At 46.9% G+C, this 72,089-nt stretch overlaps 1 protein-coding gene across 2 annotated transcripts; it reads right to left on the bottom strand.

The window, feature by feature from the left end:
• Nucleotides 1-47,210: 47,210 nt before the first annotated feature.
• SOD2 (superoxide dismutase 2) lies at nt 47,211-58,143 on the bottom strand. Of its 2 annotated transcripts, XM_032338575.1 has the most exons (5): nt 57,807-58,143; nt 57,275-57,477; nt 51,481-51,597; nt 49,562-49,741; nt 47,439-47,767 (listed from the first exon to the last, which is right to left on the bottom strand). In XM_032338575.1, the coding sequence occupies exons 1-5, from the start codon at nt 57,827-57,829 to the stop codon at nt 47,622-47,624; spliced, it is 669 nt and encodes a 222-aa protein (XP_032194466.1). In that variant the 5' UTR covers nt 57,830-58,143; the 3' UTR covers nt 47,439-47,621. The 2 variants fall into 2 exon arrangements, with proteins under 2 accessions (XP_032194465.1, XP_032194466.1); XM_032338574.1 differs by lacking the exon at nt 51,481-51,597 and having other exon boundaries at nt 47,211-47,767; nt 57,807-57,943.
• Nucleotides 58,144-72,089: the final 13,946 nt, after the last annotated feature.

Here is a 72,089-nt window from a genome sequence, read left to right as displayed (position 1 = left end):
ATGAGGTTTGCTTTGAGGGTGAGAGCCCCTCAGATCCTTGGGGAGAGTTAGTCACCCCATCCCATGTGGGGACATGACCTCGGGCATCCCCAGACACCTAGAGGCATATGTGCTTGAGCGCACGCAGGTGTACACACACACACACACACACACACACACACACACACACACCCCACTCTGCCCAGCTAGGGGCCAGAGGGGGAGACACCCTGGGAAAATGGTGGGTAACAAGGGGGAAAGAAGAAAGAGGTTGGAGACAGCTGGGCCATGGGGTCAGGGGCATCAGGACTCCTGGCAAGGACCGAGATCCATAGCATGGGGAGGGGAGACTGGACAGGCTGAGGGTCAAGGGGTCCCCAGGGGGCCCAGGGGCTTTTCCAGAGCACTGGGTGACGACAAGGCCTGGGGCCTGGTGTCCATCACCACCCTGGACTACTGGAATTAGGAAGAGGTAGCCCCCCACCAGTGTGGACAGGGCTACAACACCAAAGGCCTCCCCTTACTCTTCTATCAATGGGGCCATAGAGACAGGGTGTCCCTACGCTCCCACAGGCTTATAGAAGAGCCTGTTGGCCTTGAATCTCTCTCCCTGACCCACTGTGCTCCCGGCCTTGGGAAAATGCTTTGGACTCCCTCGAGGTCCTTCTGAGCAGAGGACAGCCTGGAGGCTCGGGGGGCTGACATTGTGGGCTTGCAGAATGTGGCAGAGCACTGGACCCCTGGCCTGGGGACCAAGGTCAGGACCCTCCTCGTGGCAGCCTCAGGGTCCCCGTTGGGAAGAGGTTCCAGAGTCAGGGCTCTGCTCAGGGTGAGAAGGCCTTAGCAAGGAACCAAGCACCAGCCCAGGAGAGGGAAACAGGGACAAGGGAGACTTCGGAGGTTTCTCCCATCAACCCTGGAGCCCACAGACCCTGCTCCTGGGAGACACACAAAAACAGAGACAGAGACAGACACGGAGCCAAAGACCGTCAGAGACAGACACTGAACACAGGAGAGAGGGAAGCAGGAGAAGTCACAGACATTCCTCAATCAGCTGGGAAATGACAGCCAAACCTTTTGTCCCTTTCTCAGTCCCACGCGCAAGCCACCCTGGGAGGACGGATTCGGGAATGCCCGGGGACCCCGGTGGGGGCTGCCCACCACATGGACGCAGACGAGGCCCTCGGACCTCAACCTAATGGGAGCGCCTGGAAGTCTGTGTCACCAAGGCCAGAAGCCATGCCCTGCAACCTTGCCACGGGGGATGGGACACAGGCGGGAGGAGGGTGGCTTTGCCTGGATCCCAGAGCAGATCCAGGCCCCTCTGGGCTGTGTTGCATGCCCACGCCCAGCCGCTGGCTCACCCGTGCCTGGCCAAGTGTGTGCACCGGCCTCCTGGGAGAGCGGGGATGGAACGTATGCAGGGGTCCTACCCCTGATGGCATCCCGAGAAGAACACCGCCAATGTGCAGACGGGGACCCTGCACATTGGGGAGGCCCTGAGAGCCACAGGGTGTGTCCGGGGTCACAGTCCTGGGCAGGAGCAGGAGCCCGGTCTGAACCCAGCTCTGGGCCCTCCCGGCGGGGACAACAGCTGCACCCAGGCCTCCCAGGGGCTGTGGGGAGGCTGTGTGGGGGTCATTGTAGAGACAGGGCATGGGGAGGAGGGGGAGCCTTGAGCAGCTGGGGGAGGGGCGCCCTCAGGGAGATCTGGGGGGAGGAGGAAGTCGGGTAAGAGCCCCCAGGTAGCGGTGACCTCACTTCCCTGACGACAGAGCCCAACGGACTTGGAACCCACGTATCCAGGCACCCACATTCCAGAGAAAACCCCCCTGCCCAGCTCATTTCTGTGCAGATCCTGAAAGAAGCAACATGTTCTCCTGTTGCCTACCGAAGTCCAGAGGATGCAGGCAGAGGAGAGCTCGCCCGCCAAACACTTGCCCTCACTGGGGAGGTCGGGTCAGGGCTCTCCGACGCCTCTGGCCCTTTGGCAAGAGGAATCAACAGGTGACTCCGGGAGGCTCAGAGTCGACCAGCCCCACACCTTCTGATCCACCTGTGTAGACCCAGTCTCCTCCCCGTCTGTGTGTGTGTGTGTGTGTCTGTGTGTGTGTGTGTCTGTGTGTCTGTGTGTCTGTGTGTCTGTGTAAAGAGAGAGCTCATTGGGGCTGGAGACGCCCCGAGCAGGAGCAGGCTGATGAGGGGTCAGATGCCTGGTGGGCAGGTCATGCTCACACCCCAGGTTCAGGCTGGCTAGGTGGGATGGGGTGTGGGGGGTGCACCCTCCTGCCCAGGGTTGATCCTGGGACCCTGCAGGGACAGGTCACTGACCTAGGTGCGGGGCTGTGCCCGCACAGGTCTGCCTGGGGTCCGAGATAAACAGGGGGACTGGGCAGGAGCACGGGGGGTACGGCCGGGCAGGGCTCCGAGGCCTCTTGTACACTCCCCGTCTCTGCCTTGGCAGGCCACGGATGAGCGAGGAAGGAGGCGGGAAGACACGCACTCCTCCCCGACCCCGGAGTCCCCGGTCCTGGGAAGGCCCCCGCTACCTCCCAGACCACTGCCCGCGCTACTCCACTGGACTGCGGTCCTGGACGCGGAGCCCACGGAGGCCAAGTCCGAGGGTGAGAAGGCTGGGGTGGGGTGCCTGTGGCTCTGTGCGGAGGGGTCGCTGGTGGGCCCCACAGGGAGAAGCCCCCAGAGGCTGGGGTGGGGCCAGGAGCCATGACAGGGCTCGGAGCACCCAGGCGGTGGACTGCAGTCAGGGAGACGTCCCGGGGAGGGTTCCTTCGAGGCTGCGGCTTCTCTGGGAAGCCCCGGGCTGTGCTCTGTCTCTGCAAAGCCACAGCGAGAGGCAGGCCCGCGGGTGACCTTCTCTCCTCTCCCAGCTACTCCAGCGGAGGAGCTAGACCCACTCCCAACTTCAGCAACTCCGGAGGGGGACATGGTGACTGGAGACGCTTCGGCGGGAGACCGGGAGCCGACAGGTGCCCGGGCGCCTGCCCACGGACATGCTGATGCTGTCCGGGGAGAGCTGGCTCCTGCTGCTGCCCCCAGCCCTGCTCCTGCCGCTCCCCCTGCCCCTGCCCCTGCCACAGCTACTCCCGCTTCCCCTGCCTCTGCCTGTGCTCCTGTGCTGGCCCCTGACCCAGATCCTCCCTTGGTCCCACCCCCTCCCCGGCCCCTCCCTGGGCCCCTGTTCCTGCCCCAGACCCAGCTCCTGCCCTTGACCCTGCACCAGTCATCACCCCTGCACTTGTCCCAGCTCCTGCTCCTGCCGCTTCCCCTTCCCCTGCCCCTGCCCCTGCCCCTGCCAGGATGGCCTCCCCTTGCCCTGCCGGCGCCACTGTTCCTGCCCCATACCCGGACCCTGCCCCTGCTTCTTCCCCTTCAACTGCCCACGTCCCTTCCCCTGGCCCTGCCAGGACCACTGCCCCTTCCCCTGCCCCCGCCTAGGCCCCTGTTCCCGCCCCAGACCCAGCCCCTATCCCCTGCTCCTGCTCCTGCTCCTTTCCCTGCCCTTGCCTGGGCTCCTGTTCCTGTCTCTGACCCAGCTCCTGCTCTGGATCCTGCACTGGCCTCTACTGTGGACCCTGTCCCCGCCCCGAATCCAACCCCTGCCCCGACACCTGCTCCTGCTGGGCTCCCAGACCCGCCTCCAGAGCCCACAACTCTGCGGGGCGATCTCCCCGTAAAATTGCCCTCACCTCCATCCCCTGACCCCGAAACCCCCCCAGAATGTTTCATCCCCTCCCCCTGTGTTCTTCCTCTCCTGTATGTAGTTACCATTATAGTCGCCGTCCATCTCCTGTATGCTCCGTATTATTTATTCTAAATAAAAGTACTTGTTTTTCCCTCGAACACCGCATGAGCATGAAGTCCATTCCCAACGCTGTGCCACCACACCCCAGAACATCGCTGCACGACATCTCCTACCCGAAAGGACACCCTGAGCCCAAGCCCTCCCTGCCCATTGCTCCCCCAGCCTGGCCCCTCGCAACCCCTAAGCTGCTTCCTCTTTCTGATCCTGCACGTGTTCTGGAGGTTTCTGGAAGTGGAATCACTCAATAGGTGCCTCTGTGTCTGCGCCTATTTTCAAAGGGCACTCCTTTTGTTTTTTTCTCTGTGTGACATAGAATTGCCCTTATTTGATGTTGAAACGCCCAATGCATTACAGAGGAGATGTCATCCTAGAGACCCCATTAGAAATTCTGGGCACCATCTTGGGGCCAAGCCCCCTGTTCCTGCTGGGACACCACAGTCGGTCCCCAGGCGAGACACGCTATTTCCTCCTGTGGCCCACACAGAAACCAGGGAAATGCAGAAAGCTGGAAGACACACCGCAGAGGGCAAAAGCATCGCTCACAAACCCAAGGCCAGAGGAAGGTTTCCCATGGGTCTGCTCCAATCCATGCTCCAAGAACCTGGGTCCCACAGGGACAGAGACTAAACACGTGCAAGTTCAAGGGGGACGGTAGACACAGAGGGAATATGTGTCAGAAGATGCAGGAGCGCCCGGGGAAGGACTCAGGCAAAGGAAACCCTGGGGAGGCAGTGCTGGTCACCCTCAGACTGGCAGGTGTCTGGTCTGGGGACCAGCAGCCCTGGGGAGAACGTGAGGAAGCAGAGGTCCAATGCAGGTCCCCTGGAGAGAAGGGGGGGGCAGGGGTGCCTGTCTGGGACAACAGTGAGCGGCGCCCATCCCAGGACACAGGTGCACCTATCACCTACAGGGCTCGGCCTGGACTCACCCCCAGAAACTCTGGCTCGGTGTGGCACAGATGTGTTTTCAGTCGTAGTTGGCACAGCAGTGGTGGAGACAGCAGCGAATGGAACAGTGTTCATGCCCAAGGAGATGGAGGGGATCCTCATCCCAGTCCTCATGACACAGTGTCCTGGGGCTACTTACTCAGTGCTGTCTGGGGCACGGGATCGCGGCAGCCCCTCCTGAGACCTCACTCCTGCCACCCTGCCCCTGGGGACATTCGTAATTGTTTAAGGAGGAGGTGGAGAGGATCCAGCATGACAGAGGGCCAAGGAGAAGGAAGGTCAGCACTGCGAGCACAGATGGACGTGCCCCGAGCCACCTTCAGGGCCTAATCCTAAGCCGACCCAGAAAGCCAATACGAAACCTATCCGAAACCCGAACCCGAACCCATAACTCATAACCCTGACCCCAAACCTGAACGTGAACCCGAACCCTAACACCGAATCCTGAGCCCTAAGCCCGGACCCTAACCCGATCGGAAGGCTAAGCCTAATCCTAACCGTAACCTGAACCACTAAACCTGAGTCTCACCCAGACCCTGAGCCTGACCCGAACCCTAACCATGACCCTGAACCTACCCTAACCCTGACTCTAACCCTAACCCTGACCCTCACCCTAACCCTGAGCCTCACCCTAAACCTACCCCTGGCCCTAACACTAACCCTAAACCTAACCCTATCCCTCTAACCCTAACCCTAACCCTCTAACCCTAACCCTAACCCTCACCCTAACCCTCACCCTAACCCTCTAACTCTGACCCTAACCCTAAGCCTGACTGTAACCCTCACCCTAACCCAAACCCTAACCTTCCCTCTCCTCCTTCCCACCCACTGACTCAGGCCAGGGCTAAATCCAAGGACAGGCTGGACCTCTGTCCCAGGGAACAACCAGGAAGACCAAGCAGAGGGAGAGAGGAGAAGTTGAAGGGGCCCACGGATCTCCCTGCCCTGATGTGGCCTCCACTGATGTCTCCCAGGCCTCTGGCTCAACCCCGCATTGAGCGGGACCCTGGGAGGGATTCTGAATTCCAGGCCAGCTGGCTGGGGGTACTCGGTGACCTTTGCATGCCCAGATGTCCAACCCGCCTGGCCTTGCACCCTGAGCCTTGCTTCCCAGGATGGGCACGGTTCTGGTGCTCAGCAGACTTCAGGGCCACGGAGCACTTGGCAGTGGTGAGGGAACATGGGGGACCGGTCAGGGACGGCGCCATGGGTCGCGTACACATCCTCCGCAAGGCTGGGTCATGGTACAGGGGCTGTGTGCAGGTCTCCTGTGCACACCTGGCCCTCGCGGAGTGGAGGTCTGTCTGCCTGGGGCACCTTTCCTCCACCTCCACCTACCCCTGGAGGAACGGCCAAGCTCAAGCATTTCCATGTCCAACCCTCAGGGACAGTTGGGAACCTGGGGTCAAGAGAGGCAGGGACTGGCCCAGGACAAAAGACGGGTACAGAGTCCAAGGAGCAGAGCTTCCCTCCAGTCCTAGGCAAGCCCCGACCTTCCCATGAGGTTTGCTTTGAGGGTGAGAGCCCCTCAGATCCTTGGGGAGAGTTAGTCACCCCATCCCATGTGGGGACATGACCTCGGGCATCCCCAGACAGCTAGAGGCATATGTGCTTGAGCGCACGCAGGTGTACACACACACACACACACACACACACACACACACACACCACTCTGCCCAGCTAGGGGCCAGAGGGGGAGACACCCTGGGAAAATGGTGGGTAACAAGGGGGAAAGAAGAAAGAGGTTGGAGACAGCTGGGCCATGGGGTCAGGGGCATCAGGACTCCTGGCAAGGACCGAGATCCATAGCATGGGGAGGGGAGACTGGACAGGCTGAGGGTCAAGGGGTCCCCAGGGGGCCCAGGGGCTTTTCCAGAGCACTGGGTGACGACAAGGCCTGGGGCCTGGTGTCCATCACCACCCTGGACTACTGGAATTAGGAAGAGGTAGCCCCCCACCAGTGTGGACAGGGCTACAACACCAAAGGCCTCCCCTTACTCTTCTATCAATGGGGCCATAGAGACAGGGTGTCCCTACGCTCCCACAGGCTTATAGAAGAGCCTGTTGGCCTTGAATCTCTCTCCCTGACCCACTGTGCTCCCGGCCTTGGGAAAATGCTTTGGACTCCCTCGAGGTCCTTCTGAGCAGAGGACAGCCTGGAGGCTCGGGGGGCTGACATTGTGGGCTTGCAGAATGTGGCAGAGCACTGGACCCCTGGCCTGGGGACCAAGGTCAGGACCCTCCTCGTGGCAGCCTCAGGGTCCCCGTTGGGAAGAGGTTCCAGAGTCAGGGCTCTGCTCAGGGTGAGAAGGCCTTAGCAAGGAACCAAGCACCAGCCCAGGAGAGGGAAACAGGGACAAGGGAGACTTCGGAGGTTTCTCCCATCAACCCTGGAGCCCACAGACCCTGCTCCTGGGAGACACACAAAAACAGAGACAGAGACAGACACGGAGCCAAAGACCGTCAGAGACAGACACTGAACACAGGAGAGAGGGAAGCAGGAGAAGTCACAGACATTCCTCAATCAGCTGGGAAATGACAGCCAAACCTTTTGTCCCTTTCTCAGTCCCACGCGCAAGCCACCCTGGGAGGACGGATTCGGGAATGCCCGGGGACCCCGGTGGGGGCTGCCCAGCACATGGGCGCAGACGAGGCCCTCGGACCTCAACCTAATGGGAGCGCCTGGAAGTCTGTGTCACCAAGGCCAGAAGCCATGCCCTGCAACCTTGCCACGGGGGATGGGACACAGGCGGGAGGAGGGTGGCTTTGCCTGGATCCCAGAGCAGATCCAGGCCCCTCTGGGCTGTGTTGCATGCCCACGCCCAGCCGCTGGCTCACCCGTGCCTGGCCAAGTGTGTGCACCAGCCTCCTGGGAGAGCGGGGATGGAACGTATGCAGGGGTCCTACCCCTGATGGCATCCCTAGAAGAACACCGCCAATGTGCAGACGGGGACCCTGCACATTGGGGAGGCCCTGAGAGCCACAGGGTGTGTCCGGGGTCACAGTCCTGGGCAGGAGCAGGAGCCCGGTCTGAACCCAGCTCTGGGCCCTCCCGGCGGGGACAACAGCTGCACCCAGGCCTCCCAGGGGCTGTGGGGAGGCTGTGTGGGGGTCATTGTAGAGACAGGGCATGGGGAGGAGGGGGAGCCTTGAGCAGCTGGGGGAGGGGCGCCCTCAGGGAGATCTGGGGGGAGGAGGAAGTCGGGTAAGAGCCCCCAGGTAGCGGTGACCTCACTTCCCTGACGACAGAGCCCAACGGACTTGGAACCCACGTATCCAGGCACCCACATTCCAGAGAAAACCCCCCTGCCCAGCTCATTTCTGTGCAGATCCTGAAAGAAGCAACATGTTCTCCTGTTGCCTACCGAAGTCCAGAGGATGCAGGCAGAGGAGAGCTCGCCCGCCAAACACTTGCCCTCACTGGGGAGGTCGGGTCAGGGCTCTCCGACGCCTCTGGCCCTTTGGCAAGAGGAATCAACAGGTGACTCCGGGAGGCTCAGAGTCAACCAGCCCCACACCTTCTGATCCACCTGTGTAGACCCAGTCTCCTCCCCGTCTCTGTGTGTGTGTGTGTGTGTGTGTGTGTCTGTGTGTCTGTGTGTCTGTGTGTCTGTGTGTCTGTGTAAAGAGAGAGCTCATTGGGGCTGGAGACGCCCCGAGCAGGAGCAGGCTGATGAGGGGTCAGATGCCTGGTGGGCAGGTCATGCTCACACCCCAGGTTCAGGCTGGCTAGGTGGGATGGGGTGTGGGGGGTGCACCCTCCTGCCCAGGGTTGATCCTGGGACCCTGCAGGGACAGGTCACTGACCTAGGTGCGGGGCTGTGCCCGCACAGGTCTGCCTGGGGTCCGAGATAAACAGGGGGACTGGGCAGGAGCACGGTGGGTATGGCCGGGCAGGGCTCCGAGGCCTCTTGCACACTCCCCGTCTCTACCTTGGCAGGCCACGGATGAGCGAGGAAGGAGGCGGGAAGACACGCACTCCTCCCCGACCCCGGAGTCCCCGGTCCTGGGAAGGCCCCCGCTACCTCCCAGACCACTGCCCGCGCTACTCCACTGGACTGCGGTCCTGGACGCGGAGCCCACGGAGGCCAAGTCCGAGGGTGAGAAGGCTGGGGTGGGGTGCCTGTGGCTGTGTGCGGAGGGGTCGCTGCTGGGCCCCACAGGGAGAAGCCCCCAGAGGCTGGGGTGGGGCCAGGAGCCATGACAGGGCTCGGAGCACCCAGGCGGTGGACTGCAGTCAGGGAGACGTCCCGGGGAGGGTTCCTTCGAGGCTGCGGCTTCTCTGGGAAGCCCCGGGCTGTGCTCTGTCTCTGCAAAGCCACAGCGAGAGGCAGGCCCGCGGGTGACCTTCTCTCCTCTCCCAGCTACTCCAGCGGAGGAGCTAGACCCACTCCCAACTTCAGCAACTCCGGAGGGGGACATGGTGACTGGAGACGCTTCGGCGGGAGACCGGGAGCCGACAGGTGCCCGGGCGCCTGCCCACGGACATGCTGATGCTGTCCGGGGAGAGCTGGCTCCTGCTGCTGCCCCCAGCCCTGCTCCTGCCGCTCCCCCTGCCCCTGCCCCTGCCACAGCTACTCCCGCTTCCCCTGCCTCTGCCTGTGCTCCTGTGCTGGCCCCTGACCCAGATCCTCCCTTGGTCCCACCCCTTCCCCGGCCCCTCCCTGGGCCCCTGTTCCTGCCCCAGACCCAGCTCCTGCCCTTGACCCTGCACCAGTCATCACCCCTGCACTTGTCCCAGCTCCTGCTCCTGCCGCTTCCCCTGCCCCTGCCCCTGCCCCTGCCAGGATGGCCTCCCCTTGCCCTGCCGGCGCCACTGTTCCTGCCCCATACCCGGACCCTGCCCCTGCTTCTTCCCCTTCAACTGCCCACGTCCCTTCCCCTGGCCCTGCCAGGACCACTGCCCCTTCCCCTGCCCCTGCCTAGGCCCCTGTTCCCGCCCCAGACCCAGCCCCTATCCCCTGCTCCTGCTCCTGCTCCTTTCCCTGCCCTTGCCTGGGCTCCTGTTCCTGTCTCTTACCCAGCTCCTGCTCTGGATCCTGCACTGGCCTCTACTGTGGACCCAGTCCCCGCCCCGAATCCAACCCCTGCCCCGACACCTGCTCCTGCTGGGCTCCGAGACCCGCCTCCAGAGCCCACAACTCTGCGGGGCGATCTCCCCGTAAAACTGCCCTCACCTCCATCCCCTGACCCCGAAACCCCCCCAGAATGTTTCATCCCCTCCCCCTGTGTTCTTCCTCTCCTGTATGTAGTTACCATTATAGTCGCCGTCCATCTCCTGTATGCTCCGTATTATTTATTCTAAATAAAAGTACTTGTTTTTCCCTCGAACACCGCATGAGCATGAAGTCCATTCCCAACGCTGTGCCACCACACCCCAGAACATCGCTGCACGACATCTCCTACCCGAAAGGACACCCTGAGCCCAAGCCCTCCCTGCCCATTGCTCCCCCAGCCTGGCCCCTCGCAACCCCTAAGCTGCTTCCTCTTTCTGATCCTGCACGTGTTCTGGAGGTTTCTGGAAGTGGAATCACTCAATAGGTGCCTCTGTGTCTGCGCCTATTTTCAAAGGGCACTCCTTTTGTTTTTTTCTCTGTGTGACATAGAATTGCCCTTATTTGATGTTGAAACGCCCAATGCATTACAGAGGAGATGTCATCCTAGAGACCCCATTAGAAATTCTGGGCACCATCTTGGGGCCAAGCCCCCTGTTCCTGCTGGGACACCACAGTCGGTCCCCAGGCGGGACACGCTATTTCCTCCTGTGGCCCACACAGAAACCAGGGAAATGCAGAAAGCTGGAAGACACACCGCAGAGGGCAAAAGCATCGCTCACAAACCCAAGGCCAGAGGAAGGTTTCCCATGGGTCTGCTCCAATCCATGCTCCAAGAACCTGGGTCCCACAGGGACAGAGACAGGGACAGAGACTAAACACGTGCAAGTTCAAGGGGGACGGTAGACACAGAGGGAATATGTGTCAGAAGATGCAGGAGCGCCCGGGGAAGGACTCAGGCAAAGGAAACCCTGGGGAGGCAGTGCTGGTCACCCTCAGACTGGCAGGTGTCTGGTCTGGGGACCAGCAGCCCTGGGGAGAACGTGAGGAAGCAGAGGTCCAATGCAGGTCCCCTGGAGAGAAGAGGGGGGGCAGGGGTGCCTGTCTGGGACAACAGTGAGCGGCGCCCATCCCAGGACACAGGTGCACCTATCACCTACAGGGCTCGGCCTGGACTCACCCCCAGAAACTCTGGCTCGGTGTGGCACAGATGTGTTTTCAGTCGTAGTTGGCACAGCAGTGGTGGAGACAGCAGCGAATGGAACAGTGTTCATGCCCAAGGAGATGGAGGGGATCCTCATCCCAGTCCTCATGACACAGTGTCCTGGGGCTACTTACTCAGTGCTGTCTGGGGCACGGGATCGCGGCAGCCCCTCCTGAGACCTCACTCCTGCCACCCTGCCCCTGGGGACATTCGTAATTGTTTAAGGAGGAGGTGGAGAGGATCCAGCATGACAGAGGGCCAAGGAGAAGGAAGGTCAGCACTGCGAGCACAGATGGACGTGCCCCGAGCCACCTTCAGGGCCTAATCCTAAGCCGACCCAGAAAGCCAATACGAAACCTATCCGAAACCCGAACCCGAACCCATAACTCATAACCCTGACCCCAAACCTGAACGTGAACCCGAACCCTAACACCGAATCCTGAGCCCTAAGCCCGGACCCTAACCCGATCCGAAGGCTAAGCCTAATCCTAACCGTAACCTGAACCACTAAACCTGAGTCTCACCCAGACCCTGAGCCTGACCCGAACCCTAACCATGACCCTGAACCTACCCTAACCCTGACTCTAACCCTAACCCTGACCCTCACCCTAACCCTGAGCCTCACCCTAAACCTACCCCTGGCCCTAACCCTAACCCTAAACCTAACCCTATCCCTCTAACCCTAACCCTAACCCTCTAACCCTAACCCTAACCCTCACCCTAACCCTCTAACTCTGACCCTAACCCTAAGCCTGACTGTAACCCTCACCCTAACCCAAACCCTAACCTTCCCTCTCCTCCTTCCCACCCACTGACTCAGGCCAGGGCTAAATCCAAGGACAGGCTGGACCTCTGTCCCAGGGAACAACCAGGAAGACCAAGCAGAGGGAGAGAGGAGAAGTTGAAGGGGCCCACGGATCTCCCTGCCCTGATGTGGCCTCCACTGATGTCTCCCAGTCCTCTGGCTCAACCCCGCATTGAGCGGGACCCTGGGAGGGATTCTGAATTCCAGGCCAGCTGGCTGGGGGTACTCGGTGACCTTTGCATGCCCAGATGTCCAACCCGCCTGGCCTTGCACCCTGAGCCTTGCTTCCCAGGATGGGCACGGTTCTGGTGCTCAGCAGACTTCAGGGCCACGGAGCACTTGGCAGTGGTGAGGGAACATGGGGGACCGGTCAGGGACGGCGCCATGGGTCGCGTACACATCCTCCGCAAGGCTGGGTCATGGTACAGGGGCTGTGTGCAGGTCTCCTGTGCACACCTGGCCCTCGCGGAGTGGAGGTCTGTGTGCCTGGGGCACCTTTCCTCCACCTCCACCTACCCCTGGAGGAACGGCCAAGCTCAAGCATTTCCATGTCCAACCCTCGGGGACAGTTGGGAACCTGGGGTCAAGAGAGGCAGGGACTGGCCCAGGACAAAAGACGGGTACAGAGTCCAAGGAGCAGAGCTTCCCTCCAGTCCTAGGCAAGCCCCGACCTTCCCATGAGGTTTGCTTTGAGGGTGAGAGCCCCTCAGATCCTTGGGGAGAGTTAGTCACCCCATCCCATGTGGGGACATGACCTCGGGCATCCCCAGACAGCTAGAGGCATATGTGCTTGAGCGCACGCAGGTGTACACACACACACACACACACACACACCCCACTCTGCCCAGCTAGGGGCCAGAGGGGGAGACACCCTGGGAAAATGGTGGGTAACAAGGGGGAAAGAAGAAAGAGGTTGGAGACAGCTGGGCCATGGGGTCAGGGGCATCAGGACTCCTGGCAAGGACCGAGATCCATAGCATGGGGAGGGGAGACTGGACAGGCTGAGGGTCAAGGGGTCCCCAGGGGGCCCAGGGGCTTTTCCAGAGCACTGGGTGACGACAAGGCCTGGGGCCTGGTGTCCATCACCACCCTGGACTACTGGAATTAGGAAGAGGTAGCCCCCCACCAGTGTGGACAGGGCTACAACACCAAAGGCCTCCCCTTACTCTTCTATCAATGGGGCCATAGAGACAGGGTGTCCCTACGCTCCCACAGGCTTATAGAAGAGCCTGTTGGCCTTGAATCTCTCTCCCTGACCCACTGTGCTCCCGGCCTTGGGAAAATGCTTTGGACTCCCTCGAGGTCCTTCTGAGCAGAGGACAGCCTGGAGGCTCGGGGGGCTGACATTGTGGGCTTGCAGAATGTGGCAGAGCACTGGACCCCTGGCCTGGGGACCAAGGTCAGGACCCTCCTCGTGGCAGCCTCAGGGTCCCCGTTGGGAAGAGGTTCCAGAGTCAGGGCTCTGCTCAGGGTGAGAAGGCCTTAGCAAGGAACCAAGCACCAGCCCAGGAGAGGGAAACAGGGACAAGGGAGACTTCGGTGGTTTCTCCCATCAACCCTGGAGCCCACAGACCCTGCTCCTGGGAGACACACAAAAACAGAGACAGAGACAGACACGGAGCCAAAGACCGTCAGAGACAGACACTGAACACAGGAGAGAGGGAAGCAGGAGAAGTCACAGACATTGCTCAATCAGCTGGGAAATGACAGCCAAACCTTTTGTCCCTTTCTCAGTCCCACGCGCAAGCCACCCTGGGAGGACGGATTCGGGAATGCCCGGGGACCCCGGTGGGGGCTGCCCAGCACATGGACGCAGACGAGGCCCTCGGACCTCAACCTAATGGGAGCGCCTGGAAGTCTGTGTCACCAAGGCCAGAAGCCATGCCCTGCAACCTTGCCACGGGGGATGGGACACAGGCGGGAGGAGGGTGGCTTTGCCTGGATCCCAGAGCAGATCCAGGCCCCTCTGGGCTGTGTTGCATGCCCACGCCCAGCCGCTGGCTCACCCGTGCCTGGCCAAGTGTGTGCACCGGCCTCCTGGGAGAGCGGGGATGGAACGTATGCAGGGGTCCTACCCCTGATGGCATCCCTAGAAGAACACCGCCAATGTGCAGACGGGGACCCTGCACATTGGGGAGGCCCTGAGAGCCACAGGGTGTGTCCGGGGTCACAGTCCTGGGCAGGAGCAGGAGCCCGGTCTGAACCCAGCTCTGGGCCCTCCCGGCGGGGACAACAGCTGCACCCAGGCCTCCCAGGGGCTGTGGGGAGGCTGTGTGGGGGTCATTGTAGAGACAGGGCATGGGGAGGAGGGGGAGCCTTGAGCAGCTGGGGGAGGGGCGCCCTCAGGGAGATCTGGGGGGAGGAGGAAGTCGGGTAAGAGCCCCCAGGTAGCGGTGACCTCACTTCCCTGACGACAGAGCCCAACGGACTTGGAACCCACGTATCCAGGCACCCACATTCCAGAGAAAACCCCCCTGCCCAGCTCATTTCTGTGCAGATCCTGAAAGAAGCAACATGTTCTCCTGTTGCCTACCGAAGTCCAGAGGATGCAGGCAGAGGAGAGCTCGCCCGCCAAACACTTGCCCTCACTGGGGAGGTCGGGTCAGGGCTCTCCGACGCCTCTGGCCCTTTGGCAAGAGGAATCAACAGGTGACTCCGGGAGGCTCAGAGTCAACCAGCCCCACACCTTCTGATCCACCTGTGTAGACCCAGTCTCCTCCCCGTCTGTGTGTGTGTGTGTGTGTGTGTGTGTGTGTGTGTGTGTGTCTGTGTGTCTGTGTAAAGAGAGAGCTCATTGGGGCTGGAGACGCCCCGAGCAGGAGCAGGCTGATGAGGGGTCAGATGCCGGGTGGGCAGGTCATGCTCACACCCCAGGTTCAGGCTGGCTAGGTGGGATGGGGTGTGGGGGGTGCACCCTCCTGCCCAGGGTTGATCCTGGGACCCTGCAGGGACAGGTCACTGACCTAGGTGCGGGGCTGTGCCCGCGCAGGTCTGCCTGGGGTCCGAGATAAACAGGGGGACTGGGCAGGAGCACGGGGGGTATGGCCGGGCAGGGCTCCGAGGCCTCTTGCACACTCCCCGTCTCTGCCTTGGCAGGCCACGGATGAGCGAGGAAGGAGGCGGGAAGACACGCACTCCTCCCCGACCCCGGAGTCCCCGGTCCTGGGAAGGCCCCCGCTACCTCCCAGACCACTGCCCGCGCTACTCCACTGGACTGCGGTCCTGGACGCGGAGCCCACGGAGGCCAAGTCCGAGGGTGAGAAGGCTGGGGTGGGGTGCCTGTGGCTGTGTGCGGAGGGGTCGCTGCTGGGCCCCACAGGGAGAAGCCCCCAGAGGCTGGGGTGGGGCCAGGAGCCATGAAAGGGCTCGGAGCACCCAGGCGGTGGACTGCAGTCAGGGAGACGTCCCGGGGAGGGTTCCTTCGAGGCTGCGGCTTCTCTGGGAAGCCCCGGGCTGTGCTCTGTCTCTGCAAAGCCACAGCGAGAGGCAGGCCCTCGGGTGACCTTCTCTCCTCTCCCAGCTACTCCAGCGGAGGAGCTAGACCCACTCCCAACTTCAGCAACTCCGGAGGGGGACATGGTGACTGGAGACGCTTCGGCGGGAGACCGGGAGCCGACAGGTGCCCGGGCGCCTGCCCACGGACATGCTGATGCTGTCCGGGGAGAGCTGGCTCCTGCTGCTGCCCCCAGCCCTGCTCCTGCCGCTCCCCCTGCCCCTGCCCCTGCCACAGCTACTCCCGCTTCCCCTGCCTCTGCCTGTGCTCCTGTGCTAGCCCCTGACCCAGATCCTCCCTTGGTCCCACCCCTTCCCCGGCCCCTCCCTGGGCCCCTGTTCCTGCCCCAGACCCAGCTCCTGCCCTTGACCCTGCACCAGTCATCACCCCTGCACTTGTCCCAGCTCCTGCTCCTGCCGCTTCCCCTTCCCCTGCCCCTGCCCCTGCCCCTGCCAGGATGGCCTCCCCTTGCCCTGCCGGCGCCACTGTTCCTGCCCCATACCCGGACCCTGCCCCTGCTTCTTCCCCTTCAACTGCCCACGTCCCTTCCCCTGGCCCTGCCAGGACCACTGCCCCTTCCCCTGCCCCTGCCTAGGCCCCTGTTCCCGCCCCAGACCCAGCCCCTATCCCCTGCTCCTGCTCCTGCTCCTTTCCCTGCCCTTGCCTGGGCTCCTGTTCCTGTCTCTGACCCAGCTCCTGCTCTGGATCCTGCACTGGCCTCTACTGTGGACCCTGTCCCCGCCCCGAATCCAACGCCTGCCCCGACACCTGCTCCTGCTGGGCTCCCAGACCCGCCTCCAGAGCCCACAACTCTGCGGGGCGATCTCCCCGTAAAATTGCCCTCACCTCCATCCCCTGACCCCGAAACCCCCCCAGAATGTTTCATCCCCTCCCCCTGTGTTCTTCCTCTCCTGTATGTAGTTACCATTATAGTCGCCGTCCATCTCCTGTATGCTCCGTATTATTTATTCTAAATAAAAGTACTTGTTTTTCCCTCGAACACCGCATGAGCATGAAGTCCATTCCCAACGCTGTGCCACCACACCCCAGAACATCGCTGCACGACATCTCCTACCCGAAAGGACACCCTGAGCCCAAGCCCTCCCTGCCCATTGCTCCCCCAGCCTGGCCCCTCGCAACCCCTAAGCTGCTTCCTCTTTCTGATCCTGCACGTGTTCTGGAGGTTTCTGGAATCAGAAGTGGAATCACTCAATAGGTGCCTCTGTGTCTGCGCCTATTTTCAAAGGGCACTCCTTTTGTTTTTTTCTCTGTGTGACATAGAATTGCCCTTATTTGATGTTGAAACGCCCAATGCATTACAGAGGAGATGTCATCCTAGAGACCCCATTAGAAATTCTGGGCACCATCTTGGGGCCAAGCCCCCTGTTCCTGCTGGGACACCACAGTCGGTCCCCAGGCGGGACACGCTATTTCCTCCTGTGGCCCACACAGAAACCAGGGAAATGCAGAAAGCTGGAAGACACACGGCAGAGGGCAAAAGCATCGCTCACAAACCCAAGGCCAGAGAAAGGTTTCCCATGGGTCTGCTCCAATCCATGCTCCAAGAACCTGGGTCCCACAGGGACAGAGACAGGGACAGAGACTAAACACGTGCAAGTTCAAGGGGGACGGTAGACACAGAGGGAATATGTGTCAGAAGATGCAGGAGCGCCCGGGGAAGGACTCAGGCAAAGGAAACCCTGGGGAGGCAGTGCTGGTCACCCTCAGACTGGCAGGTGTCTGGTCTGGGGACCAGCAGCCCTGGGGAGAACGTGAGGAAGCAGAGGTCCAATGCAGGTCCCCTGGAGAGAAGAGGGGGGGCAGGGGTGCCTGTCTGGGACAACAGTGAGCGGCGCCCATCCCAGGACACAGGTGCACCTATCACCTACAGGGCTCAGCCTGGACTCACCCCCAGAAACTCTGGCTCGGTGTGGCACAGATGTGTTTTCAGTCGTAGTTGGCACAGCAGTGGTGAGACAGCAGCGAATGGAACAGTGTTCATGCCCAAGGAGATGGAGGGGATCCTCATCCCAGTCCTCATGACACAGTGTCCTGGGGCTACTTACTCAGTGCTGTCTGGGGCACGGGATCGCGGCAGCCCCTCCTGAGACCTCACTCCTGCCACCCTGCCCCTGGGGACATTCGTAATTGTTTAAGGAGGAGGTGGAGAGGATCCAGCACGACAGAGGGCCAAGGAGAAGGAAGGTCAGCACTGGGAGCACAGATGGACGTGCCCCGAGCCACCTTCAGGGCCTAATCCTAAGCCGACCCAGAAAGCCAATACGAAACCTATCCGAAACCCGAACCCGAACCCATAACTCATAACCCTGACCCCAAACCTGAACGTGAACCCGAACCCTAACACCGAATCCTGAGCCCTAAGCCCGGACCCTAACCCGATCGGAAGGCTAAGCCTAATCCTAACCGTAACCTGAACCACTAAACCTGAGTCTCACCCAGACCCTGAGCCTGACCCGAACCCTAACCATGACCCTGAACCTACCCTAACCCTGACTCTAACCCTAACCCTGACCCTCACCCTAACCCTGAGCCTCACCCTAAACCTACCCCTGGCCCTAACCCTAACCCTAAACCTAACCCTATCCCTCTAACCCTAACCCTAACCCTCTAACCCTAACCCTAACCCTCACCCTAACCCTCACCCTAACCCTCTAACTCTGACCCTAACCCTAAGCCTGACTGTAACCCTCACCCTAACCCAAACCCTAACCTTCCCTCTCCTCCTTCCCACCCACTGACTCAGGCCAGGGCTAAATCCAAGGACAGGCTGGACCTCTGTCCCAGGGAACAACCAGGAAGACCAAGCAGAGGGAGAGAGGAGAAGTTGAAGGGGCCCACGGATCTCCCTGCCCTGATGTGGCCTCCACTGATGTCTCCCAGGCCTCTGGCTCAACCCCGCATTGAGCGGGACCCTGGGAGGGATTCTGAATTCCAGGCCAGCTGGCTGGGGGTACTCGGTGACCTTTGCATGCCCAGATGTCCAACCCGCCTGGCCTTGCACCCTGAGCCTTGCTTCCCAGGATGGGCACGGTTCTGGTGCTCAGCCGACTTCGGGGCCACGGAGCACTTGGCAGTGGTGAGGGAACATGGGGGACCGGTCAGGGACGGCGCCATGGGTCGCGTACACATCCTCCGCAAGGCTGGGTCATGGTACAGGGGCTGTGTGCAGGTCTCCTGTGCACACCTGGCCCTCGCGGAGTGGAGGTCTGTCTGCCTGGGGCACCTTTCCTCCACCTCCACCTACCCCTGGAGGAACGGCCAAGCTCAAGCATTTCCATGTCCAACCCTCGGGGACAGTTGGGAACCTGGGGTCAAGAGAGGCAGGGACTGGCCCAGGACAAAAGACGGGTACAGAGTCCAAGGAGCAGAGCTTCCCTCCAGTCCTAGGCAAGCCCCGACCTTCCCATGAGGTTTGCTTTGAGGGTGAGAGCCCCTCAGATCCTTGGGGAGAGTTTTCCACCCCGTCCCATGTGGGGACATGACCTAGGGCATCTGCAGACATGTTGTTGGCGCCACATGAAGTTGTTTTTCTCATTTATTCTTGGTATCCTCAGTTCTGAACCTGAGACTTAATACTTCCTTTGTCCCACTTCCTTCTTTCCCCAGAACCTTCAGAGACAAAATTCCTTCCCCAGCCTGTGGGTTCTTCTAGCTGCCATGACTGCATTTGCTGAACCCCAACCGCATGTGATTCGATTTTAACCATCAGTTCAATCTTTGACCCGCCCTTTGAGGAGAAATGCTGGCTGTTGGGTCGGCTCCGTATCTTCTGCTAAGGAGTAGCACTCACGCCTCACCTACCTTTCTCCCTCCTTCCCCGTCCATGTGGTTGACTTCAAAGAGCCTCAGGACACCAGCCCTCCTTCCCACTGGATGGGAATAGACAAGCATGAAGCCCTAACTGAGCTGCTGACCAAACCTCAAGTGCTCAGAAAATAAGCATTTGCTTGAGCTGATATTGTGGATGTCAGAGTGGACAGACAGAAAAGACCAGGATCCTTGAAGATCACATGAGCCACTGGCTCACCCAGACCCGAAGTCCATCATGGCCTCCGACTTCTGTTACACAAGCCATCCAGTGTTCTCATTAGCTAAGCCAGTGTGAGTTGCGATTCTTTTTCTTTGCAACCAAAATGCCATCTGATTTTGGACCAACAATCAGGCTCATGGCTCCACACGCTTGTCACCTGAGGTTCAACTGAGTGTGTGTTTTTGTATAACATCTATATAAACACGTTGAAAAACCTAAAATCCAAATTGAAACTTCTAACATATTTTTGTATTTGCATACTCTACAATGTGTCAGTAAATCAAATAAAAAGAGACACAATAAACTTTGCATAATTGCAAGCACACATAGACACCCACACATAAATATAGCTTACTCAGCATCATCTTAACTAGAGGGGAAAAAAATCAGTGCTTTATGTCATGAATTATGACACTCTACCAAAATTACTTTAATGGTGTCCCCCCGACAGTAAAACTTAAATACTTTGGTGTAGTTTTAGGATGGGATTTTAAAAGCTATCCTAATAGCCCTTAGGATCCTAGTAAAAATAATGAGCAAATCTTGTGGTAAGAAGACACAGCACCAAGGCTATCACAATGGCCAAAATTCCATACAAATAAATACATCTATCAGCTATGCTATGCTATGGCCCCCTACACTACACCCAACATCTGACTGCAAACTAAAAATAATCAAATGAAGATGGGTGTCTCCACAGTCATGGATTAAGACTGTGAAATAGAATTTTACATATTAACATTTTTACTCCATGGTCTGGCCCTCATACAGCTTTGCTCTTTATCAAGGTTAGAATTAAATTTTAACACTGAGATTAAGAGTCACTTATGGTTTGTCTCCCTCTGAATTTTAACATTTGTTTATTTCACTAGTTAGAGCTAATGTATTTCATTTGCAAAGCACTAGAATTGCTCCCCACATAGACCTCGAAAGCAGACCATGAAACTGAATCTGAAGTCACTACACTTTCTGTTAATTGGTCATCTCAATAGTGAAGCTCTCATGCATTTTCAAGACGGAGATTCCACATTAATGTCACAATTTGGTTTTTAAACAAACATATTTCAAATGTTCACAGATGTTAGAGTTCAAAAACTCACATTTAAGGCATATACATTCTTTGGCAGCAGTAAAGTATATACTTTACTTTTAAAGAACTCATTGAACACTCCAGAAAACATTTGTATAAAGAAAGAAAAGTAACTTGACATTTTAACTGAAGTCAGCCTCACAACAATTACAAAAGACTAAAAACAGATAATTAATCCATTTATTATAATCTAAATAAACACCAGTAAGCTTTAGATAAACTCTCTAATGAACAGTCTAAAACATAACACAATGGCAAACACCATCTCCAAAGAACATTTTAAAAATATTTTACTTAAGTGGAAAATAAAAAGCAATAGTCTTGGCATTTGCCCAAGACATGCATTCCCAAATTCTTGTATTTATTTACTAGAACTACATAGTATCTTTCATCTCAAGAATGCCAACTTAATGTTAAGAATCTTGAAAATAACCAGAGGCAACCATACTCTTGATTGTCCTCAAAGATCTCCAGAAGAAATTATGTACCTATCCAAATTTAAGGACTCGCCTAAAATAAACAAGTACATTTCAAGAATAACATCTCTCTTGCTCACTCCCTCCCTCTCTCTGTCGCTCACACACACAAATACACACACCCCACATGCACACACAAAGAAAAAATACCAAATTGATTATTTGGGTCTGAATGAATTGGCAGTATGTCACTGTTTAGCCTGATGTTTTTTAAGCCACGGTCCTCTGGTCTACATTTGGTCACTCTCAATTTTTTTTTTTACAACAAATTAGTATATAGTTATTTTTCATTTCAGTTGTAATGCATAAACTTTTTATGTAAGCACTGTCTGGGCTATCGGAACATCTGCTTAACATCTAGGACAGTGAGCGAACTCCACCGGCAGCTGGGCTGATTGATTAGATAGTCATCGAGTAATACCACTTTAAATTTGGTGAACTGAGCAGAAATTGATTTAGTAGACCAACGAGGCATTTTTAATCCAGTGGAGGTAAAAGGTAAATTGCATTGCAGATGGCAGAAAGCATATGTATTTTGCAATATTTTGAGTAAGAGGAATGTTGAGAGAAGTGGTGCGCCGTGGGGTGTGCAAGCCTGCGAAGGGAAACACAGGCACGGGGGTGGGAAGGTAGGACAGGGTTCACGCAGGAGGCACCGTTAAATTCACCGATGCTATTCCTTCAAATTATATCACTTTCATAACTGTGTTCATGTTAAATGACATATTTATTTGGTTTTGTAGTTAAGTAATATCTATGAAAGTAGATATTTTTATAGAGGTTGGTATTATTATGTATTCATATTAATTTAAGAATCATTTAAACTAGGGGCACCTGGGTATTTCCGTCGGCTGAGTGTCTGACTCCTGGTTTTGGTCAGGTCATGATCTCAGGGCTGTGGGGTCAGCATGGAGTCCGCTTGTCCCTCGCCTGCCTCACCTTCTAACCCCGCCTCCTGCTCGCACACAATCACATGTGCTCTCTCTCTCTCCCTCTCTCTCATAAATAAATAAATAAATAAATAAATAAATAAATAAATAAAATATTTTTTTAAAAGACTCATTTAAGTTTAAAAAAAAAGAACACCAACTGAGTATCGTGAATTCTTTCATTTACACACACATCCACACGCGTGTGCACATACACACACACACACACGTAGGTTTTCTTATCAAATCTTACCATTCCTCTGAAATCTTCTTATCTAACTTCCCAACAAACTGGCAGAGAGGGGACATTTCAGACAGTTGCTAAATCATGACAAAAGCTGGGCCCCATGGCCCACATTTTGCTGGCACAAACCACAGTCTTGCAACATATTCTTAAACAGATAGATTTATCCAGTAATATAATTGCCTATGGCTCTGTGAGCACAGGTTTCTTGTGTGGTTCTAGCATTATGGCAATAAAGAAACTAGAAATTATCACACTTATCCAATATTTATAATATTTATAATATCCAACCAATATTTGTAAATGAATAGGGCAGTGTAGTGGTTTCTGGCACCACAATGCTGATTTTTAAATCAGTTCCATGACCTTTGCCTTCATGAAGCTATGGTCTAGTGTGGGAAACCACTAGTAACAAAACGATCTGCCAAAACAGTCAAAATCAATGTGTACGTGCTCCGAAGCTGCCTACTGCTGTGAAGAAGCTGTGCAGGTAACCAAGTCCGGGTCCATCAACCTCACACTCTGTCATCAAAGGGGGCCCTTGCGCTGACCTGAAAGTGGAAGGAGCGTAGCCCTCTGGCTCCCAACGGAATGACACAGCCTCGGAAGTCACAGCAGTCACACTTTCCAGCTGACCTGATACTGCAATTTGAAGGAAAAATTTCCGATTGAACTACCCGAAGGAGGAAGAGGAAGGAGAAGAGGAAGGAGAAGAAAGAAAAAAGGAGAAAGAAAAGAAGAGGCGAGAAGAGGGGGGTGGGGAGGGGACGGGAGGGGGAGGGGAGGGGAGGGAGAGTAGGGGAGAAGAGAGGAGAGGAGAAAGAAAAAGAGAAAAGAAGAAAGGGCTACCTGGCCAGCTCAGTGGCATAGCGTGTGATTCTTGATCTCAGAGTTATAAGTGTGAACCCCACGTTGAGTGTAGAGATTACTTAAGAATAAAAATCTTAAAAAAAGAAAAGAGAGTGGGGCGCCTGGGTGGCTCAGCGGGTTAAGCCTCTGCCTTCGACTCAGGTCATGATCCCGGGGTCCTGGGATCGAGCCCAGCACTGGGCTCTCTGTTCAGCAGGGAAACTGCTTCCTCCTCTCTCTCTGCCTGCCTCTCTGCCTACTTGGGATCTCTGTCTGTCAAATAAATAAATAAATCTTTAAAAAAGAAAAGAGAGAGAAAGGAGAGAAGGAAGAAGACAGTGAGACACAAGTTGAACAACATATCCCTCACCACCCTCCAATGGCTCTCATCTTATTCAGAGCAAAAACCAATGTCCCTCCTGAGGCCAACAGACGTAAGTGAACGATGCCCCCACCCCAACCTCATTACCCACTGCTACCTCCTTGTTCCCCAACTACAGTGTTCTCCTGGCCATTCCTGAACACACCAGAAACTCACTCCAACACCAGGCTTTCGTAGGGTTCCCTTCCCCAGGTATCTGTGCCCCTCCCCCCTTCTTCCTTCAAGTATTCACTCAAAGGCTCACCATGACCACGTTCTTAAATGCACCTGTTCGCCCACTTTCTTATTCTGTTTCCATAGCACTCTCGCTTTCTAACGTATTAAATATTTACTTATTTTTATGCTTATTGCCTCCCCCCACTGACCAGCACCTCGAATATAAGCTTCTTGAGGGAGGGACTATTCAATGTTTTGTTCATCACTCCATCACAGCAATACGAATCGTGCCTGGCAACTCCAGTCAGTCAACAAATACTGCATAAATAATGAATGAATGAACATCTTGGCAAATCCCTACCATGACATCACAAGGGAACTCCGTCATAATGTTACCCCAATGAATGCCAATGATAGTTCACTAACGTGCAGGTAATAATTATGATAAAAAATTTTAAATCGTTTTTAAATATAAACACTGAGACTGCTCAGCCAAGGTCTACAGAAGACTGAAATAATGCGGTGCACCTGAGCAGTTATCCAATGGTCTGCTGAGTCCACGAATGATTTTTAGCAGGTCCAGCCCAATTTGGAGAACAGGTGGACTGCATCACTTTTGTCATAATTATCACCAAAATAACCACAAGGAGGAGGAAGCAGGTGATGGCGAGGAATCAGAGCCTATCACTCATGAGTGATCACCACGTGAGCTGCTAAGCAGCCATGCTTCCTTCACATGTCTATAAATATTATTTCTTGGTTTTTACAAATATTGGCCAGGAGAGAATTTGGGGTTTGACAACTACCTAAAGTGCAAATTGCATACTGCCAAATATGGGCGGGTCCACACCCCTTCACTGTCTGCTGGATTGAGACAGGATTTGTAGAATAAACTACAGTGTGCATGAACAGAAGGTGGTTCACTCCAAAGGAGGTGGCCAGGGCCATCCCCTTCCCCACAGGACAGTTTCTGAGTCTGCCTCAACACACAGACAAACCAACCCTTGAAGTTGAATCTTCAAATGAAGATTCAAATGAATTTTACCAAATGTTATTTATAGCCATTGTTTAATAAAAAACTAGGAAAGGGCAAGAAATGTCTTAAAACATGGTAACCTTCAAAAAGCCTAAATAAATTGGATGGACTATTGTAGAGTGGTTAGCAATGAGCCTTTAAAATGACAGTTTGGGTTTCCAAAGAGACTTTTATGTTCTGCTTTTTGAGAATAATTAAATGTCTTTTAAGACAACATCTAGTAATTGAAAATAAAGCCATGTCATCAGCATATGAGATAATGTTTTCTATTCTATTTTCCACAACTAAAAACATACTCCAGGTAAATAGAGGAAAATGCCGGCCTAAAATGTGAGAAGAAACTAGCCAAAGGAAAGAGCTGTTGAAGGCACGTGTTTTTAGAGAGGCTGACAATGAGCCAGGGGTGAAGCCCTATGAGACGTGTTAGGGATACAGAATGAATAAAGGCCAATTCCCACCGTGGAGAAATGTGAAGCCTTTTGGAGAACGCAGACCGGGAAGCCAGTTATCACCATGTAAACCAGGACACACCAGAACGGAGACAGGAACAGAGAGGGTTCAAAGTTCTGACCAGTTTAGCCTGGGGCTTCAAAATAAAGGCACCATTACACCAAATCTTAGAGACTAACTGGATTTTCCCAGGAAAAAAAAAGAGGTGGAAGGAACAAATGGAATACTTAAAGAAACAGGGATTGAGATTCATGACCCAGACAAATGTGATCCCTTTCTTGAGGGAAGAAACTCCTTGGCAAGACGGGGAGAAACAGGACCAGTGGACGACATCATGGCTGAGTCCCACACACGGTTTCCCTCGACAGCAGTTGGGTCCTTCTTAAAATGTCTGAAAACTAAGGATGACATCTCTAACTTAAGTAAGTCAGAACAAAAGATTTGGGAAAAATACATGACACAGGAACTTTTGCCTCAAGGAAATGTTTTTTTTCCCCCCAAGGAGTGAGAAAGATGTGAACAGAAGCCAGCGAACTCAAGCGGCATCTCAAACGGCGTACCACAGAGACTCACCGCAGGCTAAGTGGGAAGCTTCCCATTCTGAGCCTTCAGTAGACTGTGCACGTAGGCTAACAGCCCCAACTGAGGGTGTCAAAGTTCAAAGCAAAGCAAAGGGTGTTTTCCTCACTATGACCCTTTGCACAGGGTCCAGGATGTGGGGGCCTTCTAACAACACCCATGACAGCCTCTAAGGTAGGTTCTCTGGATCATCAGATGTCAGAGCCAAGGCCAGCCTTCTGATCTCCTGATCTGTGCTGACCAGTGGGCCCCCAAGCTTAGAAGAGTCCCACGCTTTGTTTCACACTCTGCATCACCTTCTCGAAATTCTTAGCAGTTTTGTTTTTGAACTTGTGCTTTGGAAATGAAGTCTAACAAGACAATAGAGTCTAGAATACATAGAGAAGATACGACAATACATGTCTATTGTTCCCTGATGTCCCCTTTGCCTGTGGCGTCCGCCATGCCCCATGAGTCCAGGCTCCCATGGACCCACCGGGACTTCAGTGAGACTCAAAGTCAGCACACGGGAAACACATTCCTTCTGTGACTGACAGATTTGAGAGCCATGCTTTCCATTTGGACTAGAACTTGCTAGAAGACAATAGTATTCTAAGAAATACAAAAGACCATATTCTTCCTTACTCATGTTCTCTTGTATGAGCCAACTAATTTTGCCGAAATTCTGGACCTAGAAGGAAAAGGAAAGATAATGGCAATTGTCAGGGAGGAAGAAATATTCTTCTGGCCAAGATTCTTCTGGTTAGACCAAGAATTAAATTGACATAAGACAGATAAACAGAAGAAAAACAAAGGTTGGTGACATGTGCATGGAGCCCAGGAACGAAATGGAGACTGAAAGAATAACCCAGACAGACAGATCTGATACTTTTTAGACAGAGATGATAAATCTGTTAGGCACTGACAGGACAAAGAAAACAACTTCCAGAGCTTCAATTAGTAAAGAATTCTCCAGGAACTTGGGCGAGGGTAGTTAATTAGTAGAATGTCCCAAAAGTATATACAGCATTCTGGGCTCCAAATTCTCCATCTCTGGTGATAGAATGCCTCTCCCTCCTGATATAGGGAAGGCGCCTGTCACATGGAGGATGTGTTTCCTGCTGTAGGTGTGAGGACACTGAGATTTAAATTTTTAATTATTCTTTCTTTAAATACCAAATGTATTGTAGTATTATGTAGAGTATTATGTAGTATTATGTACCAAATATGCCACAGTGGCCCCTCTTGGGGCAGCCTGCCTGTGGCCCTACACAATTTATAGCTCCTTTCCTTACGTCCCTCCTGGCTCATCAGTGAGCCTAAGCTGAGCAAACAGTGTTGGTAGAACGTGCACAAAGCAGGACGGAAATAAACACAGTCAGTTTTGTGCAGTGTTACAGCTGTTCTACTAAGGACAAAATACGTGTGCCTGTACAAAGTATGTATTATTCTAGGTGATTCTGCATACAAATGAAATGCTTTCATATTTGAACTGAAAACTGGCATTGCACAATATAAAGATGAAAAGTAAAATTCCTGCTAACGATTTAAATTTTTAATTATTCTTTCTTTAAATACCAAATAAAAAAAATCATGACAAATTAAGAGAAACTTGTGGAATACAGGAAAGTGCTTTATATTTCAATACCTTAAACAGCACTTTTTTTCTGCTTTCTGAATAAGGGACATCACATTTTCATTTTGCACTGGGACCCACAAATTATGTAGTCAGCTCTGGTGTGGACTCATAGTTTTCAGTATATACAGATACAAAAAAATTTGTAGATGTAATTGTCTGATATATATGTAGGTATTTATGTGTGTGTGTGTACATATGTGTGTATCTAGGTGTTATAAATAAGTGTACATGTGGGTATGGATGTGCATATGTGTATGTGTGTGTGCATGTATATATGTGTGTGCACACATGTGTATCTGTATGTATATATAAATGTATGCCTATCTGTGTGTGCCAATGTCTGCATGTGTGTCTGTGTGTGTGTCTCTCTGCGTGCATGTGTGTGTGTATACACATACTCACATGCATAGTCACATATTCCTTAGTTCTGTCCAACAAAAACACCTGGGAGCAAGGACACTCCAAAAACAATGAGCTCATCTGGTTTCTAAATACCATTTCCCACTGAAAGAACCCAGAACTCTTAGAAAAAATGGCAGATGGGGGCAAGGAAAGTACGGTATGAACTTTGCACATGTTGTGCCAGAAATTAATGATGGACTGTGTCAAAAGGATATGGAAGACACCTCAAAGTGGTTCTCACTGACTAAATCTGAAACAAATAGCCCACTGAATAAAACAGCAATTCATCAGTCCTTATTGGTATAAGTAAATGAGTAATTCAAAAACTTGATAAACGTGCTAGTCACATAGTCTCAAAGTACCTCTTCACCAAAGTCTTGTTAAGTACAAAGGGACCGAGAATGTCCTTACGACGGACATGACCACCAGACATCACTGTAATCAAGGGCGTAGAGACACAGCTGCTCACCAGTCACGGCACAAGCCGAGACATTGTGCTACCTGAAAGCAAGCGGCGCAAAGAGCCCGTGTCACTTCTGTGATCTTCCTGCCAGAGATGCATAAACTGAATCTCATGTAAGGACGCAGATTTACTGAGGGACATTCTACAAAGTAAAACCGGTAATCTTAAAAGTACCAAGGTTATGGAAAACAAAGGAAGACTGTGGAACATTCCCAGCTTGAAGAATATTAGGAGACATGATAACTAAATCCAGTGGTGATTCGGGACTGGATTCCTGTGCTGTAAAGGGCATAATGGGACAAGGGGTGAAACTCGGATGGTTCTCTGAGAATCACACAAGAGTAATGTACAGTGGTTCATTTCCTGACTTTGAAGGCTCTCTAGTGGCTATGTCGAAGAATGTCCTTGTTTGCAGGAAATACAGATAAGGTTCTCTGTGGTGATGGGACATCACATGGGCAACTTTCAAAAGATTCTGAGGGAAAAAAAACAAGGTTCTAGAACCATAATTGCAACTTTTAGGTAAATTTGAAATTGTTTCAAAAGAAAAAGAAGGGGGTTAAAATGAAAAAAAAAAAGTAAAAAATTATCTGTTCTCAAATGAACAAAACAAAAAAAGTCTTGTGCCTTTGGAGGTTTCCTCTGATACTATATCAACACCCTGAACCCACTCTGCTTTTACATAAATCCTGCGTTTAGTAGCGTGCAGGAGAGAGAAAAGTGTGGGAATACTGCCACCTACTGGCCAAGAGCAAATATATTTAGGGAACTGGGGGCACAGTGGGGGAGACCATGCTGCATTATCCTCTTGCACTGGCAAGGACAGAGCTTTCTATGGGGATTGTCTTTTAAAACCTTTCGGAGAGTAAGGGAAACAGACCACTTAACCTTAGGCCTGCCCAAGCACTCAGTCTCACACTTGGAGCCTATGGCAGATGGCTCTTCAGGTTTCAGATGAGCCCAGGGCACATTCTAGAATGAGGAATTCAAGAGGAAGGGATACATTTACGGGGTACAATAAAGACACAAAATTCTTCCATTCCCCATCACACCCCCCAGCAGCCTTGGAGATGACGAATTCTCTGGGAAAGAAAAGAAATGAGAAAACTGACCCAAGGATAAGGTGCCAGGCCAGGACCCAAGGAGAGAGAAGACAGTTAGCAAGATCTAAGCTTGCTCTCAGGGCAGTTTTGTGGGAGTGGAGCAGGTGAATCTTCACACTAGGGCAGGAGAAGGCTGGATTCCAGCCCACACTCACTCTCCTGGGCCGGTCCTTGTTGGGCACAGCCTGACAATCATTTGCAGAGGCCCTGGCTACTGGTAAGATTATCCACACAGTGGGGTGAACATTTAACCATCTCAAAGTTATTTGTTAATTTTTTGAAATTCCATTTCTATAAAATTAAACACAGTCTCACTATAAGGATCACTTTCGATATTTACCCAAATAAGTTGAAAATCTATATTCACACAAAAACCTACACAGGCATGTATATAGTGGCTTTATTCTGTGACTGCCAAAACTTAGAAGCAATCAAGATAAACTGTGGTCCATCCACACAGTAGAACATTATTCAGCACACAGAAAGAAATTATCTATCAAAATATGAAAAGACATGGAGGGGCCTTAATTGCATATTACTAAGTGAAAGTAGCCAATGGGAAAAGGCTACATTCTGTATGATGCCAAGTATTTGATAGTCTGAAAAAGACAAAACTACGGAGACAGTAAAAAGAATAAATAAAAATCAGCGGTTGCCGGAAGCTTGTGGGGATGGAAATGATAGGGGGAGCCCGGAGCACTTTCAGGGCGGTGAATCTATTTTGTATTGATGACGGATGCATGTCATTGTCCATTTATCAAAATCCATAGAATATACAACACTGAGAGCAAACTCTCATATAAACAACTGAGGACTTCAGTTGATTATGATTTGCAATATAAGTTCATTGAATATAATAAATGCACTTCTCTGATGAGGAATGTTTATAGTGGGAGAGGCTATAGGAAGTCCAGCAGGTAAATGGGAAATCTCTGTACTTTCTGTTCAGTTTTGCTGTTAATATAAAACTTCTTTAAAACATAAAGTCTAGGGCACCTGGGTGTCTCAGTTTGTTAAGCATCTGACTCGAACTCAGCTCAGGTCTTGATCTCAGGGTTGTGAAGGCAAGCCCCATGTTGGGCTCAATACTGAGCATGGAGCCTACTTTTTTAAAAATTTGATTAAATTGAATTAAAACATAAAATCTATTTTTTTAAAACTCTGTCTCTATTTCACCAAAACCATAACAACAGCTGAATATAGCCAAAGTAAAGAGAATAACAGACACAGACACCGACATCCTTCCAGCAATGAAAGTGCCAGAAATTCATGTGTTTGGGTTTAACTTTAACCTTTGAGGTGTTAAAAGAAACTCCTTACAAGTATTCAATTAAAACAAAACTTAAGTATGTATTTCATCTATTTCCTACCTCTGTAATCAGGAAATATGCAAGAAATCTTATATTGACAGATGGTACCTACACTTAGCATGCTGAGCACTTCATAAGGCATGTAATTGTCAAGTCATGATGTTGTACAGCTGAAACTAATATAAGGTTATATGTCAACTATACTTCGATTTAAAATAAATAAATAAATAAATAGATGTACATATAAATAAGATAAAATACCACTCCAACCTAGTGAATATTAATCACAATATTATATTTGATTTGCACTTTGTTCAGGAGGAAGACATACCAACAGGGACCATAGAGAATTTCTAGTTTGAGGGGTTTCAAACTGCCTTCTGAGAACCCCCTCAAGGCTTGTCACATGAAGAGAAGAGTTTTTTATTGAGCACCAGCTATTTGCTAGATAGGACCCCGAGATTCAGCTATGATTAGCACACAAGACCCCTGCCTCCTTCAAGCTTAGGTTCTAAAACAGAGAGGGAAGTAACAAACAAGTAAAAGAATAAAGAGATAATCACAGACTCTCCTGGGAAGGAAATACATTTAAATAGGATAGTTGGAGGCCTCTCTACGAAAGTATGGCCATGTCAAGAAAGAGAAGAATAACTTCCCTGTGGTAGGAACAGCAGGGGCAAAGGCCCAAAGGCCCAGAAGAACTGAGAGGGGTCTAGGAAATGTTGAACCCAGGACTCCATGTGTAGGGAGTGGCAGGAGATGGATGAGAGGTGAGGTTGAAAACCAAGGAAGAGCCAGACCATGCAAATCCTTGAAAGTCGCAGGAAGAATTTTGGACTTTATTCTAAGAGCAAAGGAATGACATTGCAGTTTTCAGCAGAAGAATGTGCACTTCCAGGATTATTCTAGTCGCTACATGAGAGTAAGTTACAGGGAAGCAAGAATGGAAGCTGAGAACCCACTTGGGAGGCCCTTGGAGAAAATGCAAGTGAGAAAGTAGAGAAATGAGAAGAAAGAAGAAAGACAAGACTTGCTGACAAACTGGACAATGAGAGAGAGAGAAGATTGAGAGCAACTAAGGTTCTGGATTCAAGACATCAGGTGTTACCACTTACTGAGGTGGGAAGGACTCAGAAACGAGCGGATTGTGGAGTGGGCGGAACCTTGAGCTCTCCTTGGTGGCTCTCATGGAGAGTGGGGACTGTGTGCCATAAGCCTGGAGAGCAGAATGGAGCCAGAACTGACACTAGGCAGTGTGTTGGCTCACAACAGTGGTCCTGCTCAACTTGCCTAGGCAGAATAAGTAATGAAATGAAAGTTACATACAGTAATTTCAATGAATTTTCAGCTCACAGAAGCAGTGAACCCAGGCACTGTCTTCAGGCACCACCAGGTTCAAAGACCCAGCAGTGATAGTGGAGCTCTGCCTCTGTCTCCATGCTTCAGCTCTTCCTGCCTCACTCACGGTCTTAATTATGTCCCACTATAGAGGACAAGATGCCACCATTTTGCAGCCTCTCTCAAACAGGAGTCCAAAGAAGGGGAAAACTACTTTTCCCACTGCCCAGATGCTGAGGCTTAGAAAGATTCTCACTGATGCAGTTTGAGTCATGAAACCATTCCGGGACTGATTATGCACCCAGAAACAGAGAACTTGACCAGCTCGGTTCATATACCCACCTAGTGGGCCAAACTGGGGAGGGATGGGGACAGAGCACAGGAATAGATAGCCTTACTAAGCCATGATGGAGTGAAAAGAAGTTGTTCCCCAAAGAATAACAGGATAGTGTATCAAGCAGAAGGAGAATACCCCTGGGTTATTAGTGTTAGCTGCTATAAAAAACAAATCATAACATTTTTTGCCTCTCCACATTAGGATGCTAGTTCTTCTTCTCATAATCTGGATATCCTTGGTCACACAGCTCTCTTTGAAGCAACAATTCAAGGACACAGAATTTTTTCTCTTCTGTGTCTGTGCCATCTTTAACAAGTGCCTTTCAAAATACTAGCATTCATGTCCAGCAGAAGGGACATAAGAAGATTAGGAAGGCTTACCAGCTTCCTTTTTTTTAAAATTGTTTTATGTTGGTCACCATACAGTACATCATTGGTTTTTGATGTAGTGTTCCAATCAACTTCTTAAACACCTGCTGTCACCATACAGAAGCAGCCCTGAGCCTCCAGGAATAGGCTGGGGACACACATCTAATCTGACTTCAGGCCCTGCCCACCAATGACAGCTCTCCAAGGACAACACAGGGAAAGCACCCTGTAGTTTGGTGCTACTGCATCTCTGGTAAACTCCCAGTCTGACTCAATTCAAGCCCAACTTGAGCTCAAACCAGTCAACTAACACTATGGGAACCAAACACTGCCCACAACAGGCAGAGAGCTATTGCAGATGACAGACTCAAGGCAAAAGTGGGTCAGCCATAACAGCAAGGTACACACATCACATATAGAGACACCCCTGAAGTGCCAGGTTCTGATGAAGAGGGAAAACTACTTTACAGAGCATCACAGGACCTCTTCTTCAGAAGGTCACTACTTTCCAGAGCAGGAGATGAAGCTAACTTTCCTAACAAAGAAACAGACATAGAATTAGACAAAATGAGACAGGAATTTGTCCTAATGAAAGAACAGGATAAAATCACAGCAAGAGATCTAAGCAAAACGGAGATAAGTAATGTGCCTGATAAAGAATTTAAAGTAATTATTATAAAGATACTCCCTGGACTTGAGAAAACAATGGAGGACCTTGTGAGAACCTTAAAAAGAGATAGAAAACATAAAAAAGAATGAAACAGAGATAAGGAACTCTTAATTGAAATTGAAAATACACTAGGTGGAATAAATAGTAGACGAGAGGAAGCCAACAAACAGACCAGTGACCTAGAGGACAGAGTAATGGAAAGCAATCAGCTGAACAGGAAAGAGAAAAAATAATGATAATAAATAAAAATAGACTTAAGGAACTCAGTGACATCATCAAGTGTAATAACTTTTGCATTTTAGGGGTCCCAGAAGGGAGGGGAGAGAAAAGGGGGCAAAAAATTTATTTGAAGAAATAATAGTTGAAAACTTCCCAAATCTGAAGAAGGAAACAGAAATCCAGATCCAGGCGTCATGGAGCGCCTCCAACAAAATCAATCTTAGGAGGTCCACACCAAGACACATAGCAATTTAAATGTCAAAAAGTAGTGGCATTCTAACTGGTGTAAGGTGATATCTCAATGCGGTTTTTATTTGAATCTCCCTGATGGCTAGTGATGATGAACATTTTTTCATGTGTCTGATAGCCATTTGTATGTCTTCATTGGAGAAGTGTCTGTTCATATCTTCTGCCCATTTTTTGATATAGTTATCTGTTTTGTGTGTGTTGAGTTTGAGGAGTTCTTTATAGATCCTGGATATCAACCTTTTGTCTGTACTGTCATTTGTAAATATCTTCTCCCATTCCATGGGTTGCCTCTTTGTTTTGTTGACTGTTTCCTTTGCTGTGCAGAAACTTTTGATTTTGATGAAGTCCCACAAGTTTATTTTCGCTTTTGTTTCCTTTGCCTTTGGAGACATATCTTGAAAGAAGTTGCTGTGGCTGATATCGAAGAGATTACTGCCTATGTTCTCCTCTAGGATTCTGATGGATTCCTGTCTCATGTTGAGATCTTTTATCCATTTTGAGTTTATCTTTGTGTACCGTGTAAAGAATGGTCGAGTTTCATTTTTCTACATATAGCTGTCCAGTTTTCCCAGCACCACGTATTGAAGAGACTGTCTTTTTTTCCACTGTATATTTTTTCCTGTTTTGAGATATCACCTTACACCAGTTATAATGACCAAAATTAGCAAGACAGGAAACAACATGTGTTGGAGGGGGTGTGGAGAAAGGGGAACCCTCTTACACTGTTGGTGGGAATGCAAGATGGTGCAGCCTCTTTGGAGAACAGTGTGGAGATTCCTCAAGAAATTAAAAATAGAGCTTCCCTATGACCCTGCAATTGCACTACTGGGTATTTACCCCAAAGGTACAGATGTAGTGAAAAGAAGGGCTATCTGTACACCAATGTTGGGGTTTGGCCACGGCCGCCAAACTGGAAAGAACCAAGATGCCCTTCAACGGACGAATGGATAAGGAAGATGTGGTCCAAATACACTGTGGAGTATTATGCCTCCATCAGAAAGGATGAATACCCAAGTTTTGTAGCAATATGGACGGGACTGGAAGAGATTATGCTGAGTGAAATAAGTCAAGCAGAGAGAGTCAAGTATCATATGGTTTCACTTATTTGTGGAGCATAACAAATAGCACGGAGGACAAGGGGAGTTAGAGAGGAGAAGGGAGTTGGGGAAAATTGGAAGGGGAGGTGAACTATGAGAGACTATGGACTCTGAAAAACAATCTGAGGGGTTTGAAGGGGCGGCGGGTGGGAGGTTGGGGGAACCAGGTGGTGGGTATTAGAGAGGGCACGGAGTGCATTGAGCACTGGGTGAAAAATAATGAATACTGTTATGCTGAAAATTTTAAAAAAAAAAAGTCTTTTGTTCCAAATATGAAAAAAAAAAAAAAAGTAGTGGCAAAGAGAATTTTTAAAGCAGCAAGAGAAAATAAAACAGTTACATACAAGGGAAACTCCATAAGTCTATCAGCTGATTTTTCAGCACAAACTTTCCAGGCCAGAAGAGAATGGCATGATATATTCAAAGTGCTAAATGGAGAAAACCAACAGCCAAGAATCCTCTATCCACCAAGCCTATCATTCAGAGTGAGAGAAATAAATAGTTTCCCAGACAAATGAAAGCTTTCAAAAATTCATCACCACCAAACCAGCCCTACAAGAAGTGTTAAAGGGGTCTCTTTGAGTAGAAAGGAAAGACTGCAAGTAGGAAAAAGAAAAGCTGGAAGCACAAAAGTGGTAAAATTAAGTATGTCTGTAAAAATTAGTCAGGGATTCACAGAATAAAATGATGTAAAGTATAATACCAAATAACTAAAACATGGAGGAGTAAAGATGGGGTTCAAACTTCAGCAATCTTCAATTTAATATAGACTGCTATCTGCATAAGAGGTTATAGATATATATAACATATGTATATGTTCTATATAAACCTATTGTGTATATATGTGTGTGTGTGTTATATATAAACACAATGGTAACCACAAATCAAAAACCAGAAATATATACACAAAAAAATAAAAGGAAAGAAAGCCAGCAAACCATGAAAGAGGATAGCAAGAGGAAAAAGGAGCAGAGAACTACAAAACAACCAATACAACTGACAAAATGGCAATAAGTACATACCTATCAGTAATTACTTTGAATATCAGTGTAGTAAATGCTCCAATCATGGGACATAGGGAGATGAAAGGGATAAAACAGTAACACCCATCTATATGCTGCCTAAAGACATGTAGATTAAAAGTGAAGGGATGGAGGGGTGCCTGGGTGGTTCAGTAGGTTAAGCAGCTGACTCTTGATTTTGGCCATGATCTCAGGGTTATGAGATAGAGCCCCATGTTGGGCTCCATGCTCAGTGTGGGGTCTCCTTGTCCCTCTTGATATCCCACACCCTGCTCACACTCTCTCTCTCAAATAAATTTTTTTTAAATCTTAAAAAAAAGTCAAGAAATGGAAAAGCATTTATCATGCAAACAGAAATATGTGTAAGAAAGCCGGTGCAGCCAATATTTATGTTGGACAAAATATATTTTCTTTTAAAAAAAGATTTACTTACTTACTTATTTATTTATTTTATTTGGGGGGGGGGCACAAGTGGAGGGAGGGGTAGAAGGAGAATGAAAGAAGCAGACTCCCTACTGAGCAGAGAGCCTGATGTGGGGCTCACTCTAAGGAGCCTAAGATCATGACCTGAGCCAAAACCAAGAGTCAGATGCTTAACTGACTGAGACACCCAAGTGACCCCAAAAATAGGTTTTAAAACAAAGACTGTAACAAGAGACAAAGAAGGACACTACATAATGATAAAGGGAACAATCCATCGAGAAGATATAACAACTGTAAATATTTATGCACCCAACACAGGAGTACCCAAATACATAAAGCAGATAATAACAAACATAAAGGAAGTAACTGAGAGTAATACCACAATATCCCACTTACATCAATAGATAGATCATCCAAACATAAAATCAACAAGAAAACAGTAGCTTTGAATGACACATTGGACCAGATAGATTAAATAGATATATTCAGAACTTTACATCCTAAAACAGAATATACATTCTTTCCAAGTGCATGTGGAACATTCTCCAGAATAGATCACATGGTAGGCCACAAAACAAGTCTTAACAAATTCAAAAAGATGGAAGTCATATCATGCATCTTTTCCAACTACGATGCTATCAAACTAGAAATCAACCACAAAAGAACATCTGGAAACAACACAAGTACATGAGGTTAAATAAAATGCTACTAAACAAGGACTGGGTCAATCAAGAAATCAAAGAGGAAATCCAAAAACACATGGAGACAAATGAAAATGAAAACAAAATGATCCAAAATCTTTGAGATGCAGCAAAAGCTGTACTAAAAGGAAAACTTGTAACAATACAGGTCTCCCTCAAGAAGAAAAAGAGTTTCAAATAAACAACCTAAACTTACACCTAAGGGACCTAGAAAAAGAAGAACAAACAAAACCCCAAACCAATAGAAGGAAGGAAATAATAAAGAATTAGAGCCAAAAAATAAAGGAAATAAAAACATCAAAAAAATAAAAAACACAGTAGAATAGATCAATGAAACCAGGAACTGGTTCTTTGAAAAGATCAACAAAATTGATAAAACTTTATCCAGACTCATCAATAAAGAGAGAGAGAGAGAAAGTACTCAAATAAACAAAATCAGAAATGAAAGAAGAGAAACAACAGCCAACACCACAGAAGTACAAAGAATTATAAGAGAATATTATAAAAAAAAAAGGATATGCCAACAAAATAGACAACCTAGAAGAAATGGATAAATTCCTAGAAACACATAAATCCCAAAACTGAATCAGAAAGAAATAGAAAATTTGAACAGATCAATTACAACAATGAAATTGAATCAGTAATCAAAAACTCTCAACAGACAAAAGTCCAGAACCAGATAGATCACAGGTGAATTCTACCAAACATTTACAGAAGAGTTAATACCTTCAGCCTATGAGGTCAGTGTTACCCTCAGACCAAAACCAGATAGAGACACTACAAAAAAAGAGAACTCTTTTTATAGCCCAAATCTCTGATGAACACAGACAGAAAAACCCTCAACAAAATATTAGCAAACTGAATCCAGTAATACATTTCTAAAAATCATTCACCATGATGAAATGGGATTTATTACTGGGATGCAAGGGTGGTTTGATATTCACAAATCAATCAACATGATATATCACATCTACAAGAGAAGGGATAAAAACTATATGACCATTTCAATAGATGCAGAAAAAGCATTTGACAAAGTATAACATCCATTCATGAAAAAAATCCTCAACAAAGTAGGTTTAGAGGGAACATACCTCAACATAATAAAGGCTCTATATGAAAAACCCACAGCTAACATCATAATCAATGACAGAAGCTGAAAGCTTTTCCCCTAAGATCAAGACAAAGGTAAAATCTTGCCACTTTCATTCAATGTAGTACTGGAAATCAGTCCTAAGCTGCAGCAATCAGACAAGAAAAGAAATAAAAGGCATCCAAGTTCGTAAGGAGAAAGTAAAACTTTCACTATTTGCAGATGACATACTATATATAGAAAACTACTAGAAATGATAAATGAATTTAGCAAGGCCACAGGATACAAAGTCAATATACAGAAATCCATTGTATTCCTACACACTAATATGAAGTAGCAGAAAGAGAAATTAAGAAAAAGACTCCATTTACAATTGCACCAAAAATAATAAAATACCTAGGAATAAACTTAACTAAAGAAATGAAAGCCTATATTCTTAAAACTATAAAACATTGACGTGGGGCGCCTGGGTGGCTCAGTCAGTTAAGTGTCTGACTCTTGATTTCAGATCAGGTCATGATCTCAGGTTCGTGAGATCGAGTCCCAAGTAGGCTCCATGCTCAGCAGGGAATCTGCTTGAGATCTGTCTCTCCCTCTCCTTCTGCCTCTCCCCACCACTCTCTCTCTCTCCCAAATAAATAAATCTTTAAAAAATTAATGAAAGAAATTGAAGACAACACAAACAATGGAAAGATATTCCATGTTCATAGATTGGGAGAACAAATGTTGTTAAATGTCCATACTTCCCAAAACAATCCCTATCAAAATACCAATAGCATTTTTCACAGAACTAGGACAAATAATCCTAAAATTTTTATGGAACTGCAAAAGACCCCAAATAGCCAAAGCAATCTTGAAAAAGAACAAAACTGGAGGTATCACAACCCCAGATTTCAAGATATACTACAAGGTTGTAGTAACCAAAACAATATGGTGCTGACACAAAAATAGACTCATATAACAATAAAACAGAATGGAAAGCCCAGAAATAAACCCACAATGATATGGTCAATTAATCTGCGACAAAGGAGTCAAGAATATACAATGGGAAAATGACAGTCTCTTTCTTCAACAAATGGTGTTGGGGAAACTGGACAGCCAAATGCAAAAGAATGAAACTGGACCACTTTCTTATACCAAACACAAAAATAAGCTCAAAATGGATTAAAGACCTAAATGTGAGACCTGATACCATAAAAATCCTAGAAGAGAGCAGAGGCAATAATTTCTCTGACATTAATCATAGCAACATCTTTCTAGATATGTCTCCCTGAAGCAAGGGAAACAAAAGCAAAAATAAACTATTGGGGCTACATTAAAATAAAAGGCTTCTGGGCGCCTGGGTGGCTCAGTGGGTTAAGCCGCTGCCTTCGGCTCAGGTCATGATCTCAGGGTCCTGGGATCGAGGCCCGCATCGGGCTCTCTGCTCAGCGGGGAGCCTGCTTCCCTCTCTCTCTCTCTCTGCCTGCCTCTCCATCTACTTGTGATTTCTCTCTGTCAAATAAATAAATAAAATCTTTAAAAAAAAAAAAAAGGCTTCTGTACAGTGAAGGAAACAGTCAACAAAACTAAAAGGTAACCCACAGAATGGGAGAAGATAATTGCAAATGACATATGTAAGGTGGTACAGCCACTGTGGAAAACAGTATGGAGTTTCCTCAAAAAATTAAACATTGAATCACTGTATTTTCCAGTAATTCCACTACTGGATATTTACCCAAAGAACACAAAAACACTAATTCAAAAATGCGTATGAACCTTCATGTTTATTGCAGCATTATTAACAACAGCCAAATTATGGAAGCAGCTCAAGTGCCCATCAATAGATGAACAGATAAAGAAGATGAGGTAGGGGTACCTGAGTGGCTCAGTCAGTTAAGCATCCAACTCTTGATCTCAGCTCAGGTCTTAACCTTAGGGTTGTGAGTTCAAGCCTGCACCCAGCATAGAGCCTACTTAAAAAAAAAAAAAAAAAAAAAAAAAGATAATAATGAGATATATCTATCTATCTATAGATATTGATATCGATATCTATAGATAGATAGATAGATAAAACTCAGCCTTAAAAAAGAATGAAATCTTGCCATTTGCGGCAACATGGATAGAACTAGAGAGTATAATGCTAAGTGAAATAAGTCAGTCAGAGAAAGACAAATACCACAAATACCACATGATTTCACTCACATGTGGAGTTTAAGAAACAAAACAAATTGGGGGCACCAGGTGGCTCAGTCTGTTAAGCAAGTGCCTTTGGCTCAGCTCAGCTCACGATCTCAGGGTCCTGGGTTCAAGCCCCACATCAGGCTCCCTGCTCAGCAGGAAGTCTGCTCTCCCTCTGCCCCCTCTTGTGCTCTCTCTCTCTCACTCTATCTCAAATAAATAAAATTTTTTTAAAAAGAAACAGAACAGGGGCACCTGGGTGGCTCAGTCCTTAAGCAATTGCCCTTGGCTCAGGTCACAATCCCAGGGTTCTGGGATCCAGCCCCACATTGGGCTCCCTGCCCAGCGGAAAGCCTGCTTCTCCTTCTCTCACTCCCCCTGCTTCTGTTCCCTCTCTCACTGTGTCTCTATCAAATAAATAAATACATTTTTTTTAAAGAAATTTAAAAATGAACAAAGGGGAAAAAAAGAGAGAGAGAGACAAACCAAGAAAGAGACTCTTAACTCTAGAGAACACACTGGGGAGAAGGGGGTGGGGGATGGGTGAACTATGTGAAGGGGATTAAGAGGAAATTTATCCTGATGAGCACCAAATAATGTATAGAATTGTTGAATCACTGTATATAACACTGTATGTGAACCTTACTGGAATTAAAAATAAAAATAGGGTTTTTCTTAATACACACACGGCTAGGCCAAAACTTGCTCCAAAATATCCTCCCTTTTTCTGAAAAAAGTATCACTCTCAACACCCCTCCCCCCACAAAAAAATCTCAGTTTGCCTACAAGGCTATGTAAAGAATCTTACCGCTTAACTATTTGATGGCTAAGTCTGATAAAGAAAGAAAAGAAAGGAAGGGAGAGATTAAAGCCATTTGCCCTTTCCCATCTGCTGTCTTGGCAAGGACGGGTATATTCACTTTTGGCTTATTCCAGGCCTTCTCATAGGACTTACCCAAATAAAAATGCATTTTTTAGAAAAAAGAGTTTTTGCCATCTGACTTCATCTCAGGTCATGATCTCAGGGTCCTGGGATTGAGCCAAGTCAGGCTCCACGCGCAGCAGGGAGTCTGCTTCTCCCTCACCCTCTGTCCCTTCTCCTGCCCATGCACACACACTCTCTCTCTTTCTCTCTCTCAAATAAATTAAATCTTTGGGGGAAAAAAAGCTTTGTAAAAAAATTGCATACTTTGGTATGGGGGAGGAAATAAAAGTAATATTTGAAATGTGCATACAGAAAAATAAATCAAACACATCAGCAGAATTACTTTATTAAATCAGGAGATTAGAAGGGGGTTTTTTTCCTAAATGAAGCAGCTTTGCTCCCCTGACTTAAAAGGTATAAATAAAAGGCATTCTTTAAGAGTATCATGCAGGGCTGTGGAATGAACACTAATGTAGGCAGAGGTTCCTAGAAGTGGCCATTGAGCTGGGGCGGTGATATCTGTGTCTGTCCCTGAGTCTGTGTTCTCCATGCCTTCGCTGAAGAGTGGCTGAGTCAGACCACATGGAAATTGGGAAGCCACATTTAGCTGTGCATCATGGTGTAATATGCACTTCATGGTACATATTACACACCAGACACTGTTCTAAGCCCTTCACATGTATTACAGCATCTGAAACTCAGATTATCCCATTAGCACCAGCTGAGGACACTGAGTCACAGAAAGGTCAAATAAACCCGGGCATAGGAGCGGAGCTTAAACTACACATCCCAGCCTGCCCCCCCGGGGAGGTACAGTGTGGTCACCCATGAAACAGGAGCAGAAGCACAGGCACGACCTAGCCCATAAAACTTCACACCTGCCATCCTCACGTTTGTTGAGACCACGGGCTCAGTGAAGATGACAAGAGCTACCTTGCATGACACTTACCTGAGATGGCAAAGCAGTAAGACCTAAAGAGCCTGGATCATGCAACTTCCACTTGGAGGAAAGCCCCTGCGAACCAGAACAACTTCATTGTAGACTTTGCATGAGTTTAAAAAAAAAAAAAGTCGATTGTCTTTGAGCTATTATATATTTAGGGTTTGTTGTTGATGCAAGTATTTGTTACCCAAATTAAGTCAAAACTTAGGATCTAGAAGTGGGTACTTCCCCAGAAAAAAAAAATGTAAAGTAGATAACACTGGGTTAGTGGGCGGTGAGTAAACTGGGAGTCCGAAGCTGAAGAGAAGGAAAGCCATGTCGCACGCGGCAAATCATGCAGTAAAGCTGGTTCCCGCAGTAACATAAGGGGAAGGCCATGGAAGCTCTGCAAGTGTTTGGGCAGAACCAGACGGATATACTGCATGTTGGCTCTTATCTTCCCCTTCCAAGAATTATTGCTGGCGTGTTCAAGAAAGAACTGGTCTGTCTGCACACAGTAATGAAAAGGGAAGGGCACCTGGGTGGCTCAAGTCAATTAAGCATCTGCCTTCAGCTCAGGTCATGATCCCAGGGCCCTAGGATTGAGCTCCATATCGGGCTCCTTGTTCGGCAGGGAGTCTGCTCCTTCTCCCTCTGCCTTCTGCTCCTCCTGCTTGTGCTCTCTCTCTTACTGTCAAGTAAATAAAATCCTTTAAAAAAAAAAAAAAAGGCAATGCAAGGGGTATCGTTCAGAAATTTGGGACTCCAAAGTCTGGGAAAGCTGACTATTTCTAAACCCCAAACAGTAAGAGATGTAAGACTGAAAAAGGCTCTGAGCAACAAGGGCTCCAACTCACCCCCAAAGCAGAGATGAAGGATGCGGGCTTCCCACGAGAGCCTGCGGCTCTAACGGACTCAAGTAGCTACTGTTACACAGATGGGGTGAAGAAACAAGCATGTAAATCATTCTTGAGAGGTGTGTCTAGTAAAAAAATTTTAGAAGTGGATACTGACACATGAACTGGCAGCACAATTTGGTTAGAAACCCACTAAGCTTTTAAGGGAATCGTATTGCCATGGAAAACAATAGACTAAACAGTATTCCACTTTTTGAGTTTTAAAATAACCTTTAGGGACACCTGGATTGAGGCTCTGCCTTCAGCTCGGGTCATGGTCTCAGGGTCTCAGGGTCCTGGGATCAAGCCCCACATCAGGGTTTCTGCTCAGCAGGGAGCCTCTTTCCGCCCACCACTGCCTGCATCTTGTGACCTCTCTCTGTGTGTCAAATAAATAAAATCTTTTTAAAAAAAAATTTTTTTTTAAATGTGGGATCGAGCCCCACATCCGGCTCTCTGCTCAGAAGGGAGCCTGCTTCCCTTCCTTGCTCTGCCTCTCTGCCTACTTGTGATCTCTGTCAAATAAATAAGTAAAATCTTAAAAAAAAAAAAAAAAAAAAAAAAAAGATTTTGAGGGAGAAAGGTTGATCACAAGTAGACAAAGATTTTATTTATTAGAGAGAGCCTGATGCGGGGCTCGTCCCAGGACCCTGAGATCATGATCTGAGCTGAAGGCAAAGGCTTAACCCACTGAGCCACCCAGGGGCCCCTCAAATAAATAAAATCCTTATAAATAAATAAATAAATAAATAAAGGACATAAGCTGGATGGATGCCCTTTGTGACATATTTTGTATAATCAGTATTCACTCATCCACCATAATTTTACACCACAATTTTAGTCAATACACAGATAAATCCATAAAATGCTGGGAGTTGGCACCTGAGATGCTCTCTCCCTATCTATCATTCTACATCAAAGAGATAGGAGTAGCAAACCTAAGGCCTTCAGTCACAGCAGCTGTCATCAAACATCCTTGTGGGTTTTGGTAGGTGAACTCGGTAAGTGAACCCAGCCTTCCAAAAACATGTATTTATACTAAGGACTGTATTAAATCACATTATTTAATAAAAACATTTGAATATGGGCCTAGGATGGTGTGCTCAGTACCAAAGACACAAATGAACAAGAACCTTCTGTTCTGGGCCTTCTCATGTTTTAGTGGGGGCCGAGATAAACACAGAATGGCCTCTGTGTTAAGCACTGAATGCAATGAGACAGTAAATACCTAGCAAAGCCGAGACTAGAAGCACTCAGTCTCCTTCCTTTTCACAATGTAAACTGAGAGGTCTTACTTTTCTTCATATGTTCCAAAAGAATCTTGAGAACAACACCCATTACAAGCACAGGGGAAGAGCAGACAGTGTGACCTCACCGAACACAATGCACCTTACTTCCCTTTCCAGAACAGTTTAAGTCCAGGGATAGCCGCATGAGGTGAACTCAGATTTCCCAACATGAGTGAATAAAATACCAACTACCCAGAACTTTACAGAAAAAAGTAAACAGCTTTTTTTTATCACAAGATGTGCTATATATATATAGGCAATTTTTTTTTTAAGATTTTATTCATTTATTTGACAGAGAGAGCAAGCACAAGCAAGAGACAGCACAAAGGGGGAGGGTTAGAGGGAGAGAATCTCAAGCAGGCTCCCCACTGAGCACGGAGCCCAACATACAGGGGGGCTCAACACCATGACCCTGAGATGATGACCTGAGCCAAAACCAAGAGTCAGAAGCCCAAATGACTGAACAGCCCAGGCACCCCAAGGCAATGTTATGTCTGGTTAGTGTTTGAAGATGTTCTAACTTTATAATTTAGTATCTAAAATATTACAGTATTACATTTTCCGCTGTTACTACAGATATGAATAAACTTCATATGCCTTCTGAGTTTTAAGAGTAAAATTGCAACGACCTTTTATTTATTAGCCCTGTCCCACAGGAAAGCAGTAAAAATGATAAAGCATTTTAAGATGATTTTGACACACAAGCACAATGCAAGACCTCTTTTGATAGTTGACAGATTCTTTTATTAACAATCAAAAAACTTCACACAATAGGAAAATAAATGTTTCTCTAATGGATAATTAAATGAAAACTATCCAAGACCTTATAGGATTTTTAATGCATCCCAGGTTTGATGCGTACCTTCAGAGATAGGCCATCTGCTTGCCCAATCATTAGGTATGACTGAAAATGAGAAACAGCGATTTATAAAACTTCTACCTAACAGCTTTCCCAATGCAATTATAACAGGAAATAAGATTTCTATTTAGAACTAGTTTTAGATGACTCACAACACACATCAATCTTAATTTTATCATCATGATGTTATTTTTTTAAATATATAATTACTAGAAACTCAAATCTCATTTTAAGATCATGAATTTGAGGTGTGCAGTGAAATTTGTAGTTTCTCTCAACCTCAAAGTCTAATTATCACACAACAGTTCCAGCAGCAGATTCTACTTGAGACAGTATTTGTCTCATGCCCTGTTTTCTTGCAGCACTAATCACACTCTGGTGTTTGAAGCACATTTAAGATTAGAACAAGCACTGCTGAGTTGGTCACAAAGATCCCTCCTGAATGAACAACGAATGCTTGGTTCATTTCAGAAGAGATGCCTTTTACTTTTTCTATTTCTTTTCTATTATGAGTAACAGGGCTAAAAAAAATGTTGAAATCTCATTTTCTGTCAAATGATTAAAATCTTTATCTGTAAATTATCTTAGTCTCTTAAAATCTATCTGATGGGGAGGAAAAAAACAAAACCTTAGGGAAGAACAGCATGCTTTCCCTTGTTCCCTCAACCCAAAATCAGAGCAAAAATAGAGCCCCATAGAAATTTCAACACTGAATATTTTTTGAAATCTTAAAGCTTAATAACAGTCAAAAAGTTTTATATGAATCAGTAATCTCTGCGTACCTGCTGGTTCAATACAAACCAGGATCTGGCAGACTACTTGTGCTCAAAACGCTGTCTTTCAAGAAGGTTCCACTTTTCTATATGGTCCATTTAAACAGAGTTCACTGCCTTGCTTATACTTATATGTGTGTATATATCCATATATATGTGTGCGTCTGCATACATACGTACAGGCACGCGTGCATACATCTGTACACGTGCAAGCTACGTAAGCCCGGCTCTCACTGGACTCCATGAAGTCACTTCGCTGCGGGAGAAGGATGGCAATCCCGGTCCCCACAGTGTCTTCAATCTACTCTCATCACTACTCTCATCAACGCTGCCGACCGTTCAGAAAACCTAAATACTTTCTAATTGAATTCTAAAAGAAAAGTGCCTTAAATTTAATTTTTTTAAACTTCAGTCTTCAATATCGACTGCTAAGTTACCCCATTTTTCCATGCCAAATATATAGAATAAACTTGGGGAAAAAATAATATACTAACTCGGGAAAACATTCAGTTACTAAATAGGCATAAGAAAAAAATCTACATAGAAAAACTATTCCCATGGAAGGTAAAATCTATGTGGGTTGCTCACCACAGCATTATCTGAATAAATAACAATTAGAAACCAATGAAATATTCAGTAACAGAACTGTAAGATAAATTAGCAAGTGTCCAATTATACAGCCCCCTAAAATAAGGGAAATGATGAAACATGGAGCGCATGACAATTTAGGCCAAATTACAAGAGGCTCCCTGCTACATTTAAACAGTCCTGCAAGCAGGAAACAAGAACACAACTGGACAGGCTGTGTCACTGGATTATGGGTATCACTTTCCTTTACTTAAAGGACTATATAATATAAAGCTTCTATAGTGACCGTGCATTTGTTTAAAAGAAAAGAAGATCAAATATGATGGAGTAATTCAAAAACAAGTCTTTGAAAAGCAATGCTCCTATGCAGGGACGTGCCGCTGGCCACATCCAGAAACCAACCACCTGCCGCTCTGGGAAGGCAGCACCGACCCAGGCTGCTGCTCTCCAGGGGGTGCGTGTGAACAGGCAGAGATGGGGGCAAGTGCTTGGCCAGAATGGTCTGTGGCCTCATCCCCAACATTTGTTTTATCAATAAGGCTCAGATTTGTCTCCTTTGAGCAGTCACCTAACACATATTTCTGTTTGATGACAAGATTCCACATAAAAGTCCTATTTCTCCCAACAGAAAAATTCAAATGCATGACTATTTCCTTTTCATAATAGAGCAATTCTCAATTAGCAATCAAGTGATTTTTTTTAAAAGACAAAATGGTGTTAACCTTGTGAAACATGTGACCAAAGATAATTAAAGGCCCACAGGTGATATCTACCACAAATACTACTAGACAGATTACTTACAAAAAAGAGCAATTTTCAATAGAAAAACTGAACATTTCCCTTGGGAAACAAATTTAACCTTTTATCATTAAACAACTGGGCAAAGGACCAGGTTTTCTACAAGTGCAACAGAACAAGAGCAAAAAGGCTTCCCCGGAGGCCCTAAGAGGACAGGGATGAGATCTTTTTGGCAGTTTCATGATGGCAATCTTAACCTGCTGGCTGTTTCAGCTCTCAGAAGAAGATGTTCAACCAAAAGACTAAATCAAATAAAGCACTTACTATTTTCAGTTGCCCAATAACAAAATTTGAAAACAAGAAATTCATAGCATTAAATCATGTTCATCAAATGCTTGAACAAGCTACATTAAGAAATGCTACAAAAGAGCAGCTTACTGGCATACTACGGTACTCTGCACTACTACAAAAATAGTCGTGAGAAGCTTATTTTGCTCAATGTAATGATCATGTTTTACTTTTTGCAAGCCATGTATCTCTCTGTTACATTCTCCCAGTTGATTACATTCCAAATAGCCTTTAGGTAATCCGGTCTGACATTTTTATACTGAAGGTAGTAAGCATGCTCCCACACATCGATCCCCAGCAGTGGAATAAGACCTATTGGAGAGAAGGGGGAAAAAAGCAAAAACTATGAATTTCCATCTAAAACGTGACTTAAACTTTCTTCTACGCACACAAAATTGCCCTTTACAACATTCCCATCCATTTTTCAGTTTCTTTTACAAACAGGACATTTGCCAAGAATAAATACAAACATTTTTTTTTTAATTTTAGTCTTTGGAAGAAAATGTGATAAAGAGTGAAAAATTTAAAATAGAGTTTGGAAAATTAAGTATAATATTTGAAGAGCTGTTCTTGAAATACCAGTAAATCTACCCATGAGCCAATTCTTGGGCGGGGATCAGTAAGGTACTATGTTTGTGGGGGTGGTTAAGGACCTTCCCAAGCAGTCAGTGGAGTTTTAGGAGAACCTGCTCTGCTCCCAAGGCTAATAATGTCAGTCTCAGAGAATACAGAACATTTGTGAGACACTAACAGAAAGAGTAAGTTAACAAGGGAAACTAAACAAGACCAAAGAAAAAGAGACACTGTATAAAGAAGGAATTATTTCTACAACACTCATTTTCAAAAACTCTCAAACTAGGGCGCCTGGGTGGCTCAGTGGGTTAAGCCGCTGCCTTCGGCTCAGGTCATGATCTCAGGGTCCTGGGATCGAGTCCCACATCGGGCTCTCTGTTCAGCAGGGAGCCTGCTTCCTCCTCTCTCTCTCTGCCTGCCTCTCTGCCTACTTGTGATCTCTCTCTGTCAAATAAATAAATAAAATCTTAAAAAAAAAAAAAAAAAAAAAAAAAAAACTCTCAAACTAAATGACAGCTCTCCTCCAGGAAAACAAGTTCCAACCAGTAGGTCTTGAGCAGTGGAGAGGTTTGTCACTAATCATGTATTATGAGTAATTAACGTAACAAAGTTCATAAATGATTTTTCCTCTCCATATACTGCCATGACTTTCACGGATTTTCATTCCAATGGGTTTTCCTCAAGTGGAAGAGAAGCAGGTATGGCCAGGGTTTACCTGGAAATCACAGCCTCGTCTGTCAGGCACCTTCAAAGACAGACCTGACTCTCCACTGCACTCTCCAGCATCTCACTTTGCCAAAAGAGCCATTAGATCCTGACTAATTCTGAATATATCTAGGGCAGTGAGGGACGTATGCAAGTCTGTGGACATGCACAGAGGCAGAAAACCGGGCTGAGAGCTACTGGTTACGGACACTGAAATGTCACTGCAGGTCGGTCACACTGCAGATCAAAGTTCCAACTAACAGCTGGATGTCTTGTGACTATTTCCTAAAGACATTCTGATTCAATCTGGCTCAACATGAAAAAGGATTTGGTGAGCCCAGCCTGGAGCTTCTAAGCCAAATATTTTCCTATACCAAAACCAAAACCCCCCAAAAGGCCTAAGTCTGGAAATCTGAGCTCCAGCGCTACTCTGACCACAGGTGCTCAGCAGACGGGCTGACAGTCCAAGGTCTGAGGTCAGACTCGGCTTCCAGGTCTTATCCTCCTATGTGTTGTTTAATCTAATTTCAGTGCATGTAATTATGTAAGCTTGTATGCATTCTCTGTCAACTGAAGCAGAGTTTATGTTCAAAACATGTTTTGTTAATGTATCTGTAAAATTACATGTGCTAATTTTACAAAACATCAAGGGCTCTTTAAGCATTTTTGTTCATAGGAGACTCAGACTACTATCAGCTGTTAAGATTTACTCACATGAGGACATACTCAAGATAGGTTTAATCACTACTCATGTTACTTATTTCAAGGTAAATGCTTTACCGTGAACCATCTCACACTAATGAATATGGAACAATTTTCAAACCTAACCTGTTGTTCCTTGCAATGGATCCTGGTTAGAACAAGCAGCAATCTGCAAGCGTCCCTGTTCCTTATTGAAACCAAGCCAACCCCAACCTGAGCCTTGGACGCCAACAGACACGGCGGTCAACTTCTCCTTAAATTTGTCGAAGGAACCAAAATCACGTTTGATGGCTTCCAGCAATTCTCCTATTTAAAAAAAAATCCAAAAATACCCACAAGTGAACATACTGCAACAATAAATAATTTTATTACATATATTAAAATATGCCTGTCATGACGCACAAGATACCAACTAGACAACACGTGGAAAACATAACATAACCCAGTGAGCCCCAACGTTACTCCTTCCCTGACACTAGCATCATAAGGTCTCACAACCGTTAATTCAGGTGTTACTGAACCATGTTAGAGGGATTTCTTTCCTCACTATGCTATTTCCATCAGAAAAGAAATAATATTTTCCATTATTTTGTTTCCCTTCAACAGAAAATTTTACTTCAACTTCTACCCTACCTGTTCTGTCTCAAATGGGGAATAAAATTTTATGGCTGTTATTTGGTTCTTCCCCAAGGCAGTCAAGATCTTTCCTATCACAATCATGTAATTTTAAAAACAGTGATTTTTGTCTTTTATTAGCAAAGGGTACACTGTAAGAGCAACAGTCCTTTTATTCTGTACCAATGTAACATACAATTCTAAATTGAGCACATCAAAGCAAGTAGGCCAAAAATATCACTACTCTGATTCCACTGGTTTAAAGTAATTATCTATTGTAAGCACAAATAATAAAATGGTACAGATAACCCAAAGTGTCAGAGAACCAAGACCTGTTGGCTAAATATGGGCATATATGACATTCTACTAATCCCAAAACCTCAAAAGTATTAGACCTAACCCATCTGCAGACCTAAGCCATAAAAAGAAATGCCCAGATTTGCCATATTTACTCTCCTTTAATCTTTACTTCCAAATGAAATAGCTTAGTACAAGCACCTAAGATGACTTCCAAAAAACAAGTAAGAACAAACAAACGAACAAATCCACAGAAACTTAAGGTGTATGCCACAAGCCGAGAGACAGGGAGACCTCTATTTCCGCCCCCTCCGTTCCTGGGATGAGGCGGGTAATGAAGTCATCTGGGCCTCCAAGAAGAGACACAAGAAGTCAAGTAAACCCACCAGAGTGAACAGACCATTGGCTCTGCAGTCCCCTCATTTACCCTCCAGGTGTCCTGGAGAATCTCATTTCCTGGGACAACTGACTTTTTATCAGTTAGGAAGAGCAGGAAAATAACAGCAAAAGGCACTATTCTAAGCATTTTACGTTTGGTAACTTATTTAGTTTTCAAAACAGCTCTATTATTGTCCCTGTGTCATACAGATGAAGAAAGTAGGTACAGAGTCATTAAGTATCTGACCCACCCCAGGTTGCTCAACTTCTCTAAAATCCGTTTGCCAGTTAGAAGTACAGTACATTTCAACCAGAACTTGACATATCTGACACTCTGTGTGTATACAAAAAAAGCTGATGACATAACTACCTGAATGTAGTCTCCACTCCTACATGTGCCCCATTCAAAGTTACAACTTTGTTATACTCCTTGCTATGAAAAATATGTCACTAAATAACGTAAGAATTAACGTAAGAAAAGCAACAAGCGGGGCGCCTGGGTGGCTCAGTGGGTTAAGCCGCTGCCTTTGGCTCAGGTCATGATCTCAGGGTCCTGGGATCCAGCCCCGCATCAGACTCTCTGCTCAGCAGGGAGCCTGCTTCCCTTCCTCTCTCTCTGCCTGCCTCTCTGCCTACTTGTGATCTCTCTCTGTCAAATAAATAAATAAAATCTTAAAAAAAAAAAAAAAAAGAAAAGCAACAGGCATTGCTGTTGTGCACAGAATGTAGCTAAGACTACACCAATATCTACCAACCTTTGGGTTCTCCACCACCCTTAGGGCTCAGGTTGGTCCAGAAGATGGAATGATTGATATGGCCTCCACCATTGAACTTGAGCCCAGGCTGAAGAGCTACCTGAGTTGTAACGTCACCTGTAATGTAAAGAGGCAAACATTTTTTTTCTAACTCTTACTTTTCAAACATTCTATATAACATTTTCTTTGGAAAAAAATCTGATAATTGGACGAGCTTATTTGTAACATCCCTATTGGTCCTAAAATTCCACAATTTACACACACACACACACACACACACACACAAACACACAAGATTTTCTTCAAAAATTATTTGTCCCGGTGGATTTTCAGTTCGATTAATGTCCTGAACAACTCATCAGTGGCCCAGGAGGGAGTGCATGCAGAAAATTCTTTCCTGAGCTCCAAAGACCTCAAAGTTTTCTTGGATATTAAAGATTTCAGCAATAACGAAAACAAAGATAGAAAACAGTGAAATGAGAATATGCGTGGTTCCGTAAACAGATTAAATGGTAAGTTTTCTGGGGCACCTGGCTGGCTCAGTCAGGAGAGCACACAACTCTTGGTCCTGAGGTGATGAGTTCAAGCCCCGTAACGGGAGGTAGAGATTACTAAAAACAAATAAAACTACTTTTTTTTTTTAAATAAACATATATTTTTATCCCCAGGGGTACAGGTCTGTGAATCGCCAGGTTTACACACTTCACAGCACTCACCATGGCACATACCCTCCCCAATGTCCATAACCCCACCCCCCTTCTCCTAACCCCCCTCCCCCCAGCAACCCTCAGTTTGTAAAACCACTTTTTAATTTTTTTTATTTTTATTTTTATTTTTTTAAAGATTTTATTTATTTATTTGACAGACAGAGATCACAAGTAGGCAGAGAGGCAGGCAGAGAGAGAGAGAGAGAAAGAGGGAAGCAGGCTTCCTGCGGAGCAGAGAGCCCGATGCGGGGCTCGATCCCAGGACCCTGAGATCATGACCCGAGCCGAAGGCAGCAGCCCAAACCACTGAGCCACCCAGGTGCCCCAAGACCACTTTTTTAAATGGTAGATTTTCAACTCTCATTTTCTAGATAGACAACTCTTCATTGGCAAATAGTTCAATGTTCCATAAACAAAAGCTCAGCATATTCAAAACCCAACTCCAGATTTTCACTCCCAAACTTACCCAATGGCCTTCCCCATCCCAGCAAGTGCCAGCTCTTTTCTCAGGACATTTTTGATAACTAGGTTCTTTCTTTCTTTCTTTCTTTTCTTTTCTTTTTCTTTCTGTCTTTAATTAACATATACTGTATTATTTGTTTCAGGGGTACAGGTCTGTGTACTTCGTCATTTCTTACTCCTTTCCCCACACACCATGTTCAACCCACCAATGTACCCACCAGCAAAGCCAGCTCTACCTTTAAAAAAGATCCAGAACCAGGGCACCTGGGTGGCTCAGTGGGTTAAGCCGCTGCCTTCGGCTCAGGTCATGATCTCAGGGTCCTGGGATCAAGTCCCGCATTGGGCTCTTGCTCAGCAGGGAGCCTGCTTCCCTTCCTCTCTCTCTCTGCCTGCCTCTCTGCCTACTTGTGATCTCTCTCTCTCTCTCTCTCTCTCTCTGTCAAATAAATAAATAAATAAATCTTTAAAAAAAAAAAAAACAAAAAAAACACAGAACCAATCCCTTCTTCGTATTTCTGGGGCAGACCAGCAGCATCACCTACCTGCATCTGTGCCACCATAACCCACAACAGTCTCCTGCTTCCACACGTGCCCCCTACTCTCTGTTCTCACCACTGGCCAGAGAGCTCCTCTAGACCCCACACTACTGAGGCACTCCTCTAGGCAAACCCCTCCAAAGGCTGCTCCTCTCACTCAGAGTGAACCCCAAGTCCCTACAATCTGCTTGCGAGGTGCATCATCTGACCCAGCATTTCCCTGTTAGCCCAGCTCCAGCCACACTGGCCTCCCTGCACTTACAAAAGCAGCTCAGCCTGCTCCCAGTTTAGGGTTTCCACTGCCTGCCGTTGCCTGGACTGGAACCAGTTCCCCAACTTGTTTTTCTTGATAGGACTTATGGACCTGGCATACCACTACAAATTTACTTGACCATCTGTCTCCCCACTAGAACAAAACCTCCAGTATTAAGGACTTCAGGGCACTGCTGTGTCTCAGGGGCCAATATATCGCCTTCTAGGGGCAACCTGGGTGGCTCAGTGGGTTAAAGCCTCTGCCTTCAGCTCAGGTCACGATCCCATGGTCCTGGGGTCAAGCCCCGCATCGGGCTCTCTGCTCAGCGGGGAGCCTGCTTCCCTTCCTCTCTGCCTGCCTCTCTGCCTACTTGTGATCTCTGCCTCTCAAATAAATCAATGAAATCTTAAAAAAAAAAAAAAAGATATATATATATATATATATCGCCTTCTACATACCAGGCACTCAATAAATGTTTGATTGACTAGATAACGGAATATATTAAATGTAGTATTCATGGAAAAAAAATTAATTCTCTGATATCTATACCAAAAAAGTCACATTGGAAAACATTTTTCCTACCTTGGCAATAAGAAAGCAAAATAAAATATTCTTTTTCATGCCTTTAAGAAGCTAAGATTAACTACTTTGGAAAATGGCAATTCCCTTGTTCAATTAAGTCCCAAGTGCTTATTATTCACAAGATACTAAGAGACAAAGTGGAAGAAACAAGAACCACTGAGAGCTGTGTGCTTAGGGAGTTTACATAATAGAAAAAGTTCTCTAATCTGCTCTTGGGGCATACCTCAAAGAGGAGAAACGGGCCAAGTGATCTCAGAATACACAGATCATCTTGGAGAGTTGTTTTAAGATGCCAATTTCTTTTTTTTTTTTTTAAAGATTTTATTTACTTATTTGACAGACAGAGATCACAAGTAGGCAGAGAGGCAGTCAGAGAGAGGAGGAAGCAGGCTCCCCGCTGAGCAGAGAGCCCAATGTGGGACTCGATCCCAGGACCTTGGGATCATGACCTGAGCTGAAAGCAGAGGCTTTAACCCACTGAGCCACCCAGGCGCCCCTAAGATGCCAATTTCTTGTTATTATGTTCACAGGATAATTTTGGTATAGATCAGTGTCCCTCTTAGAAATTATTCCAGGAACATAACCCTAAAAATAAATGTAGATTTTATATTGTTTTTTAATAAATCAACAGTAACTAAATTTTTCTAATGGGAAAGAAACATGGTTATTGAAAACTAGCTTAAAAATCTCAATCTCTCAAAGTTTATTTCACCGTTTTTTTAAAGATTTTATTCATTTATTTGTCAGAGAGAGAGAAGCATGTGCACAAGCAGGGGGAGCAGGAGGCTCCCCAATGAGCAAGGAGCCCAATGCAGAACTCAATCCCAGGATCCTAGGATCATGACCCAAGCCAAAGGCAGACGCTTAACGACTGAGCCACTGAGGCGTCCCTATTTCATTATTTTTAAATTTTAATACAGAGGTGCCTGGGTGGCTCAGTCAGTTAAGTATCTGCCCTTAACTTGGGTGGAGATCCCGGGGTCCTGGGACCAAGCTGCTTGGAGGGCTCCCTGCTTGGCAGGAGGTCTGCTTCTCCCTCACCCTCTGCCCCTCCTCCCTGCCTGTGTTCTCTATCTCTCTCTTTTCAAATAAATTGAATAGATAAATAAATAAATAAATTTTAATACAACCTTGGGAGGTCCCTGGCTGGCTCAGTTGGTAGAGGATATGACTCAATCTTGAGATTGTGAGTTCGAGCCCCATACTAGAATCAGAGTTTATATTAAAAAATAGGGGGCGCCTAGTTCAGTCGTTAGGCGTCTGCCTTTGGCTCAGATCATGATCCCAAGGTCCTGGGATCTATCCCCGTGTCAGGCTCCCTGCTCGGTGGGAAGCCTGCTTCTCCCTCTCTCTCCCACTCCCCCTGCTTGCAATCCCTCTCTCACTGTCTCTCTCTTGGTCAAAAATGAATAAATTAAAATCTTAAAAAAAAAAAAAAAACAGTAATAATAATAACAGAAATGTGGGGGGGTATTACAATCTGCTTTTAAAAATACTATTCTTGGGGCGCCTGGGTGGCTCAGTGGGTTAAGCCTCTGCCTTCGGCTCGGGTCATGATCCTGGGGTCCCGGGATCAAGTCCCACATCGGGCTCTCTGCTCAGTAGGGGGCCTGCTTCCCTCTCTCTCTGTCTGCCTCTGCCTGCTTGTGATCTCTCTCTCTATCAAATAAATAAATAAAATCTTTAAAAAGAAAAAAAATACTATTCTTGGGGCACCTGGGTGGCTCAGTGGGTTAAGTCCTCTGCCCTCGGCTCAGGTCGTGATCCCAGGGTCCTGGGATGGAGCCCCGCATCCAGCTCTCTGCTCAGCGGGGAGCCTGCTTCCTCCTCTCTCTGTCTGCCTCTCTGCCTACTTGTGATCTCTGTCTGTCAAATAAATAAATAAAATCTTTTAAAAATATAAATAAATAAATAAATACTATTCTTGAGGAGCCTGGGTGGCTCAGTGGCTTAAAGCCTCTGCCTTTAGCTCAGGCCATGATCTGGGAGTCCTGGGTTGGAGCCCTGCATCCAGCTCTCTGCTCAGCAGGGAGCCTGCTTCCTCCTCTCCCTCTGCATACTTGTGATCTCTGTCTGTCAAATAAATAAATAAAATCTTTAAAAAAGTAAATAAATAAAAATAAAAATACTATTCTTAAGTTCAAATTTTCTTCAGTTTCAATTTTTTTCCTGTTAAAGTACAATAAAAGTTAAATACTTTTGTTTGAAAAGTATTTATTTACCTACCTGTAATGAGACTGATGATGTTATTTCACTTAATATTGTCGCCCCAAATTCTCAAACATGGAAATTTAGTTCTTCAACAGTCTTTAATACATATAATTTTTTAAATAAAAGAAAATTCTACCGGTGTTTATTAATTTATACTCAATATAACACAACATAATATACAGCTTTTTTTTTTCCTGTAACTTTCATGAAAACAGGTAAAGGTGTGATTGCACAAGAAAAGAACTGAAATTAAGTTGTAAAATACTGAAGAGAAAGGTTCAAGTTGTCAGGCGTTGTCATGCAGGAAATAATTTCGCAACTGGGATATTCCCCACCTTGTCATTATTAGCACATCTTTCCCGATTCTGTTATTTTCTAAAACCCCTTTCCCGTACAAATCATGAAACTACCCTCCTCCCACCCCGCCCCTCCAGAAAGGTTCCCGTCACAAATCTTCCAGAATGTGGCAACTTCCTCCTGTTTTTGTTTAGCCAATTCCCGCCTGCAATGAGGCTGAAATACTACATTTTCCCACTAGATGCCCCCAGTCAACAGGGCGTCACGGTCTGACATTTACTCAGCAGATTTCAGGGGGCCTGAAGTCCGTAAAAATAAAGCAACAACACGTCTTCTAAGCGGGCAGCTCCTGAAGCGGTACCTGTCAGTCACTCCGCTCGCGCGAGCCGCTGCGGAACCGGCTGGAAAGGGGAACGCGGTTTTGCACAGAGACAGGAAACACGGATTCGCGTACGCGCACGCCCCAGACACACAAAGTCCACACACTTCCTACTGGTTTTGTCAACTGGGCTCTTCAGGAAAAAAGAAAAGTGTAAGTCCGTATTCTACCACAATACCGAATTCTAAACACCGGCAGGTACACACAAGCCTGTTTCAGTTTCGCGCAAAACGACCGCTTTCCTCGCGAATTCTGACCCCGCGCCGACGCCAGGACACGCGGGGCCGCTCTCCCGCCCCGCAGGGCCCCGGCTCCCCCGCGGCCACGCCTCGCCCGGCTCCCCGGCGCCCCGCAGCCCCGCGCCTACCCTTCTCCAGCGCCTCCAGATACTTCTCCTCGACGGCGTTCAGGTTGTTCACGTAGGTCGCGTGGTGCTTGCTGTGGTGCAGCTGCATGATCTGGGCGCTGATGTGAGGCTCCAGGGCGCCATAATCGTACGGCAGGTCGGGGAGGCTGTGCTTCTGCCTGGAACCCAGCGACCCCAGCGCCGGCACCAGCGTCCTGCTCGCGCTGCAGAAAGAGCAGACACGGGACGCGGACCGATTCGCTCCCGCGTCTACGCAGACCCAGCGCCACCCGGGCCTTCCTGCCGCTTGCGCGCTCCCCCTCCGCATTCCCTGACGCGTTACACCAACGCGGCAACCCCGTGCCGCGGCCGCACCCGGACGCGCTCAGCGGACACCTGCCCTCAGGCACCACCGCCCGCCGCTTCTCCGCGACCCCGGGGCCTCCAAGGTGCCCGGGAGCCGCCGCGCCGGCGCGGGCACGCAGGCAGGGGGACCCTTCGCTCTCGGGGCCGTGACCCGTCTCCGCTGCGCCACGCGGCCCCGGCGCCTCACCTGCGCGCTGCCCGGGACAACATGGTGAGCTCTGCCCGCGGACCACACCTCAGAGACCGAGTGGCCGCGCCGAACGCCCGGCGTACACACACGCGCACCCCGGGCCGCGCCGCAAGGACACCGCCGACCTCCACGGGCCCCGCCCCCGGCGCCCGCCGCTCCCACCCGCTCCCACGCCGGGGGGCGCGCGGCCCCGGGGTCTGCCCTCCAGAGCCAGCCCGCGCGCGGATCCCAGGGGAGGCGAGAACGAGGGTATAAGAGTCCTGCCCCAGGGGTCCGGGGGAACGGCGGCCCCCACTTGCCCGCTCTGGGCGTGCGACCAAAGGGAAGGCCGCGCTCTACCTCCCCCCATGGTGGAAGATGGTACGGTCCGCAGTCCCGCCCCTCGGGGGCTCGCGGGGAGGGCCGCGGCCGGCGCTTCCACGCCCCTGGTGAAGGGGGCCGTTCCGTGAGCCGCCGTGGCGCGCCCTAGCGGGCTGGGGAGGTCCCTCCGGAAGAAAGGTCCTTCCTGGGCGCTGGTAAGGTGTAGAGCCAGGGCTCCTCCAACCGCTGCCCGGAGTGACCTTTCTCTGCGAGTGAATTTGACCTTGGGACCGGGGCCAGGACCCGGGCGGCCTGCTGGTAGAGTTACTGAATGCCTACCATGTGCCAGGGACTCTGCTGCGGGCTTTATATGCATTTATCTTTATTTCACTCCTAGAGTAGGCATCGTTGACTCCAGACGACAGTAATGAGCTTAATGAAGTTAAGCCGGTTGCCCTGATCACATAGTCAATAAGTGAAAGCGTGGATTAGAACCGAAAGTTCGTACTTTTTTGATGACTAAGCGTTACCAGGCCGGTCCTAAGTTTGTTCAGAGGGACTTCCATGAACCAAAAGCTCAGAATATTTTTAAAAAGTACAACAGAAGATTCTTTCCTACTGTGTCTGATGAGCTGCATCTGATGCTTTCTTAACAATGAAAAAAAAAAAGAATCCTGAATTGTGTGACGACTCCTTATACAGAAGTTAGGAAAGCCTTACACAATTATTGGCAAAAGTTGGGTCCTTATTGAATAGAATAATATAAAAGGAAGCTAAGAGTAGGTACTGAATAGTTTCAGCTACTCTCTTCCATCCCCCTCCCCACCCCTCCCCTTCCCAAGGATGACTAGGATTTGGGGTGGGGAATTGCTAACGGGAACCACTGAGCTGGCTTCTCAGCAAGAGCGCTGGGGCTTGCTGACAGTTGCGAAACTAACCAAGGATATGTGACCGGGTAAAGGAGGAAAATCAGGTTGCAGGCAAGTAAGACATGTGCTTAAAACTCAAACATCTGGGGGTGCCTGGGTGGCTCAGTGGGTTAAAGCCTCTCCCTTCAGCTGAGGTCATCATCTCAGGTTACCTTGATCGAGCCCCCCATCCGGGTCTCTGCTCAGCGGGGAGCTGACTTCCTCTCTCTCTGCCTGTCTCTCTGCCTGCCTCTCTGCCTACCTGTGATCTCTCTCTCTCTCTCTGTCAAATAAATAAATAAATAATCTTTTAAAAAAAAAAAAAGCCCCTCAAACATATGGTTGGTTACAGAAATTAAGAATCACTTACTTTAGCTGAACTGAGATATAAAGTAGTTTTTGAGTCAAGGTAGTCTGACATTGATATCAGGAAGGGCAAGATAGTTAGAAAGCTGTTCTGTGAATCCTAGCTGAGGTCCTAAGAGCCTAGCTCTGAGAACTGGAAGAAAAGGACATTTTGAAGGATGAAATAACAGAATTCAGTGACAGATCAGTCTCTAATAAAAGGGCTTGTTCTAGTGAGAACAAAATATCCCTGTAAGGTGACTGAACCCAGTTAGGCTGCATGGATGTACTCCTAGTTTGTACAGATGATGATACTTTGATACTCAAACTGATTCCCTCAGGAGATGCCGTTTTGAACAAGCAACAATGGGGGGGGGGGGTTGCTAGTAACAGTAAGTCTGGTAGAAGTGTCTCTAACATCATAACTGTATCAGCTACATCCTTCCAGAAGACAACACTAGCTGTGAGAGTATCTGGATTGAGACCAAGGACTTGGGGGATACAGGAGATTAGAAGTTTTTTTAGCTCCTTGGTCTGCCACACCCAATAAACAGGACTCTTTTTTTCTTTTCTGTTGGCCACTATGTGAAGTACTCATTCAGCGTTGGTTAGATTACAGTTCACCGGGGTCTGTCCCAAATTCCTCCAGCCAGCTCAGAATGTCATCTGCCACATCCGGCATCATCATCGTGCATTTCCCTTGCATAAACTTCCCAAGGCTACTCAGACCCACCATGTTCTACCAACATATTAGCTGGAGGAGGCAAAATATGGGTTGAGATTAAATCATTTTGAGCCAATTAATCACATTCATATTCTAGTGACTGAGAGTCTCAAACACAGAACAGCATATCCATTCCCTCATGTAAAAGCAATCTGAAGTAGGCAGTCCAGGGCTGGGATGACGGTGCCATGAAATGATCAAGGACCCCAGCTTTGCTTCACAATACATGATAGTTTGTGGAGCATACCAGCCATCTCATCTCCTTCTATGAAGAGGGAAGGACAAAAGTTTGGGCCCCAGCCATGTCCCTTTTAAGGACCCTTTGTAGTAGTTTTGCCCAACGGATTCCACTCAAAATTTATGCACAAAGCTACACTTAGCTACAGAGAAGGCTGGAAGATGTAGTCATCATTTAGCTGTGCACATTTCCAGACTGAAAAAAATGTAAAATCTAATCTCCAGACTCATCTCTTGCATATGACCCAGGTCATAATTCTTGGACCTGAGCTTGAGACTTCTCCTCTGTTCTCATGTTGGGTTGTGCTTTCAGTCACATTTGCCTCTCAGCCTCAGTGAAAACCCAGCTTCCTAAAGCTGCCTTTGGCATCAGGTCACCTGACTCTTCCCACCCTTGCTGACCATAAGCCTGGGAAACCAGAATGAAGGAGGGTAAAAAGAAAGGGGCCCCATATTTAGAGTTCAGCAGATCCCTCCATAAAGACTGTGCAACGTCTACCCCTTTAGGGGAATGAATAATCATCATAACTCCTCCAGGTGTATTGGTCAGAGTTCCCCAGAGAAACAGACTTGATATGATTTGTATATATGGAGAGAAAGAGATGTATTAAGAAACAGAAGAGAGGGGCAACTGCCTGGCTCAGTTGGTTAAGAGCCCAACTCTTGATTTCTGCTCAGGTCACGATCTCAGGGTCATGAAATTGAGCGATGGCGTTGGGCTCCATATTCAGCAGAGAAGCTGCATGGGATTCTCTCCCTCCCTCACCCCTTCTCCCTTGCATGTTCTTTCTCTCTCTCTCTCTCTCTCTCTCTCCAAAATAAATAAATTAATCTTTTTTAAAAAAGGAAACAGAATTGATATGATTTGTATATATAGAGAGAAAGAGATGTATTATAAGGAATTGACTCATGAATTATGGAGGCTGGCAAGTCCAAAATCTACAGTGAACCAACAAGCTGGAGACTCAGGACAGTCAATGGTGTGGATCCAGTGCAAATACAATCTTTGACAGAATTCCTCTTGCTTGGGAGGTCAGTTTTTGTTCTACTCAGGTTCTCAGCTGATTGGATGAGCCCCACCCACATTATGGAAGGCAATCTACCCCAAATTCACTCATTTAAATGTTAATTTCATCCAAAAAACCCTCCAAAATGACATGTAAAATTAGCCACCGCACCAGTTAAAAAAAAAAAAAAAACCAACATGGCCAATATATTCTGTGTGAGGAGTGTGTTGATATTCATATCCCAGGATTATCATGAAATAAAACTGAACTCATGGGCACAGTTCTAAGAATAATTCCCGAGAGCTACCCAAGATGAATGGACTCACATCCCTGAGGGCAATGACCAAGCATAAGGATCTCAGGGTAACTATATCTCCTGACCAGCACATGTCAGGTGTTACGCCCCACACCTAGGAACCAGAATAGGTGTGCAGGAGGCTCAATCTCATATACCACAGAGGTTCAGATCTTGGTCCACTGGGAGGAGTATGAACTTTGGGTCCCTCCTCAAGCATGTTCCAGAACACTAGCCATCCGGGTTTACATCTCCCATCCCCCTGCATTGGTGCTGGCTTACATCTTCACTGGCCCTTTTGTGGGAAAAATAGCAAAAAAACATGTGAAATGAGCCTAAAAGTGTCTTCACCCTAAAAGTATTAATTTAGGGGCACCTGAGTGGCTCAGTCAGTTAAGCAACTGCCTTTTTGGCTCAGGTCATGCTCCCAGGGTCCTGGGATCAAGCCCTGTATCAGGCTCTCTGCTCAACAGGGAGTTGGCTTCTCCCTCTCCCCCCTCCCCAACACTCGTGTTCTCTCCTATTATCTCTGCTTCGCCTTCTCAAATAAATAAATAAAATCTTTTTTTAAAAAATAGAGTATTAATTTAGTTTAAGGAACTAGTCAGCTATATATTGGCACAAGATATCCTGGCAGATTATGAAAGAAGGCTGGTCAATTACTCATGTGTGGGGTTTGAAGACTATCCTCTCAGTGAGGTACAAACCAGAAGCTCCCTCTTTTTTCTTTTTTTTTTTTTAATTAACATATAATGTATTATTAGCCCCAGGGGTACAAGTCTGTGAATAGCCATGTTTACACTTCACAGCACTCACCATAGCACATACCTTCCCCAATGTCCATAACCCCACCACCCTCTCTCTACCCCTCTCCTCCCGATCACCCTCAGTTTGTTTTGTGACAGTAAGAGTCTCTTATGGTTTGTCTCCCTCTTGATCCCACCTTGTTTCATTTATTCCTTTCCCACCCCCCCAACACTCTATGTTGCCTCTCAACTTCCTTATATCAGGGAGATCATATGATAATTGTCTTTCTCTGATTGACTTATTTTGCTAAGCGTAATACCCTCTAGTTCCATCCACATTGTCGCAAATGGCAAGATTTCATTCTTTAGATGACTGCATAGTATTCCAGTGTGTGTGTGTGTGTGTGTGTGTGTGTGTGTGTGTATCACATCTTCTTTATCCATTCATCTGTTGATGGACATCTAGGTTCTTTCCATAGTTTGGCTGTTGTGGATATTGCTGCTATAACATTCGGGTGCATGTGTCCCTTTGGATCACTACCTTTGAATCTTTAGAGTAAATACCCAGTAGTGCAATTGCTAGGTCTATGGTAGCTCTGTTTTCAACTTTTTGAGGAACCTGCATGCTGTTTTCCAAAGTGGTTGCACCAGTTTGCATTCCCACCAACAGTGTAGGAAGATTCCCCTTTCTCCGCATCCTTGCCAACATCTGTCATTCCCTGACTGGTTAATTTTAGCCATTCTGACTGGTGTGAGGTGGTATCTCATTGTGGTTTTGATTTGTATTTCCCTGATGCTGAGTGATGTGGACCACTTTTTCATGTGTCTGTTGGCCATCTGGATATCTTATTTGTAGAAATGTCTGTTCATGTCCTCTGCCCATTTCTTGAGTGGATTATTTGTTCTTTGGGTGTTGAGTTTGGTAAGTTCTTTATAGATTTTGGATACTAGCCCTTTATCTGCTATGTCATTTGCAAATATCTTCTCCCATTCTATCAGTTGTCTTTTGGTTTTGTTAACAGTGTCCTTTGCTGTGCAGAATCTTTTGATCTTGATGAAGTCCCAATAGTTCATTTCTGCCCTTGCTTCCCTTGCCTTTGGTGATGTTCCTAAGAAGAAGTTGCTGCGGCTGAGGTCACAGAGGTTGTTGTCTGTGTTCTCCTCAAGGATTCGGATGGATTCCCTTCCCACATTGAGGTCCTTCATCCATTTTGAGTCTATTTCCATGTGTGGTATAAGGAAATGGTCTAGTTTCATTTTTCTGCATGTGGCTTTCCAATTTTCCCAATACCGTTTGTTGAAGAGACTTTTTTTCATTGGACATTATTTCCTGCTTTGTCAAAGATTAGTTGACCATAGAGTTGAGGGTCTATTTCTCGGCTCTCTATTCTGTTCCATTGATCTATGTGTCCGTTTTTATGCCAGTACGAAACTGTCTTGATGATGACAGCTTTGTAATAGAGCTTGAAGTCTGGAATTGTGATGCCACCAACTTTGGCTTTCTTTTTCAACATTCCTTTGGCTATTCGAGGTCTTTTCTGGTTCCATATAAATTTTAGGATGATTTGTTCCATTTCGTTGGGGGAAAATGGCTGGGATTTTGGTAGGGATTCAATTAAATGTGTAAATTGCTTTAGGTAGCATAGGCATTTTCACAATATTTGTTCTTCCACTCCATGAGCATGGAACATTTTTCCATTTCTTTGTGTCTTCCTCAATTTCTTTCATGAGTACTTTATAGTTTTCCGAATATAGATTCTTTGCCTCTTTGGTTAGGTTTATTCCTGGTATCTTATGGTTTTGGATGCAATTGTAAATGGGATTGACTCCTTAATTTCTTTTTCTTCTCTCTTGTTGTTGGTGTATAAAAATGCAACTGATTTCTGTACGTTGATTCTATATCCTGACACTTTTTAATGAATTCCTGTACAAGTCCTAGCAGATTTGGAGTGGAGTCTTTTGGGTTTTCCACATAAAGTATATCATCTGCAAAGAGTGATAGTTTGACTTCTTCTTTGCTGATTTGGATGCCTTTAATTTCTTTTTGTTGTCTGATTGCTGAGGCTAGGACTTCTAGTACTTCATTGAATAGCGGTGGTGATAATGGACATCCCTGCTGTGTTCTTGACCTTAGCAGAAAAGTTCTCAGTTTTTCTCCATTGAGAATGATATTTGCTGTGGGTTTTTCATAGATGGCTTTGATGATATTGAGGTATGTACCCTCTATCCCTACATTTGAAGAGTTTTGATCAAGAAAGGATGCTGTACTCTGTCAAATGCTTTTTCAGCATCTTTGTGAGGCTCATATGGTTCTTGTTCTTTCTTTTATTAATGTATTGTATCACATTGATTGATTTGCGGATGTTGAACATACTTTGCAGCCCACTTGGTCGTGGTGAATAATCCCTTTAATGTACTGTTGGATCCTATTGGCTATTATTTTGGTGAGAATTTTCACATCTGTGTTCATCAAGGATATTGGTCTGTAATTCTCTTTTTTTGATGGGGTCTTCATCTGGTTTTGGGATCAAGGTCATGCTGGTTTCATAAAGTGAGTTTGGACGTTTTCCTTCCATTTCTTTTCTTTTCTTTTTTTTTTTTTTTTTTGAACAGTTTCAGGAGAATAGGAATTAGTTTTTCTTTGAATGTTTGGTAGAATTCTCCTGGGAAGCTGTCTGGCCCTGGGCTCTTGTTTGTTGGAAGATTTTTGATGACTGCTTCAATCTCCTTACTGGTTATGAGTCTGTTCAGGTTTTTTATTTCTTCCTGGTTCAGTTGTGGCAGTTTATATGTTTCTAGGAATGCATCCATTTCTTCCAGATTGTCAAAATTGCTGGTGTATAGTTGCTCATAATATGCTCTTAAAATTGTTTGTATTTCTTTGGTGTTGGTTATGATCTCTCCTCTTTCATTCATGATTTTATTTATTTGGGTCCTTTCTCTTTTCTTTTGTATAAGTCTGGCCAGGGTTTCATCAATCTTATTAATTCTTTTAAAGAACCAGCCCCTAGTTTTGTTTATTTGTTCTACTAGGTTTTTTTTGTTTTTTGTTTTTTTTTTGGTTTCTATTTCATTGATTTCTGCTCTGATCTTTATTATTTCTCTTCTCCTACTGGGTAAGGCTTTCTTTTTTGTTCTTTCTCCAGCTCCTTTAGGTGTAGGGTTAGGTTGTGTATTTGAGACCTTTCTTGTTTCTTGAGAAAGACTTGTAATCCCATATATTTTCCTCTCAGGACAGCTTTTTCCATTCCCACAGATTTTGAACAGTTGTGTTTTCATGAATTTTTTTCAATTCCTCTTTAATTTCCCGGTTGACCCATTCATTCTTTAGAATGATGCTGTTTAGCCTTCATGTATTTGGGTTCTGTCCAAATTTCCTCTTGTGATTGAGTTCTAGCCTCAGAGCATTGTGGTCTGAAAATATGCAGGGAATGATCCCAATCTTTTGGTACTGGTTGAGACCCGATTTGTGACCCAGGATGTGATCTATTCTGGAGAATGTTCCATGTGCACTAGAGAAGAATGTGTATTCTGTTGCTTTGGGATAGAATGTTCTGAATATATCTCGGATGTCCATCTAGTCCAGTGTGTCATTTAAGGCCTTTTTTCCTTTTTTTTCATTTAAGACCTTTATTTCCTTGTTGATCTTTTCCTTGAATGATCTGTCCATTATCAGTGAGGGGGCTGTTAAAGTCTTCTACTATTATTGTATTATTGTTGATGTGTTTCTTTGATTTTGTTATTAATTGGTTTATATAGTTGGCTGCTCTCATGTTGGGGGCATAGATATTTAAAATTGTTAGATCTTGTTGGACAGCCCCTTTGAGTATGATTTGGTATCTTTCCTCATCTTTTATTATAGTCTTTAGCTTAAAATCTAATTGATCTGATATAAGGATTGCCATCCAGCTTTCTTTTGATGTGCATTAGCATGTAAATTGTTTTCCACTCCCTCGCTTTAAATCTGGAGGTGTCTTTGGGTCTAAAATGAGTTTCTTGTAGACAGCATATTGATGGGTTTTGTTTTGTTATCCTTTTTGATACTCTGTGTCTTTTGATTGGGGGCCTTGAGCCCATTTACATTCAGGGTTACTATTGAGGGATATAAATTTAGTGTCATTGTATTGCCTGTAAGGTAACTGTTACCGTATATCGTCTCTGTTCCTTTCTGGTCTACTACTTTTAGGCTCTCTCTTTGCTTAGAGGACACCTTTCAATATTTCCTGTAGAGCTGGTTTAGTGTTTACAAATTCTGTTAGTTTTTGTTTGTCCTAGAAGCTTTAAATCTTTCTTTCTATTTTCAATGATAGCCTCGCTAGATATAGTATTCTTGGCGACATGTTTTTCTCATTTAGTGGCCTGAATATATCATGCCAGTTCTTTCTGGCCTGCCAGGTCTCTGTGGATAAGTTTGATGCCAATCTAATTTTTACCATTGTATGTTACAGACTTCTTTTCCCGGGGTGCTTTCAGGATTTTCTCTTTGTTGCTAAGACTTGTAAGTTTTACTATTAGATGATGGGGTGTGGACCTATTCTTATTGATTTTGATCCACCTCCTGGATTTTGATGCTTATTCCATTTGCCATGTTAGTGAAATTCTCTACAAGAATTCGCTCCAATATACCTTCTGCTTCCCTCTCTCTTTCCTCTTCTTCTGGAATCCCAGTTATTCTAATGTTTCATCTTATGGTATCACTTACCTCTCAAATTCTCCCCTCGTGGTCCAGTAGCTGTTAGTCTCTCTTTTGCTCAGCTTCTTTATTCTCCATCATTTGGTCTTCTGTATTGCTAATTTTCTTTTCTGCCTCATTTATCCTAGCAGTAAGAGCCTCCATCTTTTATTGCACCTCATTAATAGCTTTTTTGATTTCAGCTTGGTTAGATTTTAGTTCTTTTATTTCTCCAGGAAGGGCTTTCATTTCTCCAGACAGTGTTTCTCTAATATCGTCCATGCTTTTTTTGAGCCCAGCTAGCACCTTGAGAATCATCATTCTGAACTCTAGGTCTGACATATTACAATGTCCATATTGATTAGGTCCCTAGCCTTCGGTACTGCCTCTTGTTCTTTTTTTTTTTTTTTTTGTGGTGAGTTTTTCCACCTAGTCATTTTGTCCAGATAAGAATATATGGAGGAGAGGAAAAAAATACTAAAAGGGTGGCAAAAGATCCCAGAAAAATGTGAGTTAACCAAATAAGAAGAGAACCCAAATTGTGGGGGGAAGAAAGGGGGTAAAATAGAAGTTCAAAAAAGAAAGAAATATAAATATTAGACTGGTGAATAGAACAGAGCCACCCACTTACTTCTGGGAGTACTTTGGTCTCTTAGAAGAAACTCTACTTCCCAAACTTTTAAAGAAAGAAAAAAAATTATAAATATATACACACACACACACACACACACAAATAAGGGTAAACACAATGAAGGGATGGAATATGACTATAAAGATGAAAAATTTTTAAAAATCTAAAAAAGGAGTTAATAAGATAAGTTGGTTTGGAAAAGAAAGAAAAAGAGAGTGGAGAGAATTTGCTCAGGCTGGAGACTAGAACAAAGCCTTGTGCTAGATTTAGGGTATATTTTGATGTATTAGAAGTTGTATCCCAAATTTTTTTAGAAGAAAAGACCCTATGTATATACAGAAAATAAAGTTAGATACAATGAGGGATAAATATGACTATAATAATGAAGGTTCAAAAAGATTTTTTTAATGAAAGGTATTGTTAAGATACACTAGTTAAAAAACATTAAAAGAGGAAAGAGTAAAAGTTTAAAAAATTAGAATAAGAAAAAATAAAATTAAAAAATTTTAATTAGGGGTGCCTGGGTGGCTCAGTGGGTTAAGCCGCTGCCTTCGGCTCGGGTCATGATCTCAGAGTCCTGGGATCGAGTCCCGCATCGGGCTCTCTGCTCGGCGGGGAGCCTGCTTCCTCCTCTCTCTCTCTCTGCCTGCCTCTCTGCCTACTTGTGATCTCTCTCTGTCAAATAAATAAATAAAATCTTAAAAAAAAATTTTAATTAACTTTGCAAATCTAAGGAATCATGGAGAGAAAGCCATGAATTCTATGCTTTGCTTTCTCCTCCTCTGGAATTCCGCTGTTCTTGGTAAGTGAACTTGGTCTTGGCTTGATTTCTTGTTGATCTTCTGGGGGAGGGGCCTGTTGCAGTGATTCTCAAGTGTCTTTGCCGGAGGCAGAATTGCACTACCCTTGCCAGGGGCCTGGCTGAGTAATCTGCTCAGGTTTGCTTTGGAGCTTTTGTTCCCCAAGCACTTTCCACAGAGTTCCGGAGGACGGGAACGAAAATGGCGGCCACCCAATCTCCAGCCCGGAGGAGCCAAGAGCTCGGGACCCAACTCCTCAGCGTGACCTCGGAGAAAAGCACTGTCACTCCCGTCTCCCTGGCCTCTGGCCATGCTCCGAGCTCACCCAGCCTGTGACTGAGCGTCTCTGTCTCTGGCACACAGCCCCGCCTGGAGTCTCCAAACCCAGCAGATCCCTGCCATTCTCCCATGGGTGTCTCCCCAGATCGGCCACTTGTGGGGTCCCTGCTCACAGAGCGGTGGTCTGTGCCACGGGTCACAGTTTAAGATAACCCCGAGCTGAGAGCTCACTCCTTGACTCCGGCTCTGTAGCCGGCTTCCCCGCTCTAATACCTGTGAGCTCTGTGACACTCAGACACCCCCGATCCTTCTGTGACCCTGTGGGGCCTGAGACCATGCTGTCCCCGTGTGGGCTCCACCCTGGGTTAGCCTCTGGAGCGATGTCCCTCAGTGGAGCAGACTTTTAAAAATCCTGATTTTGTGCTCCGTTGCTCCGCCACCGCTTGCCGGGAGCCGGCCCCTCCCCCAACAGTCTATCTTCCCGTCCCTTTGGATTCACTTCTCCGCCGGTCCTACTTTTCAGAAAGTGGTCGATTTTCTGTTTCTAGAATCGCTGCTCTTCTTCTCTTTGATCTCCTGTTGGATTTGTAGGTGTTTGGAATGCTTTGATAAGCTATCTAGCTCATCTCCTGCTACCTGATGTCATCTCAGCCTGCTACTCCTCCGCCTTCTGGACTCCAGAAGCTCTCTTAATCTCAAAACTGACCCTGAACATTCAACTCTCCTTTGAGCAGACATCTTAGTTTTGTCCCACACCAGTTTAGTACTTAATTCAGTTGTTATGGACTGCATTGTGTCTCCCCAAAATTTCTATGTTTCCCCAAATGTATGTTATAACTCCCAGCACCTCAGAATGTGACTGTATCTGGAGAGAGGGCCTTTAAAAAGGTATTTAAATTAAAATGAGAGTTTCAGGGTAGGCCCTAAGCCAGTGAAAGTTGTCCTTCTAAGGGGAGAGAAAGTCACACAGGGGCTGAGAGATGACCATCTGCAAGCCAAGGAGAGAGCCCGAAGGAGAAATCAATCCTGCTGACAGCCTGGTCTCAGACTTCCCGCCTCCAGAACCATCAGAAAATAGATTTCTGTTGCTCCAGCCACCACATCTATGGTATTTTGCTTTACAACCTGAGCAAACTAATAATGGCAGTTCACAGCTTTCTGTAATCCAATCTGGTTATCAAACTGTCAGCCACAGTTGGGTTTTTAATCACAATCACTGGGTCTTCTTTGCCCTGGGGACTTCCTCCCGTGGCAGCCCCCTCTGCTTTCCTCCCTGCCCTGCTCCTTCAGAGGGCTGGCTGGCGCTCACCGGCTGGGAGGGAAAGAGAAGTCTGTGTCCAGGAGGGTTGGCCTTTCACAGCTGGCTCCTGCTTTAATGTCATCTGACCCCAGGTACCAGCTCCAGTTCCAGTCAGGGGATGAGAGAAGTGCACTTTCTTTCCATCTGCTTCAGCTTCATTCTAGTGGCCCCACATATGGACAAACACTGTTGTACAGGTGACATAACCGGCTCAGCTTCCCCCCAGTTCGCTTTTTGTCAGGTAGATCCCCTGCCCCTGTCCAGGTGTGGCCTGTCCCTTTTCTGGGTAAATGTTCCTTTGGTCAACATGCAAGGCAGACGGCCTGGTTCGTGCTTCGTCACCATGCTCCCTCTGGGACTGGCTGGTGCCTCCACCTTCAGAAATATCCTGACAAATGCTGGTAGCAGTGTATAGGTTCACCCCCAAGGTTCAGGACACATAGGCATGAGTGGGGAGTAAATTCAGAAAGGATCAAGCCCAACACTCTGTTAAAGCCCAGAACACCTCTTCCTTCCCGCCCGCTTCTGTATTTCCCGTTGGGGGCGTGGGGAGCCGCCAAGCCCACACAGCTTGTCCACAGTGTGAGCTTCTCCACCTTTGATCCAGGTTGGAGGGAACCCGGAATCTTGCTTTTGGGAGCAGCTGACTCCATTCATTGAAGTTGGATGGTGTGTGAGAAGGGATTTCAACCAGTGCTTTCATCTCCATGTTCTGTTGTTGTTATTTAAACAATGATGTACCTACTGTCCTCTGGAGGCTAAGCTTGTTATAAGCTGTGCAAAAACCAGCCATCATCCTTATCCCCAGGAGCTCTGTCACAGACCTGGGGAGCCCGTCACTCAGGAAGGATGGTGGGATCTGGGAGTGCTGATGGGAAGACCCCATAAGCCACCCAAACACAGGAGTCTGGAGTCAGAGACCAGAACCCAGAGAGCATGGTGTTCCCCCCAGAACTGTTGACATTTTGGACCAGACAACTCTGTTACATGGGTTACCCTGAATGTTGTAGGATACTTACCCTCCCCCTGACACCATGCACTAGATATTATGCCCCTCCGGCTTTGACAACCAAAAATGTCTTAAACATTGCCAAATGTCCCCTAAGGGCCAAGTCCTCTCCAGTTGAGGGCCCTTTTCCTAAAGGTAAAACTATTACAAAAGTGTGAAACCGAGTGAGTTAGTCAGCAAAGGATGCCAGACCTTGGAAGGCATAGTGGAAAAGCCCATGCTTTTCCACCATAGTAGGCTGTTCCAGGCAGAACACATATAGTAGAAGCTTTTATACATAGTCCACCTCAACAGCTTTCCAGATTAACAGACATCTTTCCGTTCCTCTGGAGGGCACAGTGACAGACACCAGTAACCCATGAAGGATCAGGGCCAGACCCCTCACTACTGCCCCAACAGTTGAGAAGGATGCTTACCAAGAGGCAGCTGTATTTGTTCCCCCGATTTATGCCTAGTTTCATTTATTTACCACTTATTAAAATTATGTGATTTAATGAAGTCTTGTGTATACTGATAGGATATGAGAAAGCAAGTTATTTTCATGAAAACCAAAGTGAATACTTTGGAAAGTTTCCATAAAGGTGAACTGCTAATTATAATCACTGTTCAATTAGATGTGGGCAAAATGAGTAATATAAGATTGGGAAGATCACTGAACAGTGAAGATTGGAATGCTTTGCTGGTGTCTTCAAGTTCCCACTCCACTCCAGAGAACTGACAACGGAAACCATAGACAATGCATGGTTAGCGTGGTCACGGGCAGCTCCGACAGTTCTCTGGCTCTCCATCTGAGAAGTACTGAATGGATATGCATTTGCATGTTTTAAGTTAAAATGCATTGTTCGAGGTAAGTACATGACTTTTTTTTTTTTTTTATGCCTCCAACCTTTTTGATCACATGGAATAAGAAGATGTCTCAGTGCTAAGTGAAGAACACTTCTCTCCGGGTAAGCACTTTGGAAGTTGTGTTTAAAGACTGGTTTTTGGACATACGCTCATTTTTGCTAAAATTTGACTTTCTGATGGT

This window comes from Mustela erminea, chromosome 4 (genome assembly GCF_009829155.1).
Source record: "Mustela erminea isolate mMusErm1 chromosome 4, mMusErm1.Pri, whole genome shotgun sequence".
In the NCBI taxonomy this organism is placed as follows: Eukaryota; Metazoa; Chordata; class Mammalia; order Carnivora; family Mustelidae; genus Mustela; species Mustela erminea.
This window is presented reverse-complemented; position numbering and strand designations above follow the sequence as displayed.

Bases quoted from the DNA above. Each gene is read 5' to 3' on its own strand.
- SOD2 (XM_032338575.1), bottom strand. From the start codon at position 57,829: ATGTTGTCCCGGGCAGCGCGCAG. The intron at 49,742-51,480 runs GTTGGTAGATAT...TTTTTTAAATAG, and splicing joins GGGTGGTGGAGAACCCAAAG to GAGAATTGCTGGAAGCCATC. The intron at 47,768-49,561 runs GTTAGGTTTGAA...TCTCTCCAATAG, and splicing joins TCCATTGCAAGGAACAACAG to GTCTTATTCCACTGCTGGGG.